The sequence below is a fragment of the Chlamydotis macqueenii genome, chromosome 16 (assembly GCF_036417535.1).
Source record: "Chlamydotis macqueenii isolate bChlMac1 chromosome 16, bChlMac1.mat, whole genome shotgun sequence".
In the NCBI taxonomy this organism is placed as follows: Eukaryota; Metazoa; Chordata; class Aves; order Otidiformes; family Otididae; genus Chlamydotis; species Chlamydotis macqueenii.
In genome coordinates this window covers 1,944,990-2,017,078 of record NC_141571.1, presented here as the reverse complement: position 1 = coordinate 2,017,078, position 72,089 = coordinate 1,944,990, and the positions used below count along the sequence as shown (strand labels likewise).

Below are 72,089 nucleotides of genomic sequence, written 5' to 3'. Positions count from 1 at the left end.
TATTTTTATAAATGACTATTCTTCTTCCAGCAAATTTTTTTTCATATTTCAACTTAAGAGGAAAAAAAAAAAACAACCCCAAAAAATAAACAAACTCAAAAATCCCCACCACACTGGTTTAAACCACTTCATCGTGACAAACAACAATTGGGCCGGTGGCAGCGGAATGACTGTGAAGCTGGGATTAAGGAACAGTCAGCAAATGCTGATAGCTAATTTCTCTTTTCGAGATGAAAATTTGAATTACTTGAGAGAGTAATGAACATGGGCTGGGGTGAGAGGGCCAGACAGGGCAGTTCTCTGCTCCCGTTCCTATGCCACCCTCTGCTCCCACACTTCTTGCCATACTAAGTGACTAAGATTTTTTTGGTAAATGCTCACTCCTTGTGCACTGCTGGAGTCAAAGCAAAAGATTTTGTCCCATGGGTGATGCTGAGAGACCTTAAGCCTTCAGTGGGATGCAGACCTGAACTAAACCTTATTACCTGTGCAACCTGACTTTGGGAAGGGGAACAGCACTTCCAGCAGCAGGTTAATAGCAGCTATTTGTTAGGCTTGAGCAGAGCGCGTCCATTTGCTACGGCGTGGCTTGCAGAGCCACCATTGGTGTTGCTGGGGCAGGTCCCACATGTTTCAGCTGCCAGTGTTTCATTTCGACCCCTTTGATGAGCCTCATCCAAGTATACCTGTCAAAAGCCAAGATAAAGATCTTTCTAAAGAAACAAACACATCAGAAAGTCTTTCAGTTTTCTGTTTTTAAGACAGAAGGCTTCATAAATTTTATGGACTTTACTCATCCTCATCAACTGAGAATTTGCAGTGGAGAAGCTACTGGAAAACACTGGAAGATTTCAGGGTTTGCTTATTTACATGCATATGTGCCAATGAAGGGACAACACAAACAACACTGGTGTCCCAGGAGTAACATTACAGAATACAGTTCTCAAATGATGCATTCCGTGCACAAGTACTATAAAATCTTTTTTTCCAGAAGGACTCACTGCACTGTGTCACTTCCAGATGTTGTCCTACTGTGGTACATGTTCAGCTCTCAGCTGCCATCCGCAAGCAGATGTTTCTTTTCATGCTATAGTCTGTAAACATTTTGCCTTCAGCAGAAACCTATTTAAGCAGTATTTTTGAAGTTCAAAGAACTGGTTTAGTTTTTTTTCCAGTTTTGTGTATTTCTATCTTTGAGGAGAAGCAGAGAACTGTAATTTCTTTCTCCAACTCAAGCTTCACAGATAATCCTCTATTTATCACTCAGCTCGGTGTGGAATTTTACTACAAAACTGACTGAGAAGTTAAATTTTCACTCTGTAAAATTGCAATCAATGATCAAGTTTAAAAATGCATATTTAAAAAACCTTGAACTTCTCTTTCATTGAATAAGCACACAAAGCAGCAGGAGACTCATATGAACCCAAGCTCAGCAAAATAATACAGGAATAATTTTATTCTTTGTATGCTACTATCTTGATCCTACAAACCACTTCATAAGGTGGAGCGTATATTCCCCTCTCCATGAAAAATAAATTCTTTCAAAATTTGGTTAAAAACAACTCTTGCATTACTTTAGGTATAAACTTTACTTATTTCCCCTCCTGTTGTTCCTATTATTTGTGAAGTTAATAATAATCAAACAACTTGAATTCAACAAAAATTTTCTACAGAAAACAATATGTTTTGTTTCACCAGAAGTATAAATAGTATGAAATATTTTCATTCTTTTTTTCTTGTTTTTCTGCATATTATTTTGTCATTTCTTCTCAGACAAATCTGCATGATAAATACATAAAAGAATAAGGCTGATGAGGCTCTGAGCAACCTGATCTAGTCGGGGATGTTCCTGCTCCCTGCAGGGGGGTTGGACTGGGTGGGCTTTGAAGGTCCCTTCCAACTCTAGCCATTCTATGATTCTATGAATAGCTGTAATAGAATGAATTTGCTGTTATTTGTAAATGACAATGTTTACCGTTTTTAAATATTCAGATGGCTCTTTTATAGTTGGGAAAAAATTGCAACCTGTCAAACTGTCATTTTTGCAAAATCGTAATTCTGAAAGTTTAAGCTTAAATCCAAGTCATTATTTCATATAGTCAAAGCTGTGTTTATGCAAAGAAGCAAAAGAAAATTCTACAAATGCTGAGAGTCTGCTCAAGCAAGGTTCCAGACCCTGCAGATACACAGCAATATAGAACTGCCGGGTTAATGTCCCTGTAGACAGCTTATTTGAATGAAACACAGGAAAGCATCTTCAGATATTCACTTTTGATGTCACTGCATTTGCTTTGAGATCTAAAAACGGTTGGTTTCATGCAGTCAGAGAGATCATGAGTTATAAGCATGTTTCCTCACAAACCAGATGATGTTTTAAATATTTGTCAGATACAGTGTGCTGCACAGAAATACACATCCGCAGTAAGCCAGTCAAGAGTCAGATACGTGATTATCTGAGGAAATAATGATCTGTTTGATGTTTTCTTTAGGAAAAGAAGTTTTCCTAACTGAATTGCATCATAAAAATAAATTCTGACTTTTGTATAAACCATCTTGAAATCCCTTCTCTATTAGGTATCTTATAAAAATTTATAGAGCTCAACTTTTAGTTTTCTCTTTCTGCCCTTAAATCCACACAAACACACACAAAGTTGAATCCCATGCTGGAGTTCAGGTGCTCTTCGGGCCCTCTTTCCCTCTGCACAATTTCATCTTTATCCAAGCATCATTCTGAGCTTTACCTCCTGTGAACACTTACTCTGCTCTTTCCAAGATTTGTAAGGGGATGTTCTTCCCCCTGTTCCCAAGCACTGCTTATTCTCCAGAGGTATGAGCAAAATTTATTCAAGAGATCACAACAGGGGACTAGCTTTCTGCTCTCACCACCTGCCATCCATCATTACGAGTCGTAGTTATTCTTCTTAATTCACAACTTCTTCATTATGCTGTGCCTGAATATGTTCAGTTTGCCTTGAAGTAGGAGAGAACACGCAGAGCAAGTAGGGATGAAGCCAGGACAGCTCTTGGAAATGTCATCCCATTTGGACATGTCCCAGTAGCATGGTTTTCTTCAAGCACAAAGGAGATAGTAGGTTTTGTAAAGCTATTGTTTAAAATAAAGTGGCAAAACCATTGCCACCAACAGAATGTTGGTTTGTTTTTTTTTTTAATTAGGGGGTATTCTTTAGTACATTTTAAAATTTTTTACTCTGAATGTGATCTTGTGTAGTTTGTCCTTTATTTATGGTAGATGGCAGTGGATACCTGAGACTCGTTAGGAGGAAATCAGGGCGAGGCAGCTCCCCAGCCTGGTCTGTACGCACACCTGACGGTAGAGCTGTGCTGTGCACATGCCGGCGCAGAGCTCCACAGGGCAAGAGAAGGTTTATCTCTCTCATTTCCTCTGAGGGTCTTTGGTCCACGCTGGTCTCCTTGATACCCAAGTTATAAACTTCAGCAACTTCAAAGGCATGAAGTCTGGGACAATACGAGTGTAAATTAAATTTCATAATCAGAATAACTATGACCAGAACAAACTGCAAACATTTTTATCAGCTTCCTAGACCATTTTATAACAAGCTCTGCCTAGAGAAAGGACTGAAAGAGAGGACTTCTGTAGAACAAACACACTGATAGAGAAACAGATAGTTAGTTAAGATGCTGCCCTAATTTTTCTGTTGGTGTTTTTTGTTGTTGGTTTTTTTTGTTGTTGTTTTTCTCCTAAGATCTGCTTCTTTGAATTGAAGTACTGTGCAGCCTGCACTGCATAGGCACTTTGCTCAGGTCCATACTGACAACCTCACTGGATGGCATTTCCAACCTCCTCCATTCTTGCTCTTTAAATATTCCTTTAAAATAAAGTTTTTGTGTTTGAAAAAGATCTGTGTTCTTGCCAGCTCAATAAATTTAAGGCAGAATAGGAATTCGCAAGCTTTCTTTCTCTCCCTGCACAAAGGTTACACCAGCAGGTTTTACCAAGATCTGTACGTCAGTAATGCTCCTTCATCCAGCTGAATGTTGTCTAGAGTCTCAAGACAAATTTGAGTATAGCTCTGTGGTCTTTTACCTTACCTTTTACAACAGACAGAGGGAAAAGCAACAAAACTCAGTATTTCTAGCAGAAGCAGCAAGCGTAAGCACTACTGCTGATGTTTTTAAATAGCCAAAGTCTACAAGGTTGTCTTCCTTGGCCACTCACTCTTGTTTCTCTCTACTGATCACCATATGAGGGTAATATTGTGATCCATTTAATAACAAATTTGTTAGATTAATTTATGATAGTCACACTGAAATTATTACCAGAGAGTCACAAGTTTGTTAAATAGAAATCGGGAAGTTGACTTTTGTGGATGAAGGGAGAGCAGAGACCAGTCTGCCACAATATTCTTGTGTCCAAGTTAGGACAGTGCACTCTGGATGGCTGGAAAGCTAGATCGGTAAAAAAAAACTGGTTGAACAATTGAGGTGAGAGAGTAGTGCTTGATGGGTCACACGCTCCCTGAAGACCAGTAACAAGTAGAGCACTGCAGGAGCCTATTCTGGATATGTCCTGTTTAATATCTTTATCAATGGCTTGCAGGAGGCAACAGAGTGCTCGCTACTGAGAGTGCTCAAGGTCATGGCAGCCATTCAGAGGGACCTAGACTGGTTGAAGAAATGGGCCAAGAACCACCTTGTGAAATTCAGCAAGGACAAACGCAAAGTCCTGCACTTGGGAAGGAAAAGCCCCTTGCAACAAAACAGAATGGGGACAGACTGGCTAGGGACAGCTTTGCTGGAAAAGACCTGGAGATGTTGGCAGACAGTAATCTGAACAAAAGCAGTGTGCCTTGGCAGCAGAGATGAAAGGCAGCTTGGGCTGTAGGAGCAAGGGGCACAGCCAGGAGATTACGGGAAGCAATTATCCCTTTCAGCATTCCCTTCTACCCTCACTGTCCCCGGTATCAAGGCTTACTGAACCACATGTAGAATACCTCATCCAGTTCTGGGCTCTCCAATACAAGACAGACATTGACAAACTAGAGTTCAGCAGAGGATGACCAAAGATGCTTGGGACACTGGAGCACTTGCCCTGTGAGGGCACATGGAGACCTGGGATCGTTAAGCCAGGAGAAAAGAAGGCTTCAGGGAATCTCATCGCTACTAAAATGTAAATTTGAAATGCACAGTACAATTTACAAGTCCTCTCATGACAAAGGAATTCAAAATAGTATGTGAACATAGTATCACTACAGAAATATTAATACAAGAAACAAAATTCTTTCCATCTACTTGCAAAAGAACTGAGGAAGGCAGGCACAGTCAGAGATGATTGGAAAGTTCACTCACACTGATTTGCAGGAGGGAAAAAAATATGCCTTCAATAAACCCAAAATTTGCTATAGGAAAAACATCAATGCTGCTCTTTACCTCTCAGCCTCCCAGCTAATTATTTTTCAGGGAAGATGAAGAGGTGGACCTCCAGCTACCCATCCGGGCAGACTTTTTAATTTAGTTTTTGTTTATGTTAAAGTAGGATGCCAGAATACTGCCAGGAACTAAGTCCAAGCTCTTGGCCAGCCCTGACTGGATACTCAGTGGAACATTAAATCAATCACAGCCTTCTTAGCCAACAGACATAAAACTGCAATGTCAAAGTTTCACAAGACATGAAATGAAACATTTCAGTGTTTTCCCTCCAAGTCCGGAACAGGGTAACAGAGAACGGGTTCCCATTAGAACAGGAGTTGTGACTTTTTTCTTTCTGATCATTAGTGTATACAGTATCTGGGTTCTCACTGTCCGATGTCTCTCTCATATGCTTTTTGCATAAAGATCTGCAAACAAAATATATTCATTTCATACGGTAATTCACAGACACTGCTCACATATAGCTTCTTCAATCAGGCTGCCATTAATCACTGCTTTACAAACTGCTGCCTATCATCTATCAATCAATGCTGCTTTCTCAAGTGTTAAAAGAGCAGCGCTGCCTTGAAGTTTTTCTTTTCAGTTAGAAAAAACCAGCAGTTTTATCTCTGAAATTCTAGAATGTATTAAATTGGAAACTCCCACAACGCTTTGAACGCAGATGCCAACTTTAGTGCCAAGCGCTATAAAACTGTGACACACTAAGCGAGTCCTTATTTGAGCCATATCAAGTAACTCTCAAAGCTAAAATGCTTCCTGATTTTAGACAGGCTATGATTACTGTGGTAATTTGTTTAGTAATGGTGTCAAAGAGTACTTCTGATATAGATTAATTTTATATAAACTAATACTTAAGTGAATACAGACTCTAATAAATCACTTTAATATATTAACTACATTCTTCCCTAATCTTTTTCAAAGAGGTCAGAAAAGGTTCATTGGAAGAGAAAATGTGTTATTAGAACATATGCAGAATATCTGAACATCTTGAAAGAAACCAAACTGTCAAACAAGAGATTATCCTCTGCATTTTAGGAGCTGAAAAAAAGCAGATAAATTTGAAAAATTTATGGCAAAACCTGATATTAGACATAAACTTCACACAAAAGATTAATGGTCTGGCAAATTGAAGGTTTCTGTTACTCAACAAAAATGGCTGAAGTTGGCAGTGCTTTGACACTGAAGGGTTGCAGTGTTTTGCAGAAAACAGCAAACCTCGTCCGACTAAAGCTTCTGTGATCTTAGGAGGACCCGTATATGTGCTGTCACTTGGGAGGTGGGAGATAGTCCCACACCCACCGTTGCTCTACCCAGTTCTAGAGATTTTACACAACAGGAGCTCCCAGCACCACACAGCAGGAGAACATGATGCCCACTACACTGCAGCACAAATGCAGATTTAAGCTGCTCATCTTACAAATAAATATTTTTTGAGCCAGTACTTGAGCTATGGCATCACACATTCCCAGCCAAAAGTCCTGAACACCCAGTTACACAGTCCTGCCTGTCCATATTGAAATAGTCAGGAAGTAGTTAATTCAGAGCTAACAGCTTCCGCATAGCGTGTGTTTGTGGAAAGTAGAACATTAAAATCATAGTGCCCAATCTGATAGCTTTGATGATTTTTTGCCCTTCCTGATAAATTAAATACTGGTTTACGATACATAAGCATCTTTTGTTTCGCTAGTAGAATTGTACTCTTGTTGAAAGGGGTACTATATCTCTCTATTATTTTTTTTTCCATTTTATTAAATTATTTGAAAAATTACTCATTTTGTCAAAAAATCCCTGGTAAACTTCTCTGAGGCATCATTAGTAGATCCTTGCTCACTCTCTTGAGAGCAGGAGACCAGGAACACCAGTTTTTTTGCTCCTCCTTCTGTTATCATCTCCAGGGCCCTTTGTTTCACCCACTTTTGTAGGAGTCTCAAATTAATCTTCTGCCCTTAAAGTGCCTCTAAGGGCAGATGACTCCATTCTTCTCCTCAAACTAGCAAAGCTTCTACCTGCACTGTATGTATCATCTTTAGTTCTGACTCCTGTTAACGTAGGTCTGAGGGTTTCTCCTGAACTACCCCATACCCAGGCAAGTCCTAATGTTGGCTGGCTGCCTTCACCAGAAGGGAATTCCCTTCTATCACTCCTTTTCTTCCCTCTCCTTTCTCCTATTTTTTCTCTTTCTATTCATCCTTCTCAGATACACACAAAAGGAAGAAAATGAAGAGTAGGAGGTAAGAATTTGAGAGTGGAATCCCACTACTGCTTGAAACCATGCACAGCAACCCTTCCTCAGGAAGAAGTATTTCCCACCCAAGCTCTTCATTTTTGCCTCTACTCTGCCCTCCTTCCCTTGCTCTGGCACAAGCACTGGTGCAACCAGGCAAGACTCTGGGGAGCAAGCGGCATGAGGAAGAGGAATAAGCTGCTGGGAGCTAGAAGAAAGATGGAGTTGCCTCTTGCAATAGCCATACCAAGTTATAGTGGCCATACCAAGTTATAGTGAAAAATTAAAAGGAAGGAGTTGAACAAAGTTGACTCATGGATCATTTTGCCACAAATAAAAGAATGAGCAAGGAAAGCAGAAAAAAATGCTGATCTGCACATACCACATGTATTTCTGTTTCAGCACTTCCCATAGAAATGGCAGTAGTAATAAAAAAAAAAAAAAACTGTTATATTCCTCCCTAAATTTATAGTTTAAATATCCAAGTCCCATCCTCAGAATTACAAGTTACTAAGCCATTCAAAAATTCATTCTACCTTTCTGGAATAATCTTCTACTCAGTAATACCTTATTTCTCCATACGCTGCATTCACTACTAATATTCCTAGCACTATTTCGTAAGAAAATTATGAAAGACTGAAAAATATGTACAGCTGGGTCATCTAAAGGATTTCAAAAGGACATAATAAAGTGTCCTTTATTCAAAAAAGCACCTAATTTCCACGGGGTAGGTTTAATAAATAGTGCTCTAGCGAAAGTCATGGTTCAGCCACCTGGAACCATGATTTGGCCATAGCCAGTCCAGATGGACAGAGCTGACCACAGCAAAGGAATTAGCTCCTCTCTCCTCAGTATGAAACTTGCACAGTAAAAACCTAACTCCCTCCAAGATTTGGGAAGCAGCTACCAATAAGCTGAACACTCAACTGTCACTCCCTTTATGCTACATAATTATGAAAACCACATTTTTTTTATTCTAAGCACCATGGAGCAATACAAAATCAAATTACACATAAAAGGTTGTGGTGCATATGAGTCTGATTCAGTTCACCAAGAAATAAACAAAGCAGTCAGAAACAGGACTTGAAGCAAGGATATGTGTATTTTCTGTCAATACATTTCAGCAGTGTTCCAAGTTATTACCCTCCAATTATTCTCTACCAAGTGTATGCAGCTTAATTGTTTAAAGATGTTTTTTTCCTAACTTTCAGCAGTGCAAGCTTAGCAAGTGACCAACATATGCTCTCCTCTCAGTCAGCTGAATGCAAACAGTGGAAGTATAAGAAATGCATCCAATCTTTGGCACAGTTGAAGAAGTTCAGTCCCTGTCTACACTTGAAATGTATTAAATTGGTTCAAGCCAACAAATCTGCAGATGCAGTCAAGCATTCTCAATATAATAGTGTTTTCTGGCTGCTTGACTATTGGCCAAGTGATTTTTGAGAGAAGAAAACAAATATCTGTAAGCAGTGGAGAACATCCTGTGAATCCTCTAAAGCTGGGGCTGCTTCCACACCAAGGATCGGCAAGAAGAGTTTGCATGAACTTCTTATGTTAAAGAATTAAATATTTGACAACCTGCTATTATGAAACAGTTGAGAAGAAGCAGTGAAGCATGACTGAACCTGTACATAATAACCAAAAATTGTGGACCAGCTCTTCAAAGGGATGTCAGTTAAGATTTGCAGCAAGGGCTCTCTCTTCACAATTGGCAATGTCAGAACCCAAGCTGGGAAACAAATTGTATATCCAAAGATTTAAGTACCTTCCTCTAGTTTTGAGTATATGTCTTTATCACTGCTTTCTTCAGAGTATTTATTTTCGTTAAAGTTGTGGCACCTTTAGTTTGTGAGGGACAACTGAATTTAGCAAGTAAACTTGTTAAAGAAAACAAGATTATTCTAGAGAAAGAAAAAAAAAAGAAAAAAAGAAAAAACTCACCTCAACTTCAGCAAATCAAAACATAAGAATAAGTTACAAATTTAAATTATACACACCCATCTAACACATGCTGACTGCCGTCCACTTCCAGAGGGTTACCTCTTCGAGGGAACTCCGGAAGGGAACACACAGAGTTGGTATCACAGCCCTCGCAGCAGACCAGCACATTAGAAAGACCCTTCTGAGTTTCTCTTTTTATTCTGAGCCTTCACTAACAGCAGGTTTTCCTCCTTTGCTTTCCCAGTCCGAGTCACAGTACCTCTCAGGACAGGGTGAATGGAGTCCTTGCTCTCCCTGGGACCCTGAGCCTGCATGTCTGCTGTGGTGTGTACTCAAGGCATTCCTCCTGGCTTAAAAGAACGATCCAGGACTAGATGTGACACTGCGATAGTGCAGACAGCCCTTCTGACACTCACTGTTTTCTCTCTCCCTCATCTACCACAGCTCTTGGTATCACAGCGGTCCTTTCAAGACCGAAAAAGATGCACAAATTTTACATCGTCTGCAAACCACGCAGCTCAATACCAGTCTTATATCAACGGCAGAATCTGCGTACAGCCATGGCCCTAATCTGGACAACAGAACCACACATTCATCTGGCTACTCTCTCCTTCCACACAAAGAAAGAGAGGGTGTGGATACCTCACCTGCAGGCATACAGCCTGGAGTGTCCATCTCTCAATTAAATGTGCTGGGCAAGTTTCTGCTTTAGGTCTTATCCAAAAGCAGAAACAAGTAGAACTAAGGTAAGACCTTCTCAAGACCAGAAGTGCTCACAGAACTGGAGGATGAGGCTCTCAAATCCTCACTCTGATCCTGAAGGGCCAGGACAATGCGCACCCCACTTAGAAGACGAATAGCAGTCTCCTACAGCAGTTTCCTCTGTCAGACTGCTAAAGACATTGGAAAATTGCTCTGGGATCAGCATATGTGATCACTGGGTAGATGTGCGCTTGGCAGTACAAGACTGTGGAGTTTACGTGGAGCAAGGAGACAATGTGCTGAAGATCCAATATGCACTGAAGCCTTTGGGCTTTCAGAAGTATTATAGAAGCATTAGTGGATCATAGGCACATTTTGGCCCAGCATTTACCAGTAAAAGGCATTTGTAGCAAACACTTCAATTTCATTTTTGACATAGTACCCAGTGAGACGCTATAAAGGAGGCAGTAGATTGTCATCAACAGGGAGGGGGAAGAAAAAAAGGCAGAAGATGGAAGATTTTGAATGCTAGAGCCCAAAATGAGCAAAATAAAAGTCTGCACATATCTGTATTCTCAGAGGAATCTGTAGAAAGTCTATCACTTCAGCTCGTAAGGCTAGTCCCATAAAAGGCAATTTCAGAACAATTTTGTCTACCCTGAGCATGCTGACAAAACCAAATACATCCTAAGCTATGGTTTGCAGGTTTCTAAAGTAATTGCAGTACCTTGTGAAAAAGGAGTCAAATATTACTCTGAGCAGGGTAAAGGAGGGGGTTTGGGGGTTATGTGGTCTAAAGCACTAAATAGATTTCGTACACTGAAATGGCCCAGGCTAACACTTGAGCCCAGTTCAGCCCAGCCTTGGATCCGATCATTACAACCCAACACATCTTAAACAATTACAGCCCAACTTTTATTCATCATGACATCAAATAACAGGATTTCCAACAAAAAGCTTTGTAGCTAGGGAAGAACCAAATTTTCCATCTTATAGAAATAGTGGTGTGTTAGCAAAAAATCCTTTGGTTGGAGAAAATGGAAACGTACAAGTTGAAATTATATGCCATCTTGAAATGCAAAATCAGAGTGCTATACCTTAGGGAAGTTACAAAGTGGACCACTCCAATATCATTAAACTCTTGTTCTTCAAAAATAAATTTTAGCATAGTTTTTGTATTTCTACAAAATGTCTCCCTTAAAAGAAAAAAACATCACAGCATTTTTGCCAGGAAACTATTTTTCAAAACAATCTCGGCAAACTCCATTATTTTCCCGGTGAAAACAAAGGCTGTTTTCAGTCCTATCTGCCACAGAGGACCAATTTGTTAATTTGGCTGGCTGACTTGAGCAGAAGACATTATGATTATAACTGTAATACGAAAGGAGAACAATAAGCTAGAAAGATCACCAGTCTACTAAAAATCAACTGTAAGTGCTTTGCAACCATGAATCAGATTGAAGTTTATTTTAGTTTTATTCAGAAAAATTAAATCATCTACTTCAGAGTAGAACAGACTTTCTTGCCTGCAGATGAGTTCAAATCCTGTTTCTTCTCCCTTTTCTCACAGACATACGACCAGATCAGTAACAGATAGTACTTTCAAACATTCAGGATTAGTTCTATCCTGAACTTATCTCCCATTTCTCATTCAGTTGCAAGCAAGTATGATTATTACTGCTTCTGTCCACCATCTCCTGCTCAGATCTTCCACTACACCTCTAACTGTGGGTGTCTGAGTTCTCTCTCTGCTCCACATGTAATGAACCTAATCTGACTTAATTTGCCTTCCATACTTACAGTCATGTAATCTGGGCCACATTGTCTCTATCTGTCATACAAGAAATACAGTGATTTACTTGCTCAGACTGCACTTTTGATTATCTTGAGTTTCCAGTCAGTGAGGATTTACCTACCTAGAAGCTCTATGTGCGGTTCAACAAGTGGAATTGCTCTGAAATGGAAAGCAGCTCTCAGGACCTGCATGTTTTTCTGATCATACTCTAGATCTGCTCCTCCTGATAAATAAATAAATCAATCATTTTGAAAATCTTTGTTCTGAGAACAGAAATGGTACTGGGCTCCATGTGCCTTTATGGCAAGTTGATATTTGCCTTCGTTAATTTGCCTATCCGTAAGAAAACCTATGCCTGCATGGGGAAAGAAAGGCAACCTAGACAAAGACTGCAACATTTAACAAAATAGAGCCCTTAAGGAAGGAGAAACAAGAAAAAAATGTGTCACTTATTAAGACACAGTAAATAGTAACAATACAGCATTGACTTCTTTGCAAAGAACCAAAGTACAAAAACAAAGAACATTCTTAGCCTAAGAATTATTTCTCAAAGACTAGCCAGATTTTTGCCATGAAACCCTGCCCTCAGACTCAAAGGCTGTACCATTTCAAACTGACAAGTCATAAGGAGATGCCACCTCCCATCTATAAGTCAGCTGAAAGAAGAACTTTGTGTAACATCTGGAGGGGAATGTGACCTTCCCACAGCAGAGTGTCAAACACCAGAATCTATCCATCCTAGATCTAAGAGGATATCAAGGCCAGATGCTGCTATGGACAGTCAGCCTAAAATGGTGGACGTATTTTCCTTCCACTGCCCTTTTCAAGCAATCAGGTTTTTAATAAACCTTGATATATTAAGTCTTTCAAAACTTGGTCCAAAGGCATGAATATTGTTTTCATTTTAAGAATTAAAATAAAATGAGGCAAACGTTGTTCTGGATCCTAGAAAGATCACAGAATCCAGAAATTAACACGGTAATTCCACTTCATGAGTGCTTACTAAATGTGTTCCAACAAACTTACTAGTTCTGTATCTGGAGACTCAATCTTTGAAGTTTTCCTGCACATCACTCACTGTCTACGTTGTCAGACAGCCAAATTCTGAGTCTCATAATTTTAATAGAAAGGCCATAAGCACAGATACCAACATACACAATGAATCATTTGCTAGACGTTGTCTTCAAGAGCTAGATATTATGGTACTCCTCCTTACTGCTCAACATCTGTCTTACAGAAAATTCCTGTTAGCCTTACTCTTTGCTGCTTCATGAATGGACAGAGATTTACTTCAGCTTTCCAAAATGTTTTGCATGGAAACCAAGCTTTCTGCATCAGTTGAATTGTTTTAATTATTCACTGCAAGTAATCTGTGCAATATTATTTTTTAATTTGCATATCAGTCTAGACATCTGCAAATGCATCTTATTATCCAGCAGAGAAAAGCAGATATTTCCAGGGTGTGAGTCATCCATCCTACATCAGGTGCTCCTTTTAGGAAAAGATACTCAAAATGCACCATTTTCTGTCTTTTGATGGTAAAAGACTTGTGTGCTGGTTAGCTTAGTTTTTAACACCTATATTCAGTTATGTGAATTCTGTTCATAAGAACTGCAGCTTCTGACTGAACACTAAATATTTCTATCCATTGCTTTAAAAGCTCCAGATAAAGAGGGTGGTACCCGTGACTCAGCTGTAGATGCTGTTCCCTTGGTCCCTTGTTCAAAGCAAGGGAACTTCACCTAGACATTTTGAGGTTGATGTCATGTCTCCAGAATGATAAACTTCTCGCCAATGTGTTTAAAGCATGGCTTTGGTGAGGGTAAGCACAACGCACAGCATCAAACCATGCTATTGAGGCAGGAGATAAAACATCCTATTCCTATCAGGCTTCTGTGGGAAACCCAACAGTCGGCTCCACGTGAAGTATGCAGATGAAAAGGAGAATGAAGAAACTCAAGTATAGAGCAAATCCTTTGCCTGTGCTGAATATTAGCTGGCCTATACATAGGCTTCCATATTTATGACCTTCTTATTTAAGTAGACATTAACAAAGCTGCACTGAGTCCCATGAGAGTCCATATTTGTGAATTAATATAAAACTCAGATAGAAAATAAACAGAAATTATCAGATTCCCCCATTTTAAATGAAAATTTTCTTCAATACCTTTTGGACTTTCATATTCTCCCTCAGAAACACAGGTACCATTGAGATGAAACAAAAAAAATTTTTTTTTTTTCTTTTTAGCACTGTGATCATGTGCCTTCTTAACTACTGATGATTTTTACTAGACACGGGAAATTTTTCACACAGTTAAAAAGAAAGAAAAATAACTATGACACAAGTTTTGTTCCTAAGGGGTTATATACTTTTTAGCTACTTTTTTTTTTAATATTTTGCTGTTTAGCAGACAGTTTGAATACAGTGTAACACTAGACAAAATTGATATAATTGGAAAAGCAGTAGAATATGTGTATTCTCTGAGCAGGATGACCATCATTAACTCCACCTATCAAACCCTGCGCAGCTAAGTCACAGTGCAGTTTAAAAATGCACACAGCTCTTTACAGGCATGTTTGTAAATGTATGTAAATTATAGAAATGCCTATAGAATATAGAAATAGAATAGCATTTTAGCTGAGAACACTGCTAAAGTTTTTGCTGTGAAACTCCACCTGGATAAAATCAGAGCTTTTGGTGAAAATACCAGGTCTAGTGAAACTTCTGCTACGTAATCTATTTTTTTTTCGAGATCTGTGGGGCTGCATGCCCTGTTTTTCCACTGCAGTTTGAGTTCAGATGGAAGAAAGGGAAGAGAGGTTGGAGCAGGTAGGAAATTGCTGTGGTTTTCCTAGAGCTGGCAGCTCACTCAACGCAGTAGCAGCATTTCCAGCTGGACCGCCTGCAGCCAGGCAAATAGCTATGCTTGTACCATTTGTGGAGAACAAGATGAAGATGTTGTCTATTGTTTGTGAACACGTTTGTGGCAGAGCACTGGCAGGGCCAGTGTGTCCCAAGCTCGGGCTGCCCGACACCAGGGAGAGAGCCGTGCCAGCGCAAACCCGCCGTTTCTCACTCAAGGCTTGCTGCTCCCGACGCGTTACTCCCAGATTTCTGTTTAGGACTTTCTGGACAGGGATACAGGCACCCTGTCCTAAACAAAAAGAGAAGGACAATAGCTTTTATTCATGCACTCAGCAAAACCGAGAAGCCTCCCTTCAGTGAAATCTATCCTATTAGTTTTATATTTCCTATTCATTTACAGAAAGGGAAACAACGTGCTTCAGAGCCGACTGGCTCGAGCACTCCAACTGGCGTGTACAAACCTCGGGTAGAACTTTTGTTCTTCCCAGTTCCCCACAAAGTTTTAAGGGAGGACCTGCCACCAGCCATATAAACATCATCATTTCTTGGCAATGGCTATTTTTTTTTCAATAGTCACAAAAGAAACCGAGTAAACATTTCTCCTATGCAAAACTTTTCATAAAATGGAATTCGACTTCATGGATGATACTAGTTATAATAAGACTGAAAACCCTAGGAATCATCTGGAAGTCCAGGGAAGCACATCTCATTCAAAGAGCCCTTATGGGAACACATCTGGTTATCTTTTAGTTGGGAGGCAAAGAGGAGCATTTTCAGCTAAAACCAGACCACGTACTTCACAGACCACCTCCAGTTCTCAGAAGAGCTGGATGACAGAGAAGACATAAATGTGGAAACGCTTCAGAAAGGTGCTCCGTGCCTGCTCGCTCTGGGACACAGATCTATTTGGTGTCCTGCAGAGGTAAAAGGAGATTCCTTCAGTGTATCAGCACTGTGTGGTGCAGTTGATACAGAAACACCCAAGCTAGGGCCAGCACGCTCGTGCCACGCTCTGCGAGAACCACCACAGCCATGCGTGGACCCTCCAGCCCCATGGCCACAATGGAGTGGAGCTTCCCCAAGCTGTGTCACTTCTGCTTCTACTTCTGTCTTCAATGTCTCCACCATTCCCACACCTACCCAGCACCTAAGGTGAGGGGACAGGTGGGACAGAGCTGTCACCAGCTCAGCTCTGGTGCCAGGGCTGGAGGGCGCTGGGGACACAGGCAAAGGAGAACATGGTAAGTAAGGAGAGTGGAGCTGTAGGCATTAAATCTTATTTGCCACACTGGGAGGAGAGTGTGCTACAAGGTGAGGGAGAAGTCTCTGGGCTGCGCAGCCCGTAGTATTCACACAATTATTCAACTATTCTGCAGTGCTTCACGCATTGTCCCTTTCCAAGATGCAACTATTTTGTCCACCTGGCAGTGCTGCAATCCCAATCAGCCGCAGCAATCCCCAATGGAGCAAACAGCAGTAGTGTCTGTCAGCTGCTTGACGCCATCTGTTTAGAGAAAAGATCAAAACTGCGGGTCATCTACTTCTCATCTAACATCACATGTGCTCATCTAACTTCTACATCTTCTTTAAGCTGATGAAAACAACCCATGCTCCTTTGTCTAATAGCAGATTTTAGAATAAAGCAGTTGTTTAATTTGCCCTCAGCTCTGATGGTACTGCAAGCATATTTGTACCTAGTTTTTCCAGATATTCAATGACTTGGACAGTCATGTGTCTCCAAACCAGGTCTGCACCTTACACACCTGTGTTCACTCTCCTGACAGTGGATTGCCAGGACTCCACAAGCAGAGATTAAAGACTTCTTGGTGCCTCCTGGCCTGGTCTCCACCAGGGATAGGTACACTGCTGGGAAGTGTTTTATTTGGGGAAAAAAAAAAAACAAAACAAACAAACAAAACACCCAGCAGCACTCACCTGGAAGAAACCCTGACCAGTGCTGGGACAGCATAGCTGCAGGGAAACCATTAGAAGCGACCCTGGACATCACGTCAGCCTGCCTTCATACACAACATCTCGGTAACATGCTGCAGTAGGTACCAGATAAGTACTCCAGAGTGTGTATTTGACAAACACACATAAACCCATCAGACATCTTCATTTCAAGGACTGGATTTGTATCCTCACCCAGACCGTGCCCTTCTGCCTTGCAGAACTCATTCTGAATGTCCAGTACCCAGCTGTAGCATCGGGCAACTGAACTAGTAGACAGTTTGATATCACAGACTTGTGAAAGCAGAAGTTATTCAGACCAAAAAAAAAATGAATTTTTTCCTCTACAGCGTTGATAAGAAATACACACCCCAAAAAAGGAGCTATATTGGGTCCTGAAACAAATCGCTGCACATGTTTAGTGATGAGGCACTGAAGTTTCCTCTGCAAATACACAGCTTTCACTGAATGCATAATTCTCATCAAGATTTCTGATACACATTTTATTAGGATGTTCTTTTCTACCGTAGTGGTCTCACTCTAGTTAAAAAGAAAACTAGGCAAATATGGTAAATAAAATTAAAGATTTCAAGGCCAAATTGGATGAGGCTCTGAGCAACCTTGCATGGGGGTTGGACTAGATGACTTTTAAAGGTCCCTTCCAACCCAAACCATTCTATGATTCTATGAAATACTACAAGAACTGTTCAAGAAGGATAGGCAATATAGGGTATCCTGGCCATAAATATTTTACCATTTAGTTTAAGAAAGCACAAAGGCAAGAGCCTTCTTCCAAATCTTGATGGGGTTGTGAAGTTAACTAGGTCATCCTGAAAAAAAGGACACATTTTTCTTGTTTCAAATTGGTCCTGTATGCCCCTTTGCAATGAGGCTTTTCAAACTGGTATTATCAGGAGTTTCTACATCAGCTACAAAGAACCTTGAGGTCAAAATTTACAGATGTTTTAAAATGACAACTCCATTTGGACCTATTAACTACAATCACCTGAAGACCTGGTCTTCAATACTAGATATTTTTACTCAGTGCTAAGTATTATTACTTCTAGGACAACAGAAAAATTAAAAGTATAATTGTGTTGTGTGAAAGAGGACAGCAGAAAAAATATATAGCTTGTGGAGAGAGGAAATATTGCATCTTATACAGTCAGAATTAAAACATTTCTAGAAAAAAAAAAATAGGCTTTGCTTAAAATAGCCTCAGTGAGCAAAACATGTCAGTGCCCTTCTCACTGAATTTCTCCTAATAGACAACTTGAGGCATGTTTGGTAAATATACAACCCAATTCCCTAGGGGAGATTCCCTGTGTAATCACTGTCATAGGAAGCCAGATTAATCAGAGGTTTTGGGCGACTGCGAGGAGGCTCCAGCTGGCTCCGGCAAGGCTGTATGCTAGCCATATGTCAGGCCAGGTTCAGCCTGATGCAAACCAGATAAACTGAAATGAACAAAAAGCAGGGAAAATACTGAAAAGGAAGACAAATTACGTGATTTCTCCCCATAAAAGGAATAAGGATTTTACATGGTTACATTTCCAAATTAAACCCCAGTTAAAGTGTAAATTCAGTACTAACTGTACAAATGAACAAAAAGCAGGGAAAATACTGAAAAGGAAGACTAATTACGTGATTTCTCCCCATAAAAGGAATGAGGATTTTACATGTTTACATTTCCAAATTAAACCCCAGTTAAAGTGTAAATTCAGTACTAACTGTTCTTGGTTCTCTCTCTTGACAGCTTACAACAAAAGTTGTTCCAGAACAATTTTGTGACTAGATAAAAGAGGACATTTTCATCTACTGAAAGCCTTACTTCCAGCCATTGAGGATTACATGTCCAAGAGCCTGCATAGCCCCAACACTTCAGAGAAATCCCCTAGAAATTTCTTCTCACTGAAATAGTGTCCAAGACATTGTTTCCCCATCTTTTTTAAGGTCCCGATCTTTAAGCGTTTATCTGCTTCAAGTTGTTGTTCTGTTTTCTTATTTCCTTCTTGGGAAAACTTGAACGAACAGATTGCTTACATGTGTAGTCCCAGTCCCCGTCCTTAGCATCCATGGCCATGCTCTCGCAGCCTGTGTGGTACGTTCTGGACTGTGAAAGAGCACAGCTCTCCATGTGCAACGCTTTCAGCCCAGTACTGCTGCCATGCCGCTAGCAAAAATTAAAATCAACAACTTCGCATGCAGTAAAAATGAAGAGAAGGTTTTTAAGACTGCACAATGCTTATTCATGCTTAGTAATTGCTTAATAAAAATTTCCATTCAAATAAATACTTTTACACTTGAGAAAGGAAGAGCTGCAGAAAGGGAAGTGCAAGAGGAGAACCTACCCTGGGCCCTGTTAGCAGGGGCAGAAGGACCATCAGTCAAGCAGGTCTTGCAGAAACAGGACGATGTTATCCTCAGCCACCATGGAAGCAGGAATTTGTCTGGATACTGTAGCTCCAGACTTCTTCTTCCCTTGTCCTGGCATCATCCCCTTGTTTCTCATTGATACAAGATCCATCAGGCTGCTGTGAAGAACAGCTTCTTCTCCCAGTCCTTGACTTGCGCAATGGAGGATGAGGACCATGGAGCACACAGGAAGAACAGATCACAATTCTTATAGTATTATCTGCACTTTTCTGTGAGTATGGCTTCTACAAGCTGAACCCCTCACGAGTCAGACCGTATGAAATGCCATGGCTCTTACACATGCTCCCTGTGCTTTTGGCCGCATCCCTGAAGCTGACAATCAGCAGTGCCTAGGTACAGCCTTGACTCAGGGCACAGCTGCCATAGCGTACAGTCCACAAGACTTTCAGCATAAGGACGGATGATGCACCAACACCACAGCAGCACCATGACACTAAGCGTGCGTTACAACCAGGCACCCATGCAATCACAACATTCATTGTGCTAGCTTTGTGCCTCGCCTGGTGCCCTACATGGCCAAGTCAGGCCCTCTTCTGCAATATTTGACCCTGCTGTGTCCCTGCCCTATCTTCTGTCTCTGGGCCATGACAATGCTACCAGTGTAGTCCTTCTCTATTTTAGGAATGGGAAAGAAGAGCCAGAGCCAGGCTGCACTCGCTCTCCTCTTCCCCTACCCATTGATGTTCCTCTGTTTCCTGAGCAAGTTGCTGGGGCAGAGCTGCAGCACATATGGGATCAGTGAGTGCCCTGGGGCTGAGAGGGAAGGAAATGCTCTTCTGTTGGGGAAGGAAGATGTTTCCAACTGTAGAAGGTGTCAAAAGAGAGCAGCTCCACATCCTCAGTTGCACATTGTACTACAAGCCAACACCATTCTTGGCAGAAGAGCACTGGGACTAAATCAGAACCTCCTGGCAAGGGAACCCAGCAAAGGAACCAGCAAGAGGCATTTGCCTTCTCCACAGTCCCTCAAAGTTCATTGACCTTTTTTAATACCCCACAAATTTGGCAGAAACCCAGCACTCAGTGGCTTCATTTTAGTGTCAGATGCTCAAAGGTTCCAGTGCTGTTGCCCATCGGGACTCTCTGGCTCTGGAGGCCAGGAGACCTCATGCCCCTGGAGGAGATGAAATATCTGCTTAGTGAAATCTAATTTGGTGAGGGGAGGGGAGTGTTTTTTTGGAAAACCTGGAAACCCCATTAGACCACACATTCTGCCCCTTCATGCCTGCAAAAAGGAAGGTACCATACCAATAGACTTCCCTCTATGACAGGTAGGTAGAACCAACCTGCTACCAAGATGATACTGAATATAGTCTTTAGGCCTTTGCTTTCAAGTTTTAATAGCTGCCAATACCAAAGGCACAAAACAAGTAACTAAGAGGTCACAGTCGTAGAAACACAACTGTGCACAGGAGAACTAAATTATGTTCTCAGTTGCTCACTCCTCTAGAACTACACGCTGTGTCTCATATGTCCTGCGTACTCGATGTATAAACTTTTACTGTGCAAGTACAAAGGACTGACAGCAGTTTTTCCGTTTGCCATTGCATTGGAGAGGGAGGAAACAAAATTACAACCCTTTCGAAGTACCGCCCCTGCCAACGTCTCTCGCGTGTTCAATATAAGCAAGACCTCTCGCATCTTTAATTCACCGATGGAAGGTTAACTTCTGATCTGCACGAGCAGGGAGCAGAACCAGAATGTTAAAGACACAGACCACGGAAGGCCTGTAAGAGAGGTATGTGGTAAATGCCTTTGGAGGTTCGTTTCTGACGCAGCCAAACAAAGCGCACTGAGCACATCCTGCTGTTCCTTGCTGCCCCTCGCCTGACACTACAGCGCCAGGATGCCTCAGTGCTACAGTAGGTTTTACAGTTACCTCCTTTTCTTCTCTTTGTTTTTTAAGAAAAATAAATCTGTAGACAGGCCTTGAGGCCTGAGTTACCTAGAAAGCTCTAGATAAATCAAAGGATTTAGCAAGATTAGCTTCCCTTGACTTGCAGTCAGATTTCCTGCAATGAGAAAAGCCAGAACTGCCAGACAATGTACAGCACATCAGTCCTAACTCTCAAATCTGGCTGGAATTACATTCTCCTCAGCTACATGCCTGGGGTGAGTAGATTATTTGTTATTTAAGTGGATGTTTCTCTTTTATTCAAAAATTATTCATAAATCTGTATTGGTGTACTGTTTTTCTAAATCACAACAAAACATTTTAGGAAGATATAGCTCCAGAGAGAACTGTAGGTGTGATATGAATTTGTTCAGCAAGCTAAAATGAAAATACAGAGGCCAGAGAAATCTGCTTTAAACACTCTGCTTATACATATGCATAAATAGGTATATATCATCTACTTTAAAATAACAGCACTGGTCTGTTGAAATGTGAAAAGTAATAACTACTCACCAGTTTTTGTGACATAAAAAATTAACGCATTAAAAAAGGCGACGACAAGTTTTAGTTAAATGAAAATATCAATTTCTGCAGCTTTCCTTTATGGACAACATAGTGTTTTCTTTCTGCTTTTCAAATTGCCAGTTTGCCTTTACAGATTGGGCAGCAAAGACTTATAAATACCTTTTCATATGAAAAGTATTTTTACTGCTTTTGGAGTTTTGTCTTGTACGGGCCTCAAATTGTTTATATTATAGGGGAAAAATAAGTTGTTTCTTTATAGTGGAGAGATAAATCTTGTTTTCTATTTCAGGAGTGATTTCACTGAATGTTAGATTATTTTTTTTTTTAAGCCATTTCAAAAAATTTTGATTGCCCTCTTCCAGTACCAGCAACTCGTATTTATAAACGTTATACACTGTATATGTTCAGATTTATACAAGATGGTTTTATGGTGTGCATAAAATGCTGAAACCTGTAAACACACTGATGGTATTAACAAGGACCAGATGCCCATTGCCTTTCTTGTATAGAAAATAAGGTGGGAGTTCTGCATATTTGTGGACTTTAGTGAATAGGTCTTTAAATGTGATTCTTGCTTTCATGCACGCACAGTTTTGTGTCTCTTGTACAAATGGTAAAGAAGTTTTATGCTTAAAGATTAATTCTAGCAAGTTTCCAGGAACATTCATTTGTTGAAGGAGGATGACAAGGTCAGATGATTTTTGTAAGGCAATTAGATGAACAATCTTCATTTCCAGTAGCTTTAAGTTTTAAATGGTAGAAAAGAAAAAAGAGGAAAAAAGGAAGAAAAGTGTAATGTTGGATTTATGAGGGACTTTCTTCCCTCCCTTCCAAGGTCCCTTGCAACAAAAAAATGTTCTGATTTATCTTAACACACACAGTAGCACCTCTGGGAACTGTCTGACATAAAATGTTGCAACAGACAAATACAGGAACATTAATTTAATATTATGGGGTACTTAAAATCCTTTTCTGTGTTTTCTTAGAAAGCAGATGTAGTAGAACAATTAAAATTAATTTAGGAGGTTCCAAGATACCAACAGCAGAGCCTGATTTAATAGTTAGATACATCCCTCAAAGCGCAGTAAATCCCTAAGGTGTGAGAAGTGTTCTGACTGTAACACGAATAAATAAAGCTATGAATGTAGAATGTAAATTAGCTATTTAATTAAAATACTATTTTTCATTTCATGCATTGGACTGTCATTGGAGCTTGTTATTTAAAATGCAAAGAATATAAGAATTTAATGTAAAATATTGAAGCACTCTATCTAGTGCGTATATTTGACATTTTGAGGCATAGCCATGCACCAAGTATTCGTTTTGCAGTGATCAGAAATACAGCAGGTACTTCAAAGAGTAATGAAAATCCCTTCCTTAAAAACATTGACAACATTTACACAGATATGATCAGAGCTGAAACAGATGCCACAAGTAGCAAACCTAGAAAATATTACCGGCAGTAATTAAGGTATGTCTGCCACCTTTACGTTTATGTGACTATTGCCTCTTTCTTCTGCACGATTCCTAATGCTCCGCTCTACCTGGTTTTGCTCTTGCTGCCTTTACTCTTCAGGCAAGTGAAGCAGCTTTTAACGAAGGACACATCCTCTAAAGTTATACTATTTATTTCTATGAAAGCAGGAACAAGCAAGATAAGTTTGTAACACAGACTTGAAATATTTAACCTTCAGTTAAACCCCTTTCTGATTAAGTATGAAAGAAAGAAAGGTTAAGATTAACTGTTCATGGGTGGTTGCCATTAGTAAATAAACACAATCAAAGATGGTATTGATTAATTTTTTTAACTTTTTCAGTCAATATTTTGTCTAGTATTGCTCCAGTCCAAAAGATCTGACATTTTCAGTTTTTCTATGATCAATATACTCTCTCTATTTCTCTTCTCTGAGAAATAAAGCATTTAAATTGCAAAGCAAAATCATATCTCATATTGGGCAAAATATTCTGAGAGTTAGGGCAACAGGTAAAGAAATATGGTCACATCTGGCCAAAAGATGAGTGAAAGACAACCCACGTTATGAATTTCCTAGCAATGGAAATGAGACAAGCTGTGGTAACTACAACCACAGCATTTTAAGATGTAGTTGCAGGGGACTGGTGTGTTTTTATGTTGCATAAATGCAGCCATGTATCCAGTACCAACCTGTAGCCGTTTGTGGATTTTACTCCTTTAGACCTCTTCCAGTGAAATAGCATGCTTTGATTTCTGAGGTTTGAGGATAAGCCGCTAAATACCAGACCTCTCAAGCCTAAAGACAAGACATTCTTCTGAACTGATGTTGTATTATTTTACCAAAATGTAATGCAACCATTCACAGTATTTTATTCAAAAGCATAAATCAGATTGATTTCACTTGCGTCATTCACATGTGTTACTTCTACAAATGCTAAGGTTTCTCTGAATGTTCTCCAAATATGCCCACCTTCTCCATTACCTGTTACAGAAAACCCTCTGGATTTATGGTGGTGCAGCTCCACAGACCTAGCAGCCAGAGATATACCACCAAAATAATCATGATCTTAAGCTGCCTTCCACTGATTTTTGCAAAGCCCTGTGTGCATAAAGTGGTATTTCTGAGATTGTTGTTACATCTGTTCCCACACAAAAGCAAGAACCAGAGCAGATTTGATCTGTTTAACCAAGTGATCTGTTTTCAGGAGGGATCATACCTCATATTTAAGAGAATGAGAAATCTCACTGAGAGATGATAGCCTTTCTGCAACAGAACTCTTCCATGGCTGATTGTATTCTTCGATCCTCATCATAGCATGATGTTTCAGACACTTCATTACTTTATTTTTAATTCTTTTTATCCATTTTATCATGTATGGAAAAGGATTTATTTGCCTGTAACAATCTGTTCACTTTTTAAAATGTTAGGTATATAAGCTGCAAATTTTCATCCTGATGTTCCTTCAATTAAAGTATTTTTGTTAGTTGCCAGTTATTTTGCATTTGTATTCCCAGATCTCACTGTACCTGAAAAATATGAAGGTTTCTAATCAGAAAATGTCTGATTAGATGTCTCATTGACTTAAATTGATTCAGAAAGCCTGTAAGAGTCTCAAAGTATGAAAGTGCAGAAACTTGATTTTGCTCAGACAGGGTTTCCCGTCCTTACCCTATATTGCTGACCACAGACACATGTTGTTTCTCCTCTTAGAAGTGAGCAGCACATTCATGTGAATTCTGTAATTCTCCCTTCAGATTGTCCTTCCAGCAAATATATTTAGATCACTTGCCGATATTAACATGTCACAGAAGCAGAGAACCTTCTTCCTAATAAAACCAGTGATGGTCTTGTAAATGACAGCTAGTTTTATTTAAGCTGTGCTTCTAACTTTCTTATTAACATATTAGAAAAAACACCTTAAATCAAGTTGCAGAAGTTTTCAGAACAGCAATGGTTCCCTAAGAAAAGCATTTGCAATTGAGAAAAAAAAAATAAAACTAGAAATATTACATACTTGCACCGTATCAATGCATCAAAACACGGATGGATCAGGCTGCTTTCTGTCACAGAAACAAAACTTCAAAATCAAAGAGATGCTGCTGAGAGGAGTCAGGTCTCATATACCCATGAAAGGCATCAAATTCTATTAGAAGGTAGTATGAGGCAGTTAAAAAACATGATCTGTAACCATCCACAGACTATTCAATGGACTTTGCAGATGATGGATGCGCACTGATCCTTGTCTGAATGGCAAAAGGACTACATGCGTATCCAGATCCGTATGGGAAAAACTCCTCCTCTTCTCTCATCCCGGTCCCTTTGCAGCTAACAACATCTGCAGGAAGATGCGCACATGAGGAGGGTCCCAGCGACAGGTAGGAGGTAGGGATGAAAGAGTCAGTGTCACGCAACAGTATGTGCTGGAGATAACAAAGAGCGATGAAGGGTATGGTGAGGGAGCCAGAAAAAAATCACACTGAGATGAAGAGGATGACAAAATGGAGGGACTGACAGAGAGCAAAAAGCATGGATAATAAAAAAAATAAGGTGGGTGAAGGAAAGACAGAAAAGAGTCTGAAAACATATCAAAGAGAGGAAAGGGAAACAGTTGGATAGAAAATGAAGTGTGGAAAAACATATGTCATAGAAGAGTATGCTCATGTGACAGTACAGAGGAGAAAGACAAGCCAAGATGTGCCAACCGTAGAAAGAAAGAAGAAATAAGAGGGGAAAAAAAGGAAAGGAAAAACAAATACATTTATTTTTTGTAAACTTACAACAGTAGAAAATACAACGAGCCAAGCAGAGAGAAAATGAAACACTAACTGAGATCAAACAGAGAAGGGAAAGACACAAACGCGCGCACACGTCAATTTTTTCAGAAGGCGGCAATGGCTGGTACTGTGAATGCAAACCAGCCTTCCTGCATCACGTCTGGCAACCTAAACCATTCTCCAGAGTTGCAGCTGAGTTTAATTTCAAAGTAGCACAGAACAAATCCCTGGGATTTCTTTCTTTTTTAAATAAGAAAATTAATTACATCCCATAAATGTCTACAATATAACGAGATGTGAATTTGGTGCCTCAAGGCATAGAATAGAAGGAATAGAAGCTAAGAGCAGAATTTGGCCCTAATTCAGATAACAGCAAAGTCTGAAAAATATATTTTCCTTTATGAGTTATTATAACTCATATATGAGTTATAATATATAACTCATATTTATGAGTCATAACTCATAAAATAACTAAGTTATTTTTTATTTTGAATGGAAAAAAATAGATAAAATCAGAATATGTTGAACTTGAACTTTTGAAATGGAAAAACAAAAACAGCATGTTCAAAAGAAAGGGAATTACTGATGCTGGAAATACCCCTGCAGATATCAGCACATAAAGGTCTGTAGTTAAAATTCTTTAAATTGGAAAATTTGGTTGCTGTTAAGTTTTTCATGTGATATATGTCAATTTTAACAACTGAGAACATTCCAACCCTCTAAAATTCAACCAATTCTACCACAAAGTTTGTCACTTCATATTCATCACCCAACAAAAGCGAAGCAACACAAGCAGAGAACAACGAAGGAGAAACATCTGTCCTTTCAAAAGACCCAGAAATATTTTATGGTCATGCAAGCCTGTCTTCCTCCCACTGTTCTAGATTTCTTCTCAGAGCTGCTCTCAGAAGCAACTCAGAGCACCACACAGTTCTTTTTGCTCATCATGTTTGTCTCCATCTGGTCCCTCAAACATCGCTTCTCAGGCATCTCAGGCACGTTCAGGTAGCTCACAGCAGACACTTTTTTTTACCCACATTTCTGGTTGCTGGACACATCTTTCCTTCATGTGGGAGCTCTCTTGGTGGATAATCTCTAAGTGCTCCAGGACCCAAGCTAATGCTCTGGATGCTTTTTGGACAAGCAGAGGCTAAGCACTGTGCATTTTCTTTAGTAAGAGTAGAAATGCCCAGATCTTCTGTGATACAATTTTGCTTGTACGTTAGCACCAAACATGACAGTTCCTGAAAACCTTTTGGTCTTTGCTATGTTTATCTATAGCAACAGCTGAGCAAGGTTCAAACTGGATTTAGCTACCTAAAGTGATGTCGCAATATTTAGGCAAGGTTATCGACACACATTTCAAATCAAACAGGGGAACTAACTTTCTGGTAGACGTTCAAAGAATTACGAGCAAAATGGCCTATGCCCCAAGAGTCCCAGTCTTCCATGGTACAAGTCAGGTCATTATACATGTGCTTAACACATAACTAATTATCTGTTCCTAACCAGCTGAGTTCCTGGACATTTCTGCTGGCTTGCAAAGCACAGAGGCTCGGCAATAAATGGCTGGCTTCACATTACAAACTTTGTCCCTGATCACACCTTTGCACTATTACTGGCCTACTACAGCAGCCCATATCTTAGTAAAGAACATTGAGAGTGTTACAAATGTGTGACTTAGTTACCTCTTTTATTGTGTAATGATGTAAATATTAAATTTGTAATTACTACTTCTTTGAAGGCACTTAACGATTTTAGTCTGACATATCAGGGCAGAGAAAAGAAAAACATATTTCTTAAAATTTTGTTGCAAAAAGAGACATCTTGAATGAAGAAGGTTCTCTTTGATTTATAAAGTTATTCACTTTGAAGCAGGAAGTTGTTAACAGCCCTTTTTCACCCTGGCAGGGTTTCATTTAAGTGCTGAAAGTCTACGTTAGTGCTATCGGTTTATCGCAGCGATAACACTCCGTAGCGTTCTATTTGCATTGTGATATTAGATGGTTATGTAAGTCTTCTGTGAAAAGCTGGGTTTTGGTCAAATTTTATTCTCCACCTCTAATAATCTCCATGTAAATATGGAATCATTGCATTATGACTTAAGTAAAACCACTTTAGATTTCTGTCTCTGAAAAAAAAATTACCTTGAATCAGGAAAACATAAAAGCCTACGGTCACTTTTAAGCATTTGAATAACTTCACTCGCTTTAATAGATTATCTACACACTTAAAGCACAGTTATGTGCTTTTTGTCTCAGCAGAGTCTTACTGTTCATATTTGCATCAAATCCTTTATTAAATTGCACAGCCATGGTCTGTTCATTGTTCTGTTTCATTATGGCAGAGGAGAACTGAAGATAAAACACTGGAAAGGTAAAACCTCAGTACAAAAATGGAGAAAATAGTTTTTAATGGGGGAAATTAAAAAAAAAAAAAAGCAGCCTACATATCACGGTAGCCTACATATCACGGAAGCTCCTAGGAAATGTGTCATGACAGATACTCAGGACAATCACAAGACCACAGTATTTTAAAGCAAGCAAGCAAATGGCTGCAGTCAGTGAAGGACTGGATGATTTGCTAGAATGGAAGGGCCTGCAGTTCCCTCTCAGAAGAAATCTGTGATTAAATAGATGGAAGCTGAAAGACTTTTCAAATATGGCAAAAAGCACACCACATTCTAGATAGCACTCAAAAAAAAAACCTAATCCACAATCTGTTAGTGCCTTAAATTGGAGGTAGTGAAAATAATTAATTTTTAAACTTTTGATCTTTACAAAGTTTTTGAATATGTGGGTTGCGAGCAGTGCTTCCAGCTCCACAGCAGCCGTTCCCATGGCCCTGTATTTTCTGCAAAGGTTCCGAGCCCTGTAAAATCAGCTCGTCTTACCTTAGTATCATGTTTCTCACCTAAACTACCACATACTGGAAGGCCTACCAAGAAAAAAAAAAAGAAAAAAAAAAAAAAACTAAAGAGACCTCCCAAAAGAGGTATTTTTTGCAGCCCAGGGATAGTCCTGATGAGCTCCTGAGAGAACACTAGAAAGCTATCTTTATAAAACCAGACTTGTTAACCACACAGAGAAACGCAAAGAGGCTGTAGCTTTATTTTGTACCAGGGCCTTTCCCCCCCCCCACCCCTATCATCTTTTTTCTGACAAACGCTCTTCAGGCTGTTATATCACATTCGATTATTGGGCTTCCAAAACCGTATTGACGCTTTGTCATTGACTCCAGTCTGACCCTTTGGGTGCCCTAGGCTGCAGACACGAGCCATCCTGTCAGCAGCTAAATGGCTTCACGATTACTTATTTCTATCTGTCCCCTTGCACAGAGCTTCACCAAGTAGGCATAAAAAAACCCCTCGTGGCACACATATGGCTGCCAAATACCCAGCAGAAAGTATTAATATACCATTGAGATGTATAATTAAACCCTTGAAATTATAAAGGGACATTTGATATGTTTTGAATAATTGTGTCCAGATTCTGGTAAACTCATCTGGTTTTTGTACATGCAGTTATCAAACTGAGGAAAAAAGCCTTCCCCCCCGCCCCCCGCCTCTACATTCTTGCTTTTAGCAACTCCACAGAACTAGCTCATTGGAGTGGAGTTAATCAATGAAAAACTCCACTATTCTCATGCATAGGGAACCGCTGAGGAGCCGCTTGTGCACATGCCCAGCATTTATAATGATCTTTCTGGGGAGCGAGACGGCCAGATACAGAAACTTGCAGTAATCAGCCCTAAACAGGGACTAAAGAGCACGACGGGGGGGGGGGGGTAATTTTTTATTTTTTTTTTTTTAAACCTGCATGTCTTTTCAGTTCTTCCCTTGATATGTATCTTTTTCTACCTCTGTGACAGAAAAACCTGGCTGCCTTTCTCTACTGCCGTCAGTGAAAATGCCTCTGCCTGAAGACCGCTGGATCAGGACTGTCCCTATGGTCTTCAAATGGGGAGAAAAAGGAGGGGCTGAGGGTCCACTTTGTACCAGATTTTTTCAGTCAAAGAGAGAAGGAGGGAGAAAGAGAAAGAAAAAAAAAAAAGCACTGAGAAAAAGCAGAAATTCAAGTAGAAAAGAATAGACTGTCCATCCTCGTTATAATTTTGTCAGCTAAAATTTAGTAAATGCTTCTGCCTGGCTTTCGGGAGGAGGTGATATTTAAGAGCAGGCTGCTCAGCAGCCCAACAGGAGCACAAACCACTCCAAAAGCTTTGCCTATGTTCCCTGCAGATCAGCAGCGCAAGGGAGCCCGGCTGCATTGATTTCCATTAGAGCCTGATGAACAGGACAACAGCTTGCTCTCTCGGTAGGACCAAAACATTTAACCTCTTCTACGGGGATTTAACTTCCACCGCGCTGCCCGGACTGAAACGCTCATGTTTTGCTGCTCCGTGGCACTGGATGTGTTTGTCTGCTTTACGCTCAAATCGCTCCTGCAAATCTCTCTCTCTGGTCTGGGAAGCAGTGAAGTTTCAACCCTCTCTTAAGTTTGATATTTTACCTTTTCACTCTTTTGCATTTATTCCTCCAGCTTTTTGTTTGATTTCAAACACTTCTTCTGTATTGCCCATTATTTCGATTGTTTCCATTCTGTTTGATCGCTTCAATTTTCTGTTACAAATGTTGCTTTTCCGTTTGGTCTACTTCTAAGTCTTTTTCTGAAATTATTTTAAGTGTTGTGTTATCTCTATACACTCTTTTGTTGTGTGATTTTATTGTTGACTACGTTTATTTCCTAAGCTGTATTTTTACATTGCTTCAATCAGTTAGCTAAATTATTTTTTTTCCCCGTCCAAGAGAGGTAATAAAATTACCATATAATATTGAAATAAAATCTTTGTTTTCCTGAAGATTTTATAACTCCTGAAAGATTTTAAGGGCTTAGATTTTGTCTTGGGAGTGTTAATATTTCTCTTCAAACTTTGAACTGTAGTTCTTTTTCTATTTTGCCCTGTAAGTTCTCTCTATCGCACGCCACAAAAAAAGCAATTCTATGCTACACATATCCATGCGTCTAATCCTCCATTAGCATTCATAATATTACATGAATTTTGTGCATGTTTAGCAAGCAACCGTTGCTCTACGCAATTAACAGGATAGAAAATGTAGAGATAATTTATGATTGCATTTGGGGATACCAGCATTTTTTTTCCAATCTAAATTTCTACAGCACTTCCATCAATTTTCTAGTGACTACAGTCACTAGAAAATGAACAATAAAATTGTTTTTTGTTACATTTGTCATTTTCCTAAATAGATGCTTTTCTTACTGTTTTCTATATTTTTGCCTACATTTTCGTACTTTATTTCTTCTCATATATGATGTAGCTCTCTCTTTCTTTTGATTTTTAGCCGTACCATGAAACAAAATAATAGCTCATCGTGTTCAAAAGTGCCTTTGTTGCTTTTCTGGCATTTTTGTAGTTTATGGGCCATCTCCTTAATATCAGAAACACTTCTGACTGAGACAGGAAGGGTTCTTTAGAGGCGTTGTTTGCCTGTAGAGTCTGCCATCCCCCTCCCTCTGTCGAGCGATGTGCATTTTATTTGGAGAGTTTAAAGTCTCTCCAGTCTATATTTTGGGCAGTTTTAGTCACAGTGTCTCTCCAAATGGTCTTTTGAGGCTATTAGGGTTTGGGAGCTGGCATTTTTGTGGTTTGGTTTCTGTGGTTGCTTTGGGCAGTTTTTGTTGGTGAGTTGTGTTGGTTTTTTTTTCAAAAGAACATGTCTCTCATTTGGCTTCCCAAATTTCAGAGCTGTACTTTCCTATGCATCTCCGACTTCACAGAAACACTCTTTTTCCTCCATTGAAGCAGGCTCAGAAAGCTTTCACAAGCATTCTAGTCCAAATGCAAAAATACACAAATGATCATAGCTAGGGAAGATAACTAAGGGGGGAAAAGAAAAAAAATGTTATTTTTCTTCTATATTGAAAAAAAAACATTTCACTGAAAACTGAAGAAGTTTGACAACTTCAGTATAGGTTCTCATCTTCAGTATTCCCTTTAACCTGTTGCACACAGACAGACTCATAAGTAGAGCTACACGCATTAATTAGTCCCCAGTACTTTGCAGAGTAAAGACCTGCTAAAACCCTTGATTAGATACTTAACACCTTGGTAATTAAGTGTGCATGCTCACATGGTATATATATTTCCATATAAGAAATATTGCATAACTTTTTTCAATATTTCTTAAAAACAGCAAATTTAACATAAAAACCCATTGACTTCTTTAATATCATTGGCTTATCAAATTTGTTTTTCAAATCTCACTATTTCTCTTCAACCTTTTTTGACTCAGGTGGTTAAAGGAGTTCTAAGGAAGCAGAAGGCAGCACTGACCAGTGCTCAAAAAGAAAAAAAAAAAAAAGATGCATTCTCACCTGAAACAGTGAATACATAGGAAGACATTACATTAATAATAGAGTTTATTTAAGCCTTTCATGTCAATTCAACATGATAATTTTAACTGTTTAGCAAAATATTAAGTCTGTTCTCATCCTGTCCATTGAAGTATCCCAGTTAAAAATGCCTGGACTGAGCACACACATACAATCCTGTATCTATCCTCCCTGCAAAGCGCCCTTTTTAGTGGATTTTGCCATTTACTTTTCCAAGGTGTCCATGGGGGGGTTCCTGTAAATCCCAGATGAGGAACTTGGCTCAGTGCAGCCGCAGGCTCTGTCTCAGCTGCTGATGGCAATGGGTACGTTCTCCAGGGGAGATCCTCTGGGAGGGCCACTACTGGAAGCCACCCCCACCATTCTTGGTGGTGGCAAGATGCTTGCTCAAAAGAAAAATTATAAAGGCGACCGATCCCACTGTCACATGTCCCATCCACAACGCCCCACAATGAATCATCGGTGGTAACATATCCCAAAATGAAATAAAGCTCTGTGCTGAGCAGGTCTAGCTCACTCCTGTGATCAATTAAAAACATGAGTTACAAAGAATCCATACAGACACCTTTGTGAGCCCAAACCATGCAGAATCTACAAAGATTTTTTTTTTTTTTTTTTTAAACAAAAAGTGGCAGAGAAGCTACTTTAGGCAGATCATCTGAAAGCAATACACTTTGTATTTCAGGGGACAAAATGCATGAAAAAAGTACATTGCAGTTAATACATATTTTATATATATCCCTAAATAATATCAATGTATATATTATTTAGGGATTCGCCCTGAGCTTTTTATCATCATTTGCATGTTGAATTTCAAAGCTTGTTGTTTCAGTGTATGCTTTCTAAGATTTTGGAATGGACTGACTCAAAGCCTGACACTCTGGAGATAAATAGGATTTATTTTCCTAGAGCTAAAGAGGTTTCAGAGATCTCAGGATTTTTTTTTTTTTAAAAAAAAAAAAAAAAAGAAAAAGAAAGAAAGAAACAACACCCTTTGAAATAAATAACTGTCAAGGTAGGTCAAGATGGTAGGAAAATTGCAGTGTTGTAACTGTAAAAGCGACATTTTTGTCTCCAGAATTACCCATGAGAAGTGTCCCCCAGCATGCCCTAGCTGAAGCAAACATCCACACTCCTGGCACAGTTTCAGAGGCTTGTAAGAGCATAAATAAAACTGCAGGTCAAATCATTAATTAGCACATAACACAGACAATGATGTACTTTCCCATAATCTTGCTTACAAAATGTATTTCTTTGTAAAAAAGAAAAATAAATTTTAAGTTTCTATAGTAGAATAACCATATCAGCCTTTGATGGATAGATGTTCTAAAGCATAATTGTTAGGGAGCCAGAATAGTCCAGATCTTGAAAATTTCTTACACCTGGCTTCTGCTTCGGTGACTTCATCTCCTTATACTTTTGTTATCCTCATTGAAAACCCTTCTGTCAACCCATCCTCCCTTCAACCCTGCCAAGTATGTTCAGAAACCTAGACACACTACAGTTAATCTTTGGTATTAAAGAGATGGAGCTTTGAGAGCTCGTTTTAGACATACTTTTCCATTCCTTTGATCATTTTTATGGTTTATCCAAACTCTTTCCACTCAATTAGTGGTATTCTTGGAGCGTATTCCAGAAATAGTCATACCAACCTCAAATAAATATTCTCTCTCCTATTGAAGTGGGTCCTGTTTTCCCGTTAAGTAACTCCATTAGCACTTTTGACAGCAGTGTTGCACTGTGAGCTCGTTTCCACCACAACTCCCAAACCCTTTTGAGCCTCTACTTTCCAGAACAGTATTTCCCATCCTGGATATACAATATTCAGGGGTTTTTTTCAGATGTTTGTCTAAAATTTTTTCATTCTTAGAATGTGTTGTTTTTTTCCTGTGAGTAGTGTCTCAATTAACACATATCTTCTAAACACTGGTCTTCATCCTTATTTCCCCACTTATGGGCCACACATGGATTTCTTTTCTTCCATAAAGCAAGCTGTGCCTCACAGCACTTCGTAGAGATAGCCCAGACCTCTCGTTGATCTTGTGTAGATACCCAAGACTGCTTCTACGTCTTTCTTCCATATGGTACACAATGTCTGAGTCACTGGTGCCAGGTTTTTTTCCCACACACAGAGAGGAACAATGCAATCGATCTTACTCTTATTTTGTCTTTTGTCATTTCTAAAAGGGCACATAAGTGCCACAAATTGATTTGCATTAAGGAACTGCAAACTTTAATGGCTCCAACTGTTATTATTTGTCCATGCCACAGTCAGGATAACACAACCTTGCCCAAATGCAGAAGGAATGTCCAGAAACCTCCCTTTCTCCTAGCAGTCATCAGTGACCATGCCAGAAATGCCCCCCCTCCCCCATTCAGCCCTTTCTCAGCTGGGGCAGGTCAAAATGTGTCACCAATATGCAAGTAGTACCTTCCAGCAGAAATTATGCTTATGACCAGACAAAGGCTAACATGACATGGTGGAGTTCAAGATCCACAGGGCAGCAAGGAAACTACATGGCAAGCTCTCTGCCCTAGACTTCAGGAAGGCGGACTTCGGCCTCTTCAGGGACCTGATGGGCCAAGTGCCATGGGAGGCGGCCCTGGAGGGAAGAGGGGCCCAGGAAAGTTGGTCCACATTCAAGGAGCACCTCCTCCAAGCTCAGCAGAGGTGCATCCCGATGAAAAACAAGTCAGGCAAAAAGACCAGGAGGCCGGCGTGGATGAGCAAGGAGCTCCTGGACCAACTGAAAGTGAAAAAGGAAGCCTATAGAGGGTGGAAATGGGGACAGGTAGCCTGGGAGGACTACAAAGAGGCTGTGCGAGTGGCCAGGGATAAGGTAAGGAAGGCCAAAGCCCTGGCAGAACTGAATCTGGCCAGGGATATAAAATGCAACAAGAAGAGCTTTTATAGGTATGTAGGGGACAAAAGAAAGTCCAGGGTAAATGTAGGCCCCCTCCAGAAGGGAACTGGTGTCCTGGTTACCCAGGACATGGAGAAGGCTGAGGTTCTCAATGACTTTTTTGCCTCAGTGTTCACTGACAAGAGTTCCTGTTCCACCACCGAAACTGTAGAAGGTGCAAGCAGGGACTGCGAGAATGAAGAACTGCCCATTGTACTCGAAGAGCAGGTTGGGGATCATCTGAGGAATCTGAAGGTGCACAAGTCCATGGGACCTGATGAGATCCATCCTTGGGTCCTGAAGGAACTGGCAGATGAAGTTGCCAAGCCACTGGCCATCATATTTGAGAAGTCGTGGCGGTCTGGTGAGGTCCCCGATGACTGGAAGAGAGGGAACATAACCCCAATTTTTAAAAAGGGGAATAAGGAAGACCCAGGTAACTACAGGCCGGTCAGCCTCACCTCTGTGCCTGGCAAGGTCATGCAGCAGATTCTCCTGGAAACCATCCTAAGGCACATGGAGAGCAAGGAGGTGGTTGGTGACAGCCAACATGGCTTCACCAAGGGCAGATCGTGCCTGACCAATTTGGTGGCCTTCTATGACGGGGCGACGGCATCGGTGGACAAGGGACGAGCAACTGACATCATCTACCTGGACTTGTACAAAGCTTTTGACACTGTCCCACATGATATCCTTCTCTCTAAACTAGAGAGACATGGGTTTGATGGACGGACCACTCGGTGGATAAGGAGTTGGCTGGATGGCCACACTCAGAGAGTGGTGGTCAACGGCTCAATGTCCATGTGGAGACCGGTCACGAGTGGCGTCCCTCAGGGGTCCATGTTGGCCCGGCCCTGTTCAACATCTTTGTCGGTGACATGGACAGTGGGATAGAGTGCGCCCTCAGCAAGTTCACCGATGACACCAAGTTGTGTGGTGCCGTCGACACGCTGGAAGGGAGGGATGCCATCCAGAGGGACCTTGACAGGCTGGAGAGGTGGGCCTGTGCCAACCTCATGAAGTTCAACCAGGCCAAGTGCAAGGTCCTGCACATGGGTCAGGGCAATCCCAGGCACAAACACAGGCTGGGCGAGGAATGGATGGAGAGCAGCCCTGAGGAGAAGGACTTGGGAGTGCTGGTGGATGAGAAGCTTAACATGAGCAGGCAATGTGCCCTTGCGGCCCAGAAGGCCAACCGCATCCTGGGCTGCATCAAGAGGAGCGTGGCCAGCAGGTCGAGGGAGGTGATTCTCCCCCTCTACCCTTCCCTGGTGAGACCCCACCTGGAGTACTGTGTCCAGTTCTGGAGCCCCCAACACGAGAAGGACATGGACCAGTTGGAGAAGGTCCAGAGGAGGGCCACGAAGATGATAAAAGGGCTGGAGCACCTCTCTTATGAGGACAGGCTGAGAGAGTTGGGGCTGTTCAGCCTGGAGAAGAGGAGGCTCCAGGGAGACCTGATAGCAGTCTTCCAGTACCTCAAGGGGGCCTACAAGAAAGATGGGGAAAGGCTGTTTAGTAGGGCCTGTTGCGATAGGACGAGAGGTAATGGTTTTAAAATAGAGGGGGGTAGATTTAGATTCGAAATTAGGAAAAAATCTTTTACGATGCGAGTTATAGAACACTGGAACAGGTTGCCCAGAAAGGTGGTGGAGGCCCCATCCCTGGAAACGTTCAAGGCCAGGCTGGATGAGGCTCTGAGCAACCTGATCTAGTCAGGGATGTCCCTGCTCCTTGCAGGGGGGTTGGACTAGATGACCTTTGAAGGTCCCTTCCAACCCTAACCATTCTATGATTCTATGATTCTATGAATCAGAACCTTCTCGTTTAGGATGTCATGGATACGGGCAAGCAGAGGAGTAGGATATCTAGAAGTTCTGTTACACATGTAAAACACACAAAGACATGTATCATTCTTTTTTAAGTTTAGCCCTTTCAAGTTTCCCTTTTGCAGGTCCTTCTACCATCAGCTAGAAGGAATTCCTGTCTTCTCTGTGGCACCCGAGGGAAGAAGGGACCCCCTGAGGGGGCATCTCCCAGCTCTTCGCCAGCAGCCTGATCCCAGGTTAGAGCTGCACCACATCAGAGCCAGCCTCAAGCACCGGCAGCCAAACCGCCAGCAGCAGGGAAAAGGCTGCAGACCCTGTTGGTGTGCTCGGGGCCCCAACAATCTCTCAGATATGACATCCTGGATTGATCACCAAGTCTGATCACCACAGCTGTACCCCACCTCCTATGCATGTACTACACAGTAGGAACCTTTACCAACAATACATCTCCTGTTACTCACTTTGCTTTCCATCCACTGCAAATAGGTATCATATGGCACTCAGCATTTCTTCCTGTTCTTTTACCTTCACCGTGGAAACTCTCTGTCCTCTGACTTTCAAGCGAGTGGCTTGAAATAAATCAGCAGGAAAAGCCAGAGAGTTATTTTATTTTCATTTTATCATCAGATATTAATTGACCGTTGCTTTTACTTATCACATTGTAATCATCGCCAGAAGGCTTATTGTTGCCTAAAGGATTTCTGAAACTAATCCACCATCAGCCTCCACCAGCCACAGCTCAAATATCTCATAACTCATATCCTATTAAAAAAAAGAAAACAAACAAAAAAAAAAAACAAAAAAAAAAAAACAAAAAAAACCAAACCTTCACCTCTTAGGTACCTTGACTGTAACATAAAAGCCGATTTGTTCCTGAATATACAAATAGAATAAAACCTAAGACAATAGAGGCTTTGTAGTGAATACAAACAGGAAATCTCACATATCCATGTCTGTGAAGCCTCTGTCTAGTCATGCATAGGTAGAGAGTATAAGGATGCCTCAAAAAAGTAATGTCTCTTCATCAAAATATTATGTATGCTCTTAAAAGATAATAAGGGGATAAGTATTTCATATAGTTGTTTCTCTGGAAACTGAACACGGAGCAACAATAGTTTCACAGCTTCCTCTTTCCTACAGTTTTCAAAGATAGATACTTTGCCAGTTTCCCGTCTTCTGAGAGCATGCTTATCCTCCTAGAGGCACTTCCATAGAGCCAGAAAGAATTATAACTTGTATTTCTCCCAAATGAGCTAGGAGAAAGACTTACACATGTAGAAAATGAGAGACAGCCCAGAACACTTAAAGAACACTTTATAAAGTGCCCTACGTTCCAGGATGGAGGTGGGAGTACAATTTCAAAAAGTCGTGTCCCTGAGCTTCAAACAACCAGAGGTCCAGGAGAACACTGCTCTAAAGCAATTTTAAAAGGATAAAAATATGATAAGAGGTTGATGTTAGGAAAATAAATCAGAAGATTAGAATTATTTAAAAACAGGAAGCAAAATGATAACCTGTGGCAGGCAGATTAAATTCCAGTTAGGGCCTGTAGAATGCACTGGAGATAAGCCCCCACCCCGCCCTGATAATGCGATGCATCTATTACATGATAGCATATGACATCAACTTAAACCAAAAATAACAACACATAAAAGGCAAAGTTAAAAAAAAATATTCCATTCAGTATTGGAGTAAAACCAGATATTAAAACCACTTTACCTTCCAGCACTCAATCAGAAGACAGGTACAAATGCTGTTTTGAATCAATCAGTTTAAATAAATTGCCGCCAAGCATCAAACAGGCTGCCTGATGAACAGGGAGCTTCTCGTAACTGGGATGTACATTCAGTTTTGAGAGAGGGAGCACTCCTTCCCCCTCTAGTCCTTAAGGCAGGAATCCAGGATTCCTTCTCTAACCAGTGCACTGATTGATTGATTGATTGATTGATCAGTCACCCCTCCACCCACCCACTCATCCAACCACAACCCCGTGCTTTCATCCTGTAGTGATGGAAACGGTTGCTCCTTGAAGGAAGGCTAGATGACCAGTTTAAAGTAGGTGCTAACTGTTAAACCCTTGAAGCTGGGTGGGAAGCTCATTTGCAATAAGACATGGAATAGCTAGATAATTGCCAATAAATTAAATGCCTGCATAGAAAATACAGCCATTGTATGTGCATTGGCTTGATTAAGATCCCAGAAAAAAATTGGAGTAGAAAACAGAGAATTTGATTAAAAATAACTACACTGGAATAAGGAGATTTTTTGGTATTGGCAAGGTCTCTAAAGGAACACTGCCTCTAAAGGAAAATTAGAAAACTGAACTGAAGAAGTGGGAGAAAAGTAATTTATACTTAGTAATTCTACAGGCTCAATGTGTTCACCTGGCCTGGGTGAATATTAGGAAGCTACCTGCTCATCCAAGTGCCTCTCAGGAGCAGAAAAAAAAAAAAAAGAAAACAAAGGCATTTTCCACAGTGAAGGATTCAGTTCCTAGAAACTGAAATAAGACAAATTCAGAGTAACAAATTTCCAGACACTTTATCACGTGTTTTAATTAAGAATTAAGCAGTGAAATCCAGGCAGGGTCTATAGCCTGTCATAGAAGTCAGACCATATGATCACAATGGTCGTCTTTGCTTTTGCAAGCCTGTAGCTTTGTCACAGCTTTGCTCTCCCCTAGATATTTAGCAGCACATTGTTTGTCTAGTCCTATCGCAAGGGTCTTCTGGCTGCGTTATCAAGAGTTCTACTAAATGATCAGTTCAATAGTCACTTCTAAATCCACTGTGAACACGGTAACAAGCACAATTGCTCTGTTACGGGCAGTATCCATGGAACAATTCAGAAGAACCACGTCATTCAAACTGATCACTGCCAATAGGCATAAACATTATTGATTCCCTGTGCCTTTTCCACTTGACTAGAACAACAGCTCCCATCTTTCAGAATTGCTTCTTTTCACATTAGTTTTGTCCAAGTATTTCTATTATTACAGTCTAGTTTTAGTTTTAACATTCACTCCATCCTCAAATGTGACATCTAACGTCTTTATGAAAATTGAGGCAAGGATCCAACCCTTTGCTTTACATGCACCATCATACTGGATAGCTTTTAAGAGGGTGTAGTTTTGTCTGGGTTTTGGGTTGGGTTGGTTTTTATCTGTGTTATTTGAGGGATGGCATAGCAGACTGACTGACAGACATATGTCTAATTCATTCCTAGATATCTCTGACTTTGGAGATGAAATAATTATCTCCAGGCAAGCTATTCCAGTGCTTCCCTATCCTGAACATTGGAAAGCTTTTCATTATGTCTCATCTCAACCTTTCCTCCTCTATTTCCAACCTCTTCTTGTTGTCCTGTCCATCCTGAACAAAGAACGCAGCATCTGACAAATAAGCATTGCTCCAAACAAGAAAAAGAAGGGAGGAGAGCAAGCAGCATAATTTATAGTGAGTTATAGTAACTGTGATGGACAAATTTTTCTTCTAATGGGACTCTTACTTTTTAGTTTGAACATAGTTGATCTCTGAACCCCAGTGAGTTTTGGTTTCTAGCTGCCATAAATAATGATTCTCACCCTTTTTACCATCCTGAAATTTGAACTATGATGACACGGTGGGCTCAGCTGAAGATCCTCAAGATGGAAATTCATTTTCTTCTTTTTCAACCCATCTGAGCTCAAGTGGTTTTGGTCTAAACAGTGTGATATATGGCCTAATTACAAGGGATTTTACAGACAAATGTAGCTGCAGAGAGAAAAATCCATGCAGAGTGGTTTGGAAGAATCTGTGCCAAGCTATCCCCTCCCTTACACACACACACAGAGCTTACAAATTACAAATTACTACGTTTTTATATATCTACAAAAATAATACATAAAGCATCTGTAAATCAGGCATTTAAAAAATATACAAGCCCAATTATGCCCATCATTGCATATTCCTGCACATGGCAAATCTTTCTAGAATGGCTGTGTGCCTTGTTTGTCTGTCTTAACTGCTCTGTAGTCATCAAGCAGCCCCAAGCACTTTGAGGTCATGAGAAGGGCTGATGTGGTCTGTACGACTTTTGCAACTACATCTGTGTGCATGGTTATCAGACACAGATAAAGGAAAGGGTCAGCTTTCTTCTATTGATCAAGTTATGACTATTCTTAACAGGAATAGACTGTAGAGGATGCCATGAGTTTCAAGTTGATGCTTTTGTAATATATATGGATGATGTGAGATACTCAAAGTTAGGAAAGCTGCAGACTCCTGCTTCAGTTAACAAAATGTGTCCTGCCCTAAACTTTGAGAACACCACCCATCTAGAATTTGAGCCCTGCAGTCCTCCAGGATTTGAGAACTGCCTTCCACTACATTTTGATCACTGCATTCTCCTAATCTTTGATGGTTGTGCTGCTGCAGCATTCAATTACTGGAGTCCTCCAGGGTTTGAGGACTTGAGGGGTGATTGTTATGTTATTCTGTATTTAATGAAGGAACAGGTAACATTAGACCCAAGAAGAGTAAAGCTGAAAGTCAGTACAACTGAGTTTACCAGAGAGATGGAACATGCCTCAGATACTCTAATTGCCTTACTATTACCTGAGTGGTTGCACTCAAAGAGTTGTGGTCAAGAGCTCGATGTCTAAGTGGAGACTGGTGACGAGTGGCATTTCTGAGGGGTCAGTATTGGCCCTGTTTAACAGCTTTGTCAGTTGCATGGACAGTGGGATTGATGGCACTATCAGCAAGTTCACTGACAACACCAAGCTGTGTGGTGCTGTCGACACGCTGGAGGGAATGGATGCTATCCAGAGGGACCTGGACAGGCTGGAGAGGTGGGACCGTGCAAACCTTATGAAGTTCAACAAGGGCAGGTGCAAGGTTCTGCACGTGGGTTGGGGCAATCACAAGATTGAGAGCAGCCCTGAGGAGAAGGACTTAGGGATGTTGGTTGATGAGAAGCTCAACATGACCCAGCAATGTGCACTTGCAGCCCAGAAAGCCAACGGCATCCTAGGCTGCATCCCCAGCAGCGTGGAGAGCAGGTCGAGGGAGGGGATTCTGCCCCTCTGCTCTGCTTTGGTGAGACCCCACCTGCAGTGGGTTGATGCAATCAAGGAAATGAGGGAATCGTATATGTTAGTAAGAAGCTTTTAAAACTGTGCAGTTAGATACAATAACAGTGTATTAGTATCCAAGCATCCTTTAAAAATTCAATAATATTTGATGCATAAAGCATTGTTTTGAGGCATAGAACAAGACCCTTAGGCCTGATAATTTTCAGGCGTATCACAAGTGTAAATAAAATGTTCACACATTTGTCATCAATATGTATAAGGGAATGGCAGCCTGCACCACTTTCTGCATTAAGTGACATCAGGTGGAGTGTAAAGGAATAGAGTGTGTAGGACAGTATCACTGGGGGCATTGGTAGATCACAAGGTATTTCCTGCAATGACATTTTGTAATCATTTTATTATTCTTTGTGGGCACCTATTCTAATTTAAATGCATTTTTGCTCCACATGGGTGACTAAAATTGGACACAATACTCTAAATGAAGACCAGTATCCTGCATATAATATTAAATGCTTTCATATTTTACAAATACTTCTCTTGGTACACCCTGGAATTGAATTTGCTTTTTTTCACAGCTGCATCATATTGTCACTCTTGGTCATGCTGTGATCAATACACCCAGCTCTTCCCCTTCTATCATTTGAAATCCAGAAGCCATTAACTACAGAAATTTTTCTGCTCTCAAGCTTAACTGTTTGAACTTGGCCTCTGCACTCTTTCATTGCTTCATTCCTCAGGATTATCCAGCTGGAGATGATGAGAGCAAGGTAGGGAAACAATGAAAGAGTGCAAAAGGAAAAAGTACTAAATGCATGAAAGGCAAGAGAAATTTGTCTTAAGGAAACTGCATCAAAAGCAGCAGGGCACAGTGTATCACTGAAAATTAAAGAAAGCAAAAGGTAGAACCAAAAAATAGAAATAAAAGGAGTAGGGGAGCAAGAAGGGTAGATTAAGTTCAATAACTTAAAAAAATGTTAAAGTTAATCTTGCACAGACACTTAACACACCACATCAAACACTACAGCAGTCTCTCTGGTGCACTTATCTCTGTACAACATATACAGTTCATTTTAATAAGCTGATTGTGGTTTTGGTACAGAGAAACTGGAGAAAAGGCAGCGCCCCATCTGCTGGGCCCCTAGGCTTGGGAATGAAAAAAAAAAAAAAATACACAAAAAGACCAGTGATAAGGGTCTGGAAGAAACAATGAAAGGAATGAGAATGAACCAAGAGAAGTCCTCCAATACCACTTGCCAGGTTGACTTTGGACAATAGTATTTTATAGCCTTGTTTTCAATTTAAAGGAGAAAAGAAGCAGAAATTTGGATGTGACACACTGGCATCCTATAAAATATTTAATCCTAGAAATTCATGTCATTTTTTTTGTTTATTTAAAAACAAATTAAGATTGCACTGTTTTATACGGGCAAATAAGGAATTAAACCCATTTTATAAAAAGGGAAAGCTGAGTTCTTGCAGCCACCTGGCCACAGCAGGGAGGAACTTGGTGTCCAGCCATCACACCACGCTCCACGCAAGGGTCTCACACAGGGAGCAGGAACACGTGCTTGTCTGGCAGCAGTTTGGGCGGATTGATGAAATCCCTGAGTGAAAGCTATATAACCACTGAGCTTCACTTCCAGTTCTGGTTCCAGGGTCATTTCTGGAAAGCCTAAGGGAAAACATAGATTGGAGGAGAAACTTAGCTGGTAGATAGCACTAAGTACAGGTATAGGAGGAGAACTATAAAAATAGTGTCAACTATTACCCTTGAAACAATAAAGAATTGGACCAAGTCTGAAAAAGGTTGCTTTTCAGCTACAGACATGTCCATCTTCATAGACAGCACACAGATAATCTCTTAACCAAACTCAGATTGTATTTAGACCCAAGCACCACAATAGCATGCTTTGCATTTTTTTTAAATGCAAAAGTAGAACATTAAATAATGAATGAAGTATCAGACTGGAACAGACTCTCGAAACATGGAACCTGTTTTCCACCATCATGGGCTATTTTCTAAGAGCGAATCAGAAAAGCTGGGTTAGAGTGGAAGATGCTCAGGAAAAAATACAGGAATGGGACAATCAAATAGTGATGTGCCCCTTGACTAACACAAGATAGATATTGTGAAAAAAAAATAATCAAGAATCATCGACTCTTGTAATTATGTGATCATGTTCACAACAAATGCAACAGCTATTGTGATTTGTGTAAAATGCACTTGTGCAATGATTTTTATCCTTATGTACGAGGGATAAACATCAATGTAAATCTGAACTCATGGTTCAGTGTCAGAACTCATTGGTAAGTGGAATTAACACTGCTGTCATGGCTTCCAGAACCACTCAGTTTGGCAGATCTCAAATGCCATGGTAATGCAAGTGATAGGAGCTAGTGAAAAACAAATCCTTCAAAGGATGTGTGGGCAGCAGGTCAAGGGAGGGGATTCTACCCCTCTGCTCTGGTGAGACCCCACCTGCAGTACTGTGTCCAGTTCTGGAGCCCCCAACATCAGAAGGACATGGACCAGTTGGAGAAGGTCCAGAGGAGGCCACGCAGATGATCAGAGGGCTGGAGCACCTCTGCTGTGAAGCCAGGCTGAGAGAGCTGGGGCTGTTCAGCCTGGAGAAGAGGAGGCTCCGGGGAGACCTTATAGCGGCCTTCCAGTGCCTAAAGGGGGCTACAGGAAAGGTGGGGAGAGACTCTTCAGCAGGGCCTGCTGTGATATTGTGATAGGATGAGCGGTAATGGTTTTAAAATAGAGGGAGGCAGATTTAGATTGGATATTAGGAAAAAAATTTTTACAATGCGAGTTGTAGAACACTGGCCCAGGTCACCCAGAGAGGTGGTGGATGCCCCATCCCTGGAAACATTCCAGGCCAGGTTGGCCGGGGCTCTGAGCAACTTGATCTGGTTGGAGATGGCCCTGCTCCTTGCAGGGGGGTTGGACTGGATGACCTTTGAAGGTTCCTGCCAACTCTAACCATTCTATGATTCTATGATTCTATGATTATTACAGTGCATCTAGCTGTACTGAAGAAAAGAGGAAAACTTGGAGTGTTTTGAGGATTTCCTATTATGATCAGTAGCAGATGGGGGTATACGGGATATTTCCCACAGGAAAAGCCTTTTATACAGACCCCGCACTTAAGGTCCAAGGGAGGGGATGGATGTACGCGTGAGGAGACCCACTGTATTCCACTTCATCTTTGCCATGAGGCCACAGAAGTACTTTTGCTGTGACGATTATGGGTAGTTATGTGGTTAGGTTATGGTTATGTTTAAGTGAAAGTAGCACATTTGGCATCACATGCATAGCGGGGCTGTGAATGCGGGAGACACGCTGGAGCTCAGTGGCCTACCAGCACAAATCACAGCACTTAGCTCTCGTGCAAAGACACCCTGGAGACACTGCTTGAGTCCACAGGAGGCTGCTACGGATGGCACGATGACAGTGGTGATACACTGCTGGCACTGCACCACCCAGAAGGAGGAGACGGTCACTGGCTCTCGGCCATGGGAAGTTTCCTGGGCATCCCCTTGAGCCTCACACCGCTGGGAGGTGCAAACTGGTTGGGGTGCCACGTCACCGGTGAAGGATCTGCAGGAGGGGCTGAGGAGATTCAGTAGCATCCAGAAGGACAACACTGAACCAAGTATCCCTATCAAGAGGAAGTGGTGGAGATAGTCACCAGAGTCACCCTCCTGGAGGTGGACAACCCTGTATGCCAAACTCCAAAGGTTTGTTGCTTGCTGCAGGCTGAGATTTGGGAAGTTGCAGGAAGACTGCCAAGGCTCCTCTAGACCTCTTGCGGCTCAACCAACAGAGCAAAGAGAGGCTTTGCGCCTAGCCAGAGCGACTCAAGCAGTTGGTGGAGCAGGGATGAAGTACATGATGTCTTCCTCAGGCTGGTCAGGTCTGCCTTAGGCCTGAGGCTTCTAGGAACATAGCATTACCCACTGCAGAAGAAGATACAGTGCAGAGGGCCGGACATAGAAAAGTCCATGGGACCAAGATGGGTGCATCCCAGGGTGCTGAAGATGTTGGTTGATGTTACTATCAGGCTGCTCACTCTGAAAGTTCATGGCAACTGAGGAGGCTCCTCATGCCTGGAAAAAAGGAAACATCACATCTGTCTTCAAAAAGGGCAGGAAGAGGATCCACAGAACCAGAAGACAGCTGGGCTGACCTCAGTCCCTGGGAAAGTGGCAGAGCAAATATTCCTTGAAGCCATTTCCAGCCATAGGAAGGACAAAAAGGAATTGTGAACAGCAAGCATGGATATACCAAAGGCAAATCATACCTGACCAGCCTGATTGCCTTCTGTGCTGAGGTGACTGGGGGTGCAAATAGCTGGATGTGTGTATAAGTGGAAAGGAGAGCATATTGCTCAATGTACATCCTGAATTCAGCAAGGCCTTTGACAAAGTTTCCCATAGTCTCCTTATAGCCAAACTGGTGAGATACTGACTAGATCAGTGAACCATAAGGAAGGTGGAAAACTGTCTGGTGCACAGGCTTAAAGGGTGGTGACCACAGGTATGAAGTCCAGCTGTTGGCCACTTACTAATGGAGTTCATCAAGGGTCAAAACTGGGGCCAGTACTACTTAGCATCTTGATTAATAATCCAGTTCATGTAATAGCATGCCCTCTCAGCACATTTGCTTATCATACCAGGTTGATAGGAGTGGCTGATAGGCCACTGATAGGAGCTGATCAAATGACAGGTTTTATGAACTGTGTTTGCGGAGATGTTCAGGTCTTGACTAAATGAGAACCCAAGTCAACCTGATCTAATTTGGCACTGGTTTGAGCTGGAGGTAGAACTGCAGACCTCCATATCTCCCTTACTGCCTAAACTACTCTACAGCTCAATGGCAAATGACTTGTCAAAGTTAATTTAAGGAATGCAATTCCATAGCACCACAGAGATTACGAAAGTATCTCATGATAAAATAAAGATAGAAGGGTGCATGCTTGTTTTTTACAATAGCTGAGCAAGAAAGGAAGAGGAGAGAATTCAGTACTGCAGGATGATGTTCCCATAGGCCCATAAATACCTAGTGGCAATGAATAAATTCAGGCTGAAAATTAAAAGGAGATTTAATTTCTATATGGAAATTCAGGAAGGAGATATGGAAGGTCTTTACAATTAGAATAACAGAGGTCTACCTAGTCTTGAACCTACAAAGAAAAGAACATATGCTGATTGCTGGGGATAACAGTGTATTGGACTCAGCAATTCAAGGAGTTCCACTCAGTTTTTCTTCCTCCAGCCTCAAGAGCTAGAGGGTTAACAATCACACCAACTGGTAACAACATTAAAAATTTCAAATTGAAAAAATCAAAATGAAAAAACTTGCAATCCTCTTCTTTCACAGCTAACAAGAAGGCCAAATCTGTGTCAATTGTTCCAAGCCCTTTTTTTTTTCTAACAGATCATCATGTATTTGCTCTTAATCATTCGATTCAGTTTCATTCTAGCTTTCTAACCACAACTCGTTTTCTGAATGCTGTTTTTTTTTCTTTGGATTTGTTTCTTGTGGAGTTTTACCTATCATTTCTGAACTTATGGAAATCGTTTTTCTTGAATTCCATTGCTTTAGTTTGCTCCCCTCTTTCTTTTGTTTCCGCAGACTGAACTCTCAAACATCTGTATCTACTCTTAATTGTTCTTCTACACTATGAGACAATTTTCTGTGAGGTAATGCTATCTTGCTGTTGTAACCTTCTGCTATTAATTTTCTTACTGCTTTTGAAGATTTCTGAGTTCTTCTCCTTAATACTCAGTTTTACTACATATATGCTGTATGTACTCGCTGTGTTCTCTCCCTCGTATTCATTGCTTTTTGGAAATTTCACAAGAGTTTCCTGAATATACAGTGTAGAAGGTCACTATAGCCCTTGGAGACTCTACCAGGGAAATCCTCATTTAATTATTAATATTTTTATGCAGGAAAAGTGTGCTTCTAGTGATAAGCCTTTAACATCAGCCCCAATTCAAATCTTCGTCTGTAACATTTTCTCCCTTAGTGTCGTTGTTCCCAGTGTCAACCATGGCAAACCCGTTGCTGAAGAACCATCAGGTCTGAGGTTGTCTTTACTCACTAGAGAGCTGTAAATCAGAGCTGTTCTCTGACTCCAATACTGGTTCTCGTTGGTATTTAGCTTTGTCATGTGTGAAAGTGTCTATGATGTGTGTGAAACCCGTCTGGAGCAAAAAGCAATCTAGAAGTTATTTTCTTCAATTGAAATCACAAGCAATTGTACTCCTTCAGAATGGCAGACAACTTGCCTTCCCAAATATATAATATTCTCATAGTTTCTTTTAATCACTGTTGGGTCACTGACAGGTTTGGTTTTTTTCTTTACTTTAGAAATTTCAGTTACTTTCGGTAACTCCTTGAATCATAGGTGAAGATTTCCCTGCTGAAGCAGTACATTAACTGACCTTTCATGTCAAACATTAGTTAAGGAACTCCTGGATCTTTAGTTTCCTGACACTTTTCCCCAACCATTGTTATTTTGTTGAAAATAGCATGCTAAAATATTTGCCACAGCATCTTTCTTCGGTTGTTTCTCTATACATATGCTTTCACTTACACTATAGCTGCTAACTGAGCATTTCTCAGCAGCAGAACCCCAGGAGAGCTTTTAAATTTTGTAGATAAGGGAATTGTGCCAGGAAATAAAACCTGTTTGGCACAGCTCTTACAGCTGTTGCATGTATAGACCTTCCCAGGGTATCAAGCCACACCAGACATTTTCTTGATGAGGTAGACGAGGGAGGAAGCAGATGGTTACCTCTTCCTACAAAATTTCAGCCAGGCAAGTCATGGCTGTAATGTTTCCTCCCTTTTTGAAAAAATAAGCTTCCCCTATTACCAACATGGGTGACGCATCGTCACCTAGCAGAGTTAATGAAGTCGATAAAGCTTAGAAAACATTTGGAAACTGAACTTCATGGGAAATCCCAGAGGAACCCTTCACCTCTCTCTGAAGTGCAGGTTCTATAAAAAACCTGTATTGGTCCTCCTCCAACAACTTGAACAGTGTCTCACAAGTGTCAAATTGTACTTAAAACAAAATACTAATAGATCAGAATGTCAAGGAAAACATATTCCCTGATGTACCTGGGAAATTAAAAATTTATTGTGTTTTTGCTGTTTTGAATGTGCTCAAGTATTTGGCTTTTGCAATCGCAATCTGCAAATAGCCTAAGATCTTAAAGATGAGAACACAACAGAGAAATAGAAATGTGTCGTTATTTTCTTTCTCTTGCTTCCAAGGGCCCACCTCATAACACACAAAGGCTAGAAACCACCAACCAGAATGGAGCATATGTCAAGTGTGTACACAAACTACGTGGCCACATTTTCATAAAGCTGCTGTCGTTAAGCTTTCATTCAATTTTTCTCGTATTTCAACGGCATGCAAAACAAGGACAGATGTGTTGGATGGAGTTGGCAAAGAGCTTTCCAGGGGAGCATGGAAGAACACAGGAAGGGAATTGAGGAATTTAGGTGCTGACTCAAACACCAAAAACTCTCTGCAAGATTTGGCCCTGTGATCCTTCTCCCAGAACCTCAGAGGTATATGAGAGCTCCATGCCAAAAGGAGACCTAAAATTTTCAGCCCATTGCCCCAACACTGAGTGAAACAACTCAAATGCACTGAGATTCAGGACAGACTGCAAATAGGGCCTCCAGGTTTATTCTGTGGAGGGAGCTTTGCTTGCCTCGATTTTATTTTAAATTATTTTGTGGTTTGAGGATGAGCAGCTATTTCTTTGTGTTTACACATGTGTTTTTACATCTTGACAATGCTCTTTAAAGCCTTGGAAAGGCACATTGCTTTGCTTGGCGCTCTGTGCAGTCAATCCTAACCTGGTGTTAGGAAACTAACACTGCAGAGAAACCCCTGTGGCTGGGGTCAGTGGAGAGCTGCCCAGAGCACTAGTGATTCCCATTTGTCTCCAATGGATTCATTCCTTTCCTTCCAAATGCCCCTTGAAATACCATTTCCATTTTTATTGCTATTCCTTTGCTGGAACCTGATGGTTGAGGTAGGATTTCTCTGGAGACTGGATAGCACAGTCCCAGGTGACCATGAAACAATCACTCAGCACCTCCCCAGTTATCCTATTAACCTCCAAGTTTAATTCCCTAACTTTTTCAGTCTGTCTCTATCTTAAAATCTCAACATCCTTCAAGGCATCTGGTAATTCTTGTTTTTTTCCTTGCGTTCCATCTTTTTCTGTCCTATTCTTTTGGAAACAGGAACATGGCAGAAGAGCATAGGTGAAGATTCGTTAGCAAGTTACCCACTGATGTAACACAGTCTTCAGTATTTTGTATTTCTCTGTTCACATACTTTGACTTTTTATTTTTCTAAGCAGCTGGTTTTGGCTATTTATAATAATGCCAGTTCATTTATGAGTTGGTACAAATTTGTTAGACCTGAGGAAATTTCGAGTTGCCCCTTCCAGTGTTAACGGCAGACTGGTATGAGCATCTCGAACTGTTCACTCTGTTGTTGTGTGAGGATAAATCTGCGAACAGAGTGAAATCTGCTGTGGCAGGAAATTAGCTCCCCTCAACAGTGTTGAATGCACAGGGTGTTTCTCAGGAAATCAAATTTCGTCATGAAGACTTTTAATATGACAACACGAAAAATAGATTGAAAAGAGACAAAAGCTGTTTCCCATCATCTGCCATTTTCCAAATTTACATTCAGGAAAAATGCTTGTGAGAGGTAAATATTAAAGTATCTTGTTTACGTATTAAATCTAACAAGCCAAAGCATGGAAGAAATGGCATAGGAAAGGGTAATGCAATCTTTGATGACAGTCAACAAACATTTAAATGCTTTCTTTTCTTTTGTTTTTAAATGTACTTCTGTCATTCCCTTGACAACAAAGGGCACTGCCACATGCCATTTTCTTACATCGTTTGCTGAACCATGGCTAAAGTTCAGTGGGTGCATTTCAAGTGCTTGACTAAGTCCTCATAAACAGAAATTAAAAAAACATATGTTAATGTTCTCCTCGTACATTTTTGCTTTGATAAAGCAATAAATTGTAACCTTCTAAAGGTACTACTACTATTAAAGCAATTTATTTTTCCTTTGTTAGGAGCTCAATAGGAAAATAGACTGTTTTAAAACTAAGTGTTCATAGAAAAGCAGATGTGAATCTTGCTGGAGCTAAGGAAAATAGTTTAACTGCCTTAAACAGCCTCTGATGAGTCCCAGAAGGAAAATGAGGAAAATAATGAGCAAAATTGGAAAGTAAACCTGTCTTTAATGCAAAAAAAAACCCAAACCAAACCAAACCAAACCAAACAAACAAAAAAAAAAAACTAAAAATCAAACTTGGGCAAGGATTTTGTGATACGAAGGAAAAAATGTAACCCAAGATTGCAAGCACCTTTTTTCTCATCTTCATGTCTGATTCCACTTTCTACCTCTTTCACCTTCTCATGAACTCTGCTGCACACATCTAGCAGACTCTGCTGCTCCAGAGCGTTACCTTTCTAGCCAGGTGGCTTTCAGATCAAATGCATATTCACCAGTATATGAGTTTTCCAGGTTCAAACAGTCACTCGAAGGCTGTAAAATTCCTATGACCTAAGTGCTTTTGAAAAAAAAACCCCATACACACAAGAATTCAAATCAACACATGCAGCGCTAGATTTGCATTCTAACACTAGAGCATGTTCAGATGTCACGCTGTTTGAAGTGAGCAGATGCAAGCTGTAAAATTTTACTATTTTACTACATTTGCACAGCCACAGTTGCACTCATTGGCAGTTTTGCAGAGATAAAGACAAGGAAGTACAATGGAAACAACATTTTGGGATGGAAGAAGTTTATTCAAAGAGTACTCTGGGGGCACGTCGACCTGGTCTCCAGTAGATAGCGTCTACCTGTACAGACGTGTCCTGTGTCACAGAATCACAGGATGGTTTGGGTGGGAAGCGACCTTTGAAGCCCACCCAGCCCAACCCCCCTGCCAGGAGCAGGGACATCTCCAGCCAGATCAGGTTGCTCAGAGCCCTGGCCAACCTGGCCTGGAATGTTTTCAGGGATGGGGCATCCACCGCCTCTCTGGGCAACCTGGGCCAGTGTTCCACCACCCTCAGTGTAAAAAATTTCTTCCTTCCCTGTATGCCTAGATTCTGCAAAAATCAGCATACTTAAACAAAGCTAAGACTTTTTAGGTAATATCTTTTATTTGGCCAAGTGCATATTTGGAAAACGCAGACAACTTTTTGGAACACAAGCTGTTATTCAGCTCTTTTTTAAATTTTAAGCATATACCTAGAATATGAACATCACTGGGGATACTCAGGCTGGTAAAATTAATTACATAAAAAGAAGTTCTAATTTTGACCTAAATGGTTATGGTCTAAATGGTTATCTACATATATAACTCTGTTAGAACAGTCTTTAGAAAGCATCAAGAAATCTCAGTCAGGTTTGGGCATCTTTGTGAAAGGAGATGGGAAAAAACAATAAAAGCCTATCTCTTCTGCGTGGAAAAAATAGTTGAGGCTAGGTCCTGCCCTAGCAAATGTTTTCACATAATTCCCATTATTCATAGGCGATTACCACAGGCAAAGGCTGAACTTCTGTATAAGAGTTTGCAAGATCAGAGTATGTAAAAAATGAAAACAGACATGCCATCATGCCAGCTTGATTCATTACTAAATTGCAATAGCTGAAAATGCAAGCCCACAGTTTTACCATCACAACAAATTTTCATGGCAGGACTTGTTCCTTTTATTTATTACAATTTTTATGTTCTTCTAAAGATCTATTTTCTCCTCTAGTACATGATTTGTGATCAAATTAAAGACTCCTCCCATATCTTATCGCAAAATTTTAATCAACTCACCCAAAGCACACGTCTCTCCACAGTCGTGACTATGATCCAGCTTGCGTCTCAGCTTTGAACTGCACCAGCTGCCTGTCACCTGAAGGGCAGACACAGCAGCATTCAGCTCCCCGTAGTTTAATCCCCCGCACTGTGAACCTCCAAGCTCAGACAGAGACAGATCTACTTCGGTTGCAGCTCATGCAGAGGTCTAAATCACAAAGGATCCAGCACGTGCACCCCTGCAAATCCTAACGGAATCCTAGTAAATCTGGGCGCGTGTCCTCACGGCACAGTTGTAACCGGCAATGAAAGCAGCATCAGTGTACCTAGCACGGATCTGTTACACGAGCATGGCCTGTAGACCAGGCCATTCTAGAAATGAGCCCAAGCGCTCAGAACTAGAGGCACAATATTCGACTTCTCACAGGGAAGAGTGAGGCTATAAAAGCAAGCGTAGTACAGACTCCGTTCAGCGGCAGCAATTAGATTGAAGCTCTCTCAGTGCAGAAACTCCTCTTCTTTCAACTCTCCAGTAATTAAGCCATTACAACCAGATTAATTGCTCAAAACATTTGGTTTCACTGCCTATTTTTACTGCTAGTAGTAGCTTTTCACTGACAAAAAGATTCCCATAAATCTGGAGGCTGGCAGCGCCTCTTGGGAAGGCCCCCGTAACTCTGACATAGCATAAAACCAACACAACATGGAAATAAAAACCAGCTTTGAACTTCAGCAGTGTTAAGAATCTATAAGAAAAGGAGACCAGGGTGGTGATAGGATACCCTGTACCTCTGCGCTGCGTCACGCAGAGGTTGGCCAGGGCCAGTGGCGCTCCTCCAAGGCGTACGGCCACATTCAGTAACACCCAGGTTTCTAGAACACCCGGGCTTCTCCATAAGTATGCTCAAATCCCATAGATTTTGCTACATCATAGGTGTTGTGGAGCACATACTAAACCCGAAGGCCCGTAAATGTTTTACAGCACTGGGCCTTTTATAACTCTCATCAATTGTGGCTATGATACGCTATGGGATCAGAGCAGCCATATCAGGGCATAATAAAACAAGATATTTCTTCGTGACTTAGTCTTAAAGGGAGAAAACTAACAGGAATTATAATTTATGGGATTTTCAATTATCATTCTTTTTCTAGGTTTTCTAGCACAAATTTGTAAGCAAGGTTTTCTGAGAAAAATCTGATGATGTGATTGAGCTGGTCAAAAGTGACACCAGAAGTTCTTCTGCCCTTAGTCATACAATAAACAGCACTAAAACTCCATGGGGAGAACTCACTGACAGCTTTTGGGAAAATAAACCTTTTGAGAAAAGAATCAGGAAAAAAGGCGGGAAAAAAAGACCATCTAAGAGAGTTCTATCTGAGACAGCATTTTTCCACTCAGACAAGTGCAACCTTAGGTATTCCGGTATCAGAGGCAAAGTGCTGGAAACAAAAGAATTGTCAAAGGCGTGTTGCTAAAGCTGCACAAAATGATGAAAATCATTGCTGAGATTTGTATCCTTGCGTCTCTCCTACATGCAGGTTTTGACCAACGTTGGTTTTCCTGACAATGGAATTTTTCCTCCCCAGGATGGAAAGCAAGAACCTCTTCCTAAGCCTATTGCTCTGCTACAGCTTGCTCAGAGCCGCCAACTCGCACATGGTCATCGAGGAGAAGACAGAATGCAACCTATCAAGGAGCAACAAGATGAACCTGCCGGACCTGCCACCCATCTCCATAGTAGGTTAGTAAAATCTGCCATTCCGTACCAAATTAACAAGATTTGTGGAAAATACAGTTGTCGGTTGATACAGATTATTTCGATAGCTTACTGCAACATTGCGCTTTCATACAAATGCCTCAGGGGTACGCAGAACTGCAGCGGCAAGGCAGCCACAGCAGCCAGGGATGGCAGTGTGGCAAACCAGAGTTTAGAGAAAAAAAAATAAAATCAGAAAACTTATTTTAGCTTTAGAGATTTCCCCTCAGGTCCTATCTTTAAAGCAGGTTGGTTTCCTACCTTGTTTCCTTTATTTTCTCTGCACTCTTGCTCAGAACAATATTTCTCTAAGGAGGAACAGTTGCCCCACACGTGCATTTCCAGTGAAATCTGAACCTCTGAATCCCAAGTTAACTCAAGGTTATTTAACTGCAAGTTTGTTAAAGCTTGTGCTGTTATGTGGCCTCCCAAGCCGTACCATTTCATGGTCCTTCTGACCCTAGATGCTTTCAGTCTCACACTTCCAATATTTTCCTTTTTTTATTCCAACTAAAATCAGAGCTGTAAAATACATTCCCTTCAGCTGATTTCTGTATTTTCTTGCAAAAACGTGTCGATGCCTTAGATGTGGCAGACAGGCTACGTCATGCCATATTGCTTTGCCAACAGACACGCAAAGATAGCAAAAATCCCCTAACACTGTCAGGTCCCTTTAGCTTTGGACAGCTCTGCAATGCATCACAAAACCCCTTCCTCCCTCTCTGCCCCACTTGTTTGTCGGCAAGACACCCCTCCTCTCGCAGGAGTGGAGCATCCGCACATCCCCACCACTCCACAGCGATGCCCAGCTGCGCTGCTTTCCCATTTTATAGTTAATGGAGAGATGGAGCAATTAGCCAAGATAAGAAAATAAATCCACAGCAGACTAAGGGGCTGAACCTAAGCAAACAGCATGACCTCCAGCTCACCCTTACACTTGTTCTTCTACATGCATACAAACAGAATGAACATTTGACATTGAAAATGCCAGAATAATTCAAAATATATGATCTTGGCATAACACTCACCTCTTCCGTAGTCCGCTTGTCTTGGCTGACTATTCCAAAAAAAGAAAATACAGATGCCAAACCCACCGTGATACGCTGGCCAGGGCTGCGCTCCCTTTCCTGGGGCACAGGCATTTCCAGCGGGATCCCATGGCCGTTCTACAGCCCGCCTGCTCAGAGGCACAAGGTCAGTCTGGTCCTGCGCTACCCCCCACCTAAAGAAAATTGAAAAAATACAGAGCGAGTAATAAAACTGAGACAAGGCATTCCTCTTTTTCTCGTTCAATAGAATCTGACCTAAGTTTTGAAATAGTTTATTTCGCAACTGGAGTCGCACATGCTCAAACCTGTCTGGTTTTTATTGCAGACAACAAGTAGCCACATTACCTCTACCTCTTCTTAACTAAAATAATTGAATTATAACTTGATAAACAAAATATAAATTAATCAAAGGCACGCATAAATGCATGGTGCGTGAAGAGCATTTGGAAGCCCCTAGCCATGACATTTGAAGTGGGTGGAGAAAGGTGGCGCAGGCGAAAGGAGACACACTGCCACTGTTTCGGGGTTCAGATTACCAGACCAAGGGACCGTCCAGCCCTGCTGAGAGCAGGAGGACGAGAGCAGATCTCATCATTTTCCCTGAAGGGAGCTGGGAATAACATCACCGGCCTCGCTGCGGCATACTGTGAGGCACAGCTGGAGGCCCGTGTTGCTGTAGCCACGCTTGGGGAACGACACTCATCTGCAATCAGCTGTTCACACACCCGTCAGTCAATCACAGCGCTCAGGGTATCGAAAGATGATAGGTATGTCCACCTCAAATTCAGTAAAACCCAAGGCTGGAGTTGAATCGCATCGCAACAGGTAAGCAGAGGATTTGATAGCATCAACTAGCAAAACGTGATCATCTAATTAACACACGCTTTTTGTAGCACTTCAAATGACAGCGATATCAACAGGGGCTAGGGGTGTGCATTAGCAGTGTTTTCACACGCCTGCATTACACTGTCCCGCATTGTCCCAGGTGAGATCTGTGAGCAGCTGGGCAGCTGTTGAGAGCACAGGAGGTGGATCATGAGGAACACGAGATTAGAGGCCGGTTGGGAAAAGCAGGTTTTACCCAGCCCAGAGGGACTAAAGGAGAAACAGTTACAGCACTCACCCGTCAGAAAACTCACCTCTCCATTTCCCTCTCATCTGCTACGGGGCATCGTTTTCTTCTTTACCGAATTCTCTGGAATAATTAAAGAACATTTACATCACACCAGTGTTTAAATCTCTGTTTATGACACCGTTTATCATTTAACTGAACTGATTTTATAGGTGAAGCAAGCCAGACAATCCTGTACAATTATACTATAGAAAGTTACATTAACGTAGAATTCAATGGCTTACAAGCGTCTTGGTCAGCGTCAGAACGTTTCAAACGGCAGCATAACTAATCTGACATAATCTGCCAGCTGGACCTGGGCCTAAACCGCTAATCCTAGTCAGTGCAATGCCTTTTTTAAGAAATGCTTTTATTAAATGACAATAACTTTACATGCTTGAAATACAGTTTTTCCTCCCACTTTGTCTTAGAGATATACAGCCCTAACTATAATGGCACAAGGATAATAAATGAAACCCCCAAACCAGCCCAAAAGGTGTACTCTTCATTCTGTAATTCCGTAAATCCTGGCAATTATTAAATATTCAAAAACATATGGATAGCAAATCCTGGAATACAAAAGGAGCCACTGATCATTGGTGGGCACACGTACATTTTTTATTCCCATCATTCATTACGTACAAACCTGGCACACACGGGATAAAGGTATCAAAAATACCATGACAGATCGGTGAGCTGGGAAGTGTCACGCACCTTGACAGCCTTGCTGTGTTGGATCCCAAGACAAGTGTTAGCCATGGAGTTTATATCCCGTAAGAAATAGCAGTAGGGCTTATACGATAATAATAACTGCAGTAAATGCTATCAGACCTCCAGGGATGATATGACAAAGCTCACAAATACTAGTGATTTTATCTAAAGAAAAGAAAAAGTTACATTAGGCATAGTCTGGACACCCCTGCAATAAATTTACCCGATTTACATGTGCTGTAAAATTGATTTCATATTGTGTTGTGCTATTCTCTTTGAAGATTTAACTAAAAGATCCCAGAAAGTCAGCAGGAAAGAGGCAGAGAACAAGAAATCCTCCAAGGTAGGTGGCTGTTTGGGAAATATTGTTGAATTAGAACGGTTTATTACTTCTATAGCTTTCCTCGGTGCATTCATTTACGAGGCTTTTACAGCCATTCCCCGATTTAAATAATTTGCATACACTTTGAAGCTCTAAATACGTAAAAATAGATGCAAAACATTAATGGTGGAAAGAAAAATGTGATCTTAGATTAGCTAGAGGTTATTTTTTTTCGATTTGGGGGTCTCGTTGGTTTTAATTTTGCTTTTTTTTTTCCCCAGCCCTCTCTTACACACAAGGTACTTTACTTGAGCTGGTTTAAGTATTTGTACAATTCTTTAGGCATCTGCAGAGGCACCATCCCGGGTGTAACCGCACAGCGCTGCAGCCGGGGGCACAAACTCACTACCTGCTGATTTTTAACTACAGGTGCAAAAAAAATTGAAGTAGAGACATACAAAGAAGTTGGTATTTGGTTGGAAATGTTAAGTAGTAGTTTTATCAGATGAGTAGATTCAGATCAATAGATTTTCTTAAGATTATTTTACCCATAAGTTTCAAACGTGAAGTGTTACGTGGGCTGTACTCCTATACTTTAAAGATCGTCTAGAAGAGCAGAAAACAGCATTTTTGTTCTATTTTTAATATGTTGTGATAGCCATTCACAGCCAAACCAGTCATTGCTGCAAGCAGAAACATTTAGAGCTCCTTCTTTTCCTTTCTAACTGATGTTTGTGTGGTTAACCTTCCTTGAAATGCTTCCTGAACTCGCAGGATGACCCAGGTTGAAAGGGGCCTCAGGATGTCATTGAGCTCCACCCTCAGCTCAAAGCAGGACATTCTTGGGATAAAAAATGTCCAAGTACTTTGACTTAAAAGCTCCTAAGGCATTTAGAGACCACAGAACATTTTACCTTAAAATGGAAACTCCTGAGACACTACCACGCCCACCACATCTCCTGGTTGCTACTGACATAGGTCTCACTGCTGGCAACTGCCCGCTCATCCCAAGCCAGAAGTTCCCATGGTTCACTTTCTTTGCACCTAGGCTTTATTCTGACCCATACTCATTTTACACTTACATGAAATTTCATGTTTTTTTCTTCCAGAAACATGCTGAACCGAAGACATCTCCAAAACCAAGGCCTACACCCGCTGCTGACTGTGTGCCAAACTTCAAAACCTGCAAACCACACTTGAATTCATGTTGTAACTACTGTGCTTTGTGCAAATGCCGAATCTTTCAGACCATCTGCCAATGCCTAATGTTAAGCCCAAAGTGCTAAGCCAAACTGGGAACACAATAAGGCTTCTGTCTTTCATTAGTTTCTCAAGAGTGTGTTTCAAACTGGCCAATGTCTGTAGCAGAGTAGAGAGCTTGGAAATTAGCAGCTTAGATTTGCCCCCCTTAAAATTAATTGGGCAATACTGGTTTTTTTTTTTGTTTTTTTTTTTTTTTTAATTAGGATAATGCTATCATAAACAGGATGTTATTTCCCAGGGAGCAGATAACCAGGGAGATTGACATTGAACAAATTTTTTACAAAACTGACCTGTGTTTTAAGACGAATTATGGGTTCTTGTTGGTTTGTAGTTGTCTTATTTCCTTGGGGTTTGAGTTTTGGTTTTGGTTTTTTGGGTTTTTTTGAAGGGTCATATTAACCCCAGACTGCAATATTGTCTGAATGGCACCACAAAACCAACATGAATGGCATGCAGACAGCCACTCTAAGGCAGGACTGGTTAATCCAGTGAGGGACCAAAGCTTGGGTGTGCCCAGAAGGACAGCACAGCACCAGCCTCCAGCACACCCAAAATACCATGCTGGAAATGCAGGTTTCAGGGTTAACTCCTTTTTCACATGCTCAGGAAAAATCAGGATGAGAATTTCTATAGGTTATTCTACCTGAAAAGACAGACCCAAAACAATAAGACAATTTTTAACCATTCCCAGTTCAGCATCAGTACATCCACCTCGAGGATTTTGAGTCATTCTACCAGCAACCTGTATCTCTAAGGTGTAGAATACACATGCGTATTTGAACCTTGAATGGATCTGTGCCTCGTGACTTAAAAATCAAGAATTTTTTCCGCAGCTGCATCCACAGGAAGAGAGTCCTCAGCCTTTCTTCTCCTGCTGCCAAGGAAAGAGTGCATACAGAGCCCAAAGGCAGGAATATATACCCAGGACTTTGAGGAAGAAAGGAAAAACCAGCAAAAAAATGAATGTATATCCCACATGTACATCTTGAAGAAAGCCACAACAAGCAGTCAATCTCTCTTTGCCCATATTTCCTATGGGCAACTCCCAGCACCCACCCCAAGCATAAATTTAGGTGACAATTTCCATGTTCTGCATGCAACCAGTGACTACAGGAAAGAAAACAAAATTATTGAGTACTGTGTCAACCCTTAAAGGGTCAGAAACAGCTCTGAAGGTATGGATGAAGCTCAAGGCAGCAGCAAACATTAGTCTAGAAGACATCTTTCTCTTGTTCTTGAAGGTCTTTGCCTTGATCTTGAGTTATCTAAGACGGCACAGGAGGAAATCCCTTCTTGGTTACACTACCAGGAGAGACGTGGTAGGTGACAGGAGACCAAGGAGGGAGCAGACGCAGAAAACACCCCCAACACTGAAGACCCTTCATCTGCCAGACTCCAGATCTTACTTTTTACCTCTTTTGTTCTGCATCTTCAATGTTCCTCTCTCCCACTCCTGTACACTCTTTCTTATGTGAGCCTTTCTTTTTTTTTCCTTCTCATAATCAATCCAAAGTCCAGAGCTCAAAACATAGGTCAGATGTTGACAGAAACATTTGTCCATCTTAGAGATATATACAGATGACAGAGATCAATCTAAGAAAGAGCCCAAATGATGACAGGATGTCATTGTGTTCCTTGTTTTTTATAAAATATATCAGCTGTCATATATGATGCAAGCTTGAATTCCTTTAAATGTACATAAGTGTGTTGTTTAATCAGATATCCTGGCTCAGGAATCTGTAAGTCATCCAGTTATGACAAAAAGAGGATGAGAAGGAAGAATGATACATTACAGTGGGCTTAAACAGAAACTGGCCCCTTCTTTTGCTAGGTCAAGATGCAGGTTCCCATCAGGTTTTTCCAGAATGCTTGTAACTACAATGAATTGTCCTTGGTTGATACTAAAATCCTCTCAATAATCACATAACTTCTCATGTGAAAACATCATCATTTTCTTACCAGAATGTCCAGCAGGTCAGAAAAATTCTATTTTACTGGGGTGGAGGGGATTAGGGGTAGAGGAAAGGGAAGGAAGGAGAGCCAGAAATCAGAGAGGTGTTCTCCAGGCAGCAGCTTCCACTTCAGCTTTGCAGAATCACAGAATGGTTGAGGTTGGCAGGGATCTCTGGAAGTCATCTGGTCCAACCTCCTGCTCAAGCAGGGCCACCTAAAGCTGGTTGCTCAAGACCATGTACAGACAGGTATTGAATATCTCCAAGGATGGAGACTCCACAACCTCCCTGGGCAACCTGTGCCAGTTCTCAGTCATTCTCACCATTAAAACAAACAAACAAAAAGTTTTCTGATGTTTGACTCTCACCAGTATGTCCATGTCTCTCTTGTATTGGGGGGGTGGGGCTTGAACTAGACATGGTACTCCAGGTGTGGCCTTACCAGCGCTGAGCAGAGGGGAAGGATCACCTCCTTGACCTCCTGGCAACAGTCCTCCTAACACAGCCCAGGTCACCATTTGCCTTCTGTGCCCCAAGAGCACATTGCTGGCTCACGTTCAACGTGGTGTTCACCAGGACCCCCAGATCCTTCTCTGTAAAGCTGGTTTCCAGCTGGGTGGCCCCATCCTGTACTCCTGCATGAGGTTCTTCCTCCCTTGGGGCAGGATTTTGTGCTTCTCCTTGATGGACCGCGTGAGGTTACTGTCATATAGTTTCTCCAGACTGTCAGCATCCCTCTGGATGACAGCAGGACCCTCCGGCACATCAGCCGCTCCTCCAGTTTTCTATCACACAGACCTCCTGAAGGCACACTCTGCCCCATCATCCAGATCATTGATGAAGACGTTAGCCACAGCTTGTGGCCATCAGCTAAGGAAACGGACAGTGCCGAGACCCACGGCGAGGAGCTCGAGACACAGAAGCTGAAGTACAGGGTGGTGCACATATGCAATGAAGGAAAAGGAAAGATCCTTTAGTATGAGAATGAGAGGGTTTGTTTCTCAACACATATGCACATACTTTCTAATATAGTGTTTATATGTAGCACATTTTGACAAATTTGATTTATTAATAAGCCTTTTCTGTAACTGGAATTGATTAGAAAGAGGTTATGCTTTCTTTGCCGTTCGTCTATCACACCAAAGAACATATCTAATCAAGTACTTTGATAATTGCTATTAGCCTTAGTGACTTTAACTTTTCTGAGTAAACATCATGTTGCATGGGGTAGTGGTAGGATACAGAAATCAGTAAAACATTTACACCTTGTATTTGCTTCCTGTATTTAGTTTGAACCTATATCTATACTGAGGAGTTGTCTGTAGGAGTAGGAGCTCCCTAAGGGACTGATCTGAACTGTCACCAGCACACAGATGATAAAACATACACATGGCAAAGACTGAGTGTGTAACTTTTAGTCCCCACTTAGTCCCCAAAATATCTCTGCTGAAAACTTACTGGAATTCAGGCTTAAAGACAGACCCAGTAACACCCCATGACAGACTCATTCTGCTCCTAAGCACGCCAATGGAAATCCTACCCTAATTATAGTTTAGCAGGATTAAGCACAAATAAGTCACTATTAGCTTTTCTGAATATTACCCATTTGAAACAGATACTGTATTTTCCCATCTAAAGTCCTGAATTGATTGCTTATTGTCACACCCAAAGACCATAAAAATCAAAGTTTATACTGATGGATACAACAAATGGTAGAATTCACATCTTAATGGCTGTACCAAACTAGCTCTTAACACCTCATAGTTTTCCGGGCTAATTACTCAAACTGTCTGGGAGACGTCAGAAGGAGAAGGACTCCCCATGCCAGTCTCTAGGATCTTCTCACAGAAGGGAAGATTTGATGGAAGGTAGAACAACTTTTTCCAAGTTCTAAAGATGAGTCAGCAGTATCTGTGATGCTGCTTTGGCCAAGGGTGATGAAAGATTCAATAAAGTCCCTTTGAGATGCAGAGATGGCACTAACCTCATGATGAAGTGAATTATAGGAAAACCAGATGGAGATTTGTATGACCAAACTGAGGAACCAAGGAACATGCCCTGCCCAAAGTTGACTTTGTGGGAGCTGTTTTACAGTGCAAAAATTACATCACCATCATCCTACGGTACACATGCTTCTCCGAGTGCTGGGGGCCATGCTATTTGTGAGGTACTGCAGTCCTGAGGTCGCCCACTGTGTGGGTGTAGACATTGAATGACATCCAGGGCCAATGCAAAAAAGCATTAAATCATAACATTTTTCATCAAAGCATTTCAAGTTGAATTAGACCATTCTACGGCCAGAAGTGACTCTATAAACACACTAAATAGAGTGATTCAGCATTTATTCACATCCAGCATCCTATTTAACTCTGAGACACACGGCTGGGAAAGCCCCAGATTAGAGATCCTGTGATGATAACTCATCTAACATTGCTTAGCAACGCTCCCGATTTCTTCACATGCAACAATCCTGAAGTCAGCAGGAGCTTGCAGCTCTGCTGTTAATTAGCTATTTCCAGTACTTTGAACAACAGGGAGAGAAGTTTTACACCTAGAGAGGATTTGGTGGAATTTTCTTCCACTTCCCCAGAAAATTACCCTGATCTAGGGGCCGAGACACCCAAATGTCAGTCTGGCATGTTGGGCTAGTTTAGGTTTTTCTGGTCCTCCAGAATCAGCACGGGTATTTTCTCCTTCTTGCACACTTATATTTGAAGGACTTAAGAGGGATATGAAAATTGCTCCCCCTCCAGTAACTGACTTTCACAGAAGGACCAGTTCAACACCACCAGCACCCAGTGCCACCTTGGACACACCAGGAACACCCATGCAAGGCTGGCAGATGTGACAAGGGACCTAGAGGAGACCGCCCCCATCTGGAACGCCAGCATAAGGCTGACTGAAAGAGCGATCAATCACTCTCAAAGTGCCCTTCTTAAATTCGTGGTGCCTGCAGATTACTGTTCTGAGGTAATACAAAGATTTTATTGGCGAATGTCTCAGATGATATGCAGATGGCCAACATATGGCCAAGTCCCTCTCCCGGAAGAGAAATGAGGCTTTAGTCATTTCTTCAAGAGTTTTCAGTGAAATGCAAAAAAAAAACCAAAAAAAAAACCAAAAAAAAAAAAATAAAATAAAAACCACACCACCAAAAAAAACCCCACAAACCTACAATTGCTGCATGGCATATGCACACATAGTTCTATCCAGGAAATCCTTTGAGATTAAACCCTGGCCTGAAATATGGCAGCCCTAAAATGGCTGTAATAGTGTCAGAACACAACTCACATGTGGCACTCATTTAATACAAATAAAGGCAGGAAAAGACAAAAATGTACCCTCCCTAGTGACCCAGCTCAGGCCCTTTGAATCAGTGGAAATCTTCCCTTGACTATATATCTCAAACACCTTTATTGCTCATCCTCCGCCATCAGGTGGATTTAGCCAATAACAGTGTTTGTGTTGTACCCTTGCTGTTTTTGGCAGTGTCCTCAGCTACAACGTCATTCGTGATCTTGTATGGGCTTCCCCTCGCTCTGCGGCTGCCTCAGAGAGGTCAACAACAGAATTACACAGCTTAACAGTAACAGCCAGGAATCAGCCATGGGGATGCACAGACTCATCCTTCCTTGTGTTCCATAATAAATAAACACAGTATTTACAAAAAAAAAAAAAACAACAACCATATAAATTCATTAAAGGTTGATGGTCTTCCACCTATTGGTGAAAGACAGCAATTCTTTAAGTTTTCTATAAGGTAAGTGGGAGCAGATGCATTTAATTCAACAGCCTGGGCTCCCTCGCTCTGAAAAGGCCTCAGAAATACCTGGCAGAGCCAGACCGCTTTAAGCGAAAAGGTTTTAATATTTAAAAGACCTCCTTGCAATGAAGCTGTGATTCCATTCACAATAATTTCTCCATTTGGGAAGCAAATATTTGGAGGAGCACTAAATGAGCAAGCCAGCTGGTTTACTGCCCTTTATTCTCTTCAACTTGTTCAGCATACCTCCGTCAGTACCGCCTTCTTCCAAGTGCAAGGGTTGGCTGGAGATGCCATCCTCTCTTTACAAAATGGCAGCTCGGTGGCAGGTCAGATGGTACCACAGGCAGAGGCCTGCACTGCCAAGAAGGGTCAAAAGGAGTTTGTACCCAGATGTTCACAAAATACACAGAGAAAGCAAGTTTTGGAGTGGGAGGAACAACAGGACCACCACACGTTTGTTCTGAGTGGAAATCAAGTTAATAACGCAAAGCAGATACCTACAATAAGCACTGGCTCAAACCAAAATCTGGGTGTCAGCCCGATTAAAGGTGCTTCCAACTTCTGCAGTATTACAACCGGAAAGCTGCGCAGTTTGCTTCTGAAATGCTGCTGTTCCACTAGGGAAGGGAGCACATGTCTCCAAATGCGGCCCATTTAATATTCCCTTACGGAAATGATTTCCCAGTTGATGAAACCAAAACCAGAGTGCTACAGAAAAATAACAGGTTTGCTGAAAAGTGGCTCTGGACTCTACAGATGGAACAAGAAGTAAAAACTTAGCTATTAGGCTTTCTAAATATCCTAAAGAGTTTAATCTCTCTGCTATAGACTTCCAGGGAATGAGACCAGCAGAAGGGATGTCAGTCCTCACCTGGTTCAAAAGGACTCTGCAGAACCTTAAACCCTTTTTGTTTTCCTCCTGTTAACTTCTGGAAGTACGTTTCTAAAGACTTTTTTTTTTTTCCTTCTTCTTTCAGTCTTTTGTTTGGTTTTGCTTTTTCTAAGTTGGTGTGCAAACCACAAGCACTCCTGAGGAGTTACTGATTTTTAAAAAGAAAAAAAAATATTTCATCGTAATTAATGCTTCTTATATTTCTGAAGAGTTGTCCAGTGGCAAACAATGCTACTGCAACAACTGCTGAGGCTTTACAGTGTACATTTACTACATTTGATTTATCTTCACAAAAAAAAAAAGGCCCAAATGCCAAAAACCACAATTGGCTTCTGAGAAACTTTGTGTCATCTTCAAGAAGAGCTACTGCTATGAAAACAAGCTCAGTCGTGAATCACAGAGTCATCAGTGGAAGATTCATTTCCCATCCTTTGTTCTCCGCTCGCTGTGATCTGCGTTTCCTACGGCTGTCCGTACGCCTCCATCAGTGGCCATCTCACAGAACTTCTAGCCACGCAAAAAAAATAGAACAGCACCTAGCAAGAACATACTGCAAATCTTATTTCTTTAAAATCATGGAGACTGGTGTATCTGGTTGAGATAAGTGGAGAAAAATGTACAGAAAAATGTACTCTTGCCACTTCTGACTCAACAGCGGAGGGAGAACAGGGGCAAGAGTTGCCGTATATAAGAGAGAACAGTACTTTCACAGGGAACGATAAGGAAAGCATCAACAGAAAACGGATCTGAAAGACATCTGAGGAAGTACGTGATTACTTTTCTTGGCCAGTTCGGAGACTTGTCTAAATACGAGGAGTTCAATCCATCATCAATTTCATTTTACCAGCAGGTTCACCCATTCTGCAGGGGCAGTCTGCCCGCAGCGAGGTGTGCATTGCCACCCTGGACAGCCTACCGCACTAAGGGCAGGGGGCTGGCGGACACAGCTGAAGGTGTTAAAGAACAAACTGAAACAGGACAGAGCATTGAACAAGAACTTTTCCTAGTGCAGCAACCAGGTCTCTTTTAGCACTACTTGATTACTGGGGCTTTTTTCCTGATCTGCTTCAAAATCTGTTAAATGAATAGCTAGAAATGGCTACATTTGAGGAACAGCTATTAACTAAAGTGGACTGAGGCATTTCCCACTTTTCAGCCAGCGGTTGCTAGTATTTGGGGGTAGGGGGCGAGGGGGAAGCTGTAATCTCAGTCAATTCCTATTTCATTAAAAAGCACACACATCACCTCCCCACACTCTTCTGACATACTGTACATGCTTCCCCAAACTGGACCTCGTTGATGCACAGTTGGAAATCTCACTTTTTATTTTTGCCTTTCAAAACAAGCCTGCAAACAAGACCGGAGGAAGAAGCTGATGAACTGGAAGGCAGAGCTGCTCTAAACCTCATGACATTTGCTCAGCCTGGTTGAGGACACGAGCCCGACGAAGGCCACAATCGAGCGGCGTCCTCACGGCTCCGGGATGGCCTCCTCACAGGACCTTCCACAGAGAACACACGCAAGCGTAGTTAAGCGCATCACCCTGCTTGCCCGTACACCAGACCTGCTGAGTTTCACAAATCAGAGTATGAAACTTGCTTTTTTTTCCCCCCGTTTCACACTTTCACCCCTGTCCATGCGAAGGTCTCTATATTTTCGGTATGGCACAATGGCCTGTGTCCCCTGCTCTGGGACCCTGTGCGTCAGATCCAGAGCCTGCGGCTCGCGTCTCACCCCGTCTATGTGACATCTGCCACGCAGAGTCACACAAGTGAGAAAACCTGTAGTCTGTCCCTGTCCTAACTCACCACGCCAGATGTGGGACGCCATCTCAGCTGACGCACGGGCTTCCAGCGCTGGGGAGGGGGCACTGGCAAGCCCTGGTACTTGCAGACACTGGGCTCTCTTTGGCGCTATTGTTCTTCATTCATTAGCTCCTGCTAAAACCATTGTGAGGTAATCACAGCGGGACTGACAGTCTGTATTCAGGGAATCAACCTGCTCAACTAATAAATCTCATGTAGATTAAAACAAAAAAAAAAAAAGACAACAGCTAAAAAATTAGTTTTAAATGATTTAGTAAAACTCTCAGTGGCAGCAGATGTGCTCTTGCCAATAAAAAGCAAGCAATAAGGCTGAGTGATTTCATAAAATCATTTGGTTTGGAAAAGACACTTAAGATCGAGTCCAACAGTTAACCTAACACTGCCAAGTCCACCACTAAACCATGTCCCTAGGCACCACGTCTGCACATCTTTTAAACCCCTCCAGAGATGGTGACTCCACCACCTCCCTGGGCAGCCAGTTCCAATGCTTGACAACCCTTTCAGTGAAGAAATGCTTCCTAATATCCAATCTAAACCTCCCCTGGCACAACTTGAAACCATTTCCTCTCATCCTACCACTTGTTACTTGGGAGAAGAGACCAACAAGAGACCCACCTTGTTACACCCTCCTGTCAGGGAGCTGTAGAGAGCAGTGAGGTCTCCCCTGAGCCTCCTTTTCTGCAGACTAAACCACCCCAGCTCCCTCAGCTGCTCCTCATAACACTTGTTCACCAGACCCCTCACCAGCTTCCTTGCTCTTCTCTGGATGCACTGCAGCACCTGAACGTCTTGCTTGCAGTGAGGGGCCCAAAACTGAACACAGTGTTCAAGGTGTGGCCTCACCCATAGTGCCCAGTACAGGGGGACAATCACTCCCCCAGTCCTGCTGGCCACACTCCATCTGACACAAACCAGGATGCTATCGGCCTTTGTGGCCACCTGGGCAGACTTTTCCTTCAACACGGATCAGAAACTTGATTAGAAATGAGCACGGAGTCAGGACATGAGACAACAATATACATTTTTTTAAAGGAAATCAGCTGCCACACCAAAAGTCATGCTTCAAAGTCTTCCACCCATTCTGGAAAGCTTCTGAGACAGAAGTGAAATCTGTATATTTTACTGTAAAGGTTATGGAAAATTGCCCTGGAGAAAGGGTTCAAGCTGAAGCAACACATGAACTTGGCCAAAGCATAGCTCACACCACAGCAAGAGGTAAGCTGACCCCATGTAGGAAGAGGCTGCTAAGCTCGACCTAAACAATGGCTATGCCATGCGCAATAACAGCTGAACAAAAATACCAGATACCCTCCTGCACCAGCGCTGCCGACTCACAAACCACGCTGCTGACAGGGACCGGGCACAGGGTATCTGCCGCAGGCAGTGCTAAACCACAACCGCATGGCAGGGCGCAGCAGGGAGGAACAGAAGATCTGCCAGTGGTTTTATTAGGGTTTGTGTTTGATCCAGACCTCCTCAACCAATAAATTATAAGATCTAACAGAATATATTCCAGATATAAATTTTATATTTTATCAACTCAAATCATGTTTCAGGTCAAATTCTCACATTGTTAACTTGCTCAAAATACTGTATTTTCAGCAGCACATCAGATTTTCATGAGTTTGACCACTGAAAATGCTCTGCTAGGAAGCCACAGGACAGTCCTCTTCCTTCTTGCAGTGATGCTATAGTGCCCTGGCCCAGGGCCTTACAAAGCAGGGAAGATGTTTCAGACCTGGTCAAGCTGCTGGTGTTTGGACGCTTCCCTGACTCGTCTACGGAATCACGAGTTCATGTGCTCAAAGCCTCTGGAGTTTGAACAGCCACCAAGCAACATAAGTTTGCATTGAGGTCTCCAGGCATAGTTCTGCACACACAATCTCTCACTAGAAGTATTTTCTGAAACGCAGGAGCTGCTGCCCCTGAGCCTAATGTTTACCAGATGTCCTAAGAGCTCCAACCACCAGGAAACACGAGACCAAGCCTTTCCAAGGAAAATCAAACATATACACCTACATACAGACACAAATAGCTTTCTCTACACATTAAACACATGAATTCTGCAAGCAATCTGTAATGAACATAAACAGAAACATGGAAAAGGTCTGGAAAAGGTCCTGACCCACTACCCAACACACAAAGTTACAACAAAGCATCATTAACAGAACCACTGGTTGCCAGGCCCCACTCAAAAACACTCTCAGTGGATCTTCCCAAAAAACCGTTTCAAACAAAGCAGCACACTGCTAACATACACACTGCATGCAGATCACCTGAGGGAATACGTATTTTAGATAGATTCAGGGTGTTAGCTAGCCCTTTAATCTTCAACTTCTGTGAGCCTGCAGTTCTTTGGGAATTGAGTCAAGTTTCTGGGTTAAGTATCAGAGGACAGACCAGCTCAGGTGGGACTGCGGTGGGCATCTGACAAAGACCACCTGCCCAGAATAGGAGGAAGCTAAACATTTCTTTAGATAGCTGGGAAAAACCTCTCGATAGCAAGCCTCATCAGACTTCACCTCAGCCACTCTGGCATCTGCTGGAAGGGCAGTAGGTTTGCACACAAGCAATCCAGGAGATTTATGGAGACAATCAAGGCCAATTTCTTGACACAAGTGGTCAATGAGCCAATTGAGATGCTCTGCCGGATCTGTAACTTAAAAACACCCAAACAAAACTGATCAAAGATGGAAAAGTGAAGGCAGCCTTGTCGTGGTTTTGTTAGTGAGGGGGGGCCTAAGGTGGCAGCTTCTGTAGGAAACTGCTAGAAGTCGCTCCCCTTTGTTCAGTGGACTTGGCTGGTCCTAGGGCAGACCTGCTGCTGGCCAAGGCTGAGCCTATTGGTAGCAGAATGTTCCGTGATAACGCCTCTGTGATAACGTATTTAAATAGGGGAAAACAGAAAAAAAAAAAAAAGAGAGGAGAGAAGATGTGAAGAAGCTGAGCGGGGGCAGAGGTGCAGAGGGGGAGGCGCAGGCCTCATGGGCCTTGCAGGCCTCACCCTCTGGCCTCTCGCCGGGCAGCCGACTGGGCCTGACTCGGTCCAGCCCGGCTGCAAGAAGTGGAGAGGAGATGAGAAGTGAATAAGAAGGTAGTAGAGATAATGTTAAGCTCGGGAAGAGGGAGGGGTGGGAGGAGGTTATCTTGTTCTCTGTCTCATTCTCCTGCTGTTTGTAGTAATAAATGGTTTTCCCCAAGTCGAGTCTGTTTTGCCTGTGATGGTAATTTTAAGGATTTCTCCCCCTCCTTATCTCAAACCTTGAGCCGTTTTTATTATATTTTCTCTCCCTGTTCTCTCGGAGGGTGGGGGGAGTGAGAGAGAGACTGCGTAGTCTGGTCCTGATCGGGGCTGAACTACGACACTGATCAAAGATGGAAAGGTGAAGGCAGCCTTTCCTCCAGAGACTGAAATGTAAGATGCTTGACTGCCTGTGCAGTAAAGCACCCAAACTTCAGCTGGAGCTGTACCAACAAGAGAGGAGCCAGCAGATCAAGAGGTGAGATCCTTCTCCCGTTTTGCACTCTAAAGACACCTGCACGCGGTTTTGGCTCGCCACTATAATCCACAGCATTAACATACCTGAGAGCATCCATCTGAGTACAGACGGCCACCAAGATGGTCAGGGAACCAAAGCACAGGACACACAGAGATGAGGATCTGAATTTATTGAACCTGGAGAAGGTGAAGGGGGATTTTTTGCTGCCTATGACTACCTCATGCAAGCACATAGCTAAGATAAGAGCTAGACCCTTCTCAGAGGTATAAAATGAGAAGGAATGAGCATAGGCCGCAACGCATCAAATTCTAGTTAAAAGGTACAAGATGAAAACATTTTTCTGTGGGTTTTCAAATATTGGGAGTCAAGCCCTAGAAGGTTATGTGACCCCTGCTCCCAGAGACAACCAAAACTCACCTGGGCAAGCTGATATCTAACCTGATCTAATTCAGATGTGTGCTGCAACTGTGTGTGTGTGGAGCTCAGTGTATATGTAAGTTTAAAAGATAATCCCCATTATGATTATGGAATCACTTACGGTGGCTTTGTGGGACCCAAATTCAGTTTCGAAATGGTGCTGTTTAGAGGTTGATGCAAAGCAAAGCAACAAAAAAGGTTGCAGACTGAGCAACACCTTGTTTACTCCTCCCTTTTTCCCCCTCCAAGAGTTCATACTCCACACCATCCGTTTTAATTGCTCACTGACATCACACCTGGTGCTTGGACACAGATCTCTGAGCACTTCAGGCATGTTTTAACATCACACCAAACCTTTCATCTTCTTACATCCAGAAACAGAGGTGGCCTGCTGTATAATGTTGACTGAAGAGGACAGAGGCAAGAGAG

The 72,089-nt window shown here is 41.6% G+C and overlaps 1 protein-coding gene across 1 annotated transcript; it reads left to right on the top strand.

Annotated features, from left to right (window-relative positions):
• Positions 1-30,261: 30,261 nt before the first annotated feature.
• On the top strand, positions 30,262-59,442 carry ASIP (agouti signaling protein). Its single transcript, XM_086760771.1, has 4 exons — positions 30,262-30,307; positions 54,634-54,836; positions 58,004-58,065; positions 59,154-59,442. Exons 2-4 carry the CDS (start codon positions 54,662-54,664, stop codon positions 59,328-59,330), a joined length of 414 nt encoding a protein of 137 aa, XP_086616897.1. The 5' UTR covers positions 30,262-30,307; positions 54,634-54,661; the 3' UTR covers positions 59,331-59,442.
• The last annotated feature ends 12,647 nt before the right edge of the window (positions 59,443-72,089 follow it).

Excerpts from the sequence above, each read along its gene's own strand:
- ASIP (XM_086760771.1), top strand. The coding sequence starts at position 54,662 with ATGGAATTTTTCCTCCCCAGGATGGAAAGCAAGAACCTCTTCCTAAGC. Across the intron at positions 54,837-58,003 it reads GCCACCCATCTCCATAGTAG|ATTTAACTAAAAGATCCCAG; the intron begins GTTAGTAAAATC and ends TTCTCTTTGAAG. Across the intron at positions 58,066-59,153 it reads AGAACAAGAAATCCTCCAAG|AAACATGCTGAACCGAAGAC; the intron begins GTAGGTGGCTGT and ends TTTTTCTTCCAG.